At 42.5% G+C, this 60,948-nt stretch overlaps 1 protein-coding gene across 1 annotated transcript; it reads right to left on the bottom strand.

Annotated features, from left to right (window-relative positions):
* Positions 1 to 5,912: 5,912 nt before the first annotated feature.
* NT5E (5'-nucleotidase ecto) lies at positions 5,913 to 51,134 on the bottom strand. The gene is made up of 9 exons (XM_050788148.1): positions 50,293 to 51,134; positions 33,158 to 33,380; positions 29,020 to 29,208; positions 15,222 to 15,419; positions 14,060 to 14,214; positions 11,980 to 12,085; positions 10,949 to 11,098; positions 9,429 to 9,629; positions 5,913 to 7,828 (listed from the first exon to the last, which is right to left on the bottom strand). Exons 1-9 carry the CDS (start codon positions 50,629 to 50,631, stop codon positions 7,665 to 7,667), a joined length of 1,725 nt encoding a protein of 574 aa, XP_050644105.1. The 5' UTR covers positions 50,632 to 51,134; the 3' UTR covers positions 5,913 to 7,664.
* Positions 51,135 to 60,948: the final 9,814 nt, after the last annotated feature.

Raw genomic sequence — 60,948 nt, 5'->3', positions numbered from 1 at the left:
CTTTTATTCCCCAGTAGTAGATGGGATCTCTTTTCAGTTTTATCCAGAGATAGTTTTTTTTTTTCTTTTGAGACAGAGTCTCACTATATCGCCTAGGCTGGAGTGCAGTGATGCGATCTCGGCTCACTGCAACCTCCACCTCGCAGGTTCAAGTGATTCTCCTGCCTCAGCCCTCTGAGTAGCTGGGACTACAGACACCTGCTACCAACCCTGGCTAATTTTTGTATTTTTAGTAGAGACGGGGTTTCGCCATGTTGATCAGGCTGGTCTCGAATTCCTGACCTTGTGATCCGCCCACCTTGGCCTCCCAAAGTGCGGGATTGTTGGCATGAGCCACCCTGCCCGGCCTCAGAGATAGATTTTCATTGAGGAATGAGGCAAGGCTAGATGAAGAAGACTTAAGGAGATTAATGATACATCTATGTTGTAAATGAGTAGGAATAATGCTATTTGTATTTCTTAGTGCTGACACAAAATTTGTGATCACATAATCACAGTTTCACAATGTGACGAGTTAGTGAAATTTTCAGCAGCACTGTTTGTATTAATGCTAATATAAAGTCTGTGCATTGTGATTTTACCAGTAAAATAAAACATATGTTTATCCTTCAAATGTATAGCCTTCCCTACTTCATCTGTGGAGTTTAGAGCTGAACAAAGAATCAACATCCAATTAAGAACATCAAGCTCAGTAAAAAATTTGATTAGTTGTATTTATTTATTCCTATAAAATAATACTTTGAAATATCTTAGGGGCCGATATCATTACTCACATGCTTACAGATTATTTAATGATTTGTCTTACCAAAAAAAGGTTATTTTGTTTACTTCTCTGACATTTTTGACTTTCATGAAAATCTGGATATCTCACATGTGAATATACATTATTGGAGGGAAAGTTAAAAGTGTAGTTTTTAAGGAAGACTTAGAAGGTGATTTTTTTTGTCTTTAACTTTTTTTTTTTTAATATGTTTTGTACATGAATTCATATTCATTTTAATAGGGGCCATTTCTTGGTAATTTTTAAAGAAAACCGGGTTTAGTTGGCTCATGATTATGCAGGCGGTATAGGAAGTATGGTGGTGGCATCTGCTTTGCTTCTGGGGAGGTCTCAAGAAACTTAGGACAGAAGGCAAAGGGGGAGCAGACACATCACATGGCCAGAGCAGGAGCAGGAGAGAGAGCAGGGAGTTGCCACACACTTTGAAATGACCAGTTTTTATGAGAACTTACTGTCACGAGAACAGTACCAAGGGGATGGTACTAAACCATTTATGAAAAATCTACTTCCATAATCTAGTCACCTCCTACTAGGCCCCACCTCCAATGCTCGGGATTATAATTCAACATGAGATTTGGGTGGGGACACATATCCAAACTGTATCAGAAACCAAAAGGCTGGAGTTCATTCCTCAGTCAGCCTTCTATCTTTATGAACTTGGGCTTGAACCAGGCTCAGCAATTTAGATGTTCCCGTCTCTATGTAGGCAACATACCAAGGCACAAGAATAGTCAAATGTCTTTCTGGGTTTTAGCTGACAAAGATGATCCCAGCAGCTCTCCAGGCCTTAGTCTGGGACCTGCAGCACCAGGGCTGTGTACTAAGACTGTTCTTGCCGTGGCATTTTAGCCAAGCCTCACTTACCTTGCTGTCCATTTTCTAGGATAGCTTTCCAAGTTGCTTGATTTGGGGAGCAAACTAATACCCTTCTGATAATGTCTGTGTTTACAGAATATATTTTTCTCCAACCAAGTATCCTAATGAATAATGAGCCTAGTATAATTTTCACTGTGGTAACTAATATGCCAGCCATGCTTGTCATGGATTAGAGTTAATTGTTTTTATATTCTAGCTAGCTTATTTGTTAACAATGTCTTTCATGAAGTATTTAATTTAGGTTCTTAGAGGCCTCAGAGGCACTACTCACTAGAAATTTGAGATCCTCCCAATTTATTGTAAAACTCCAAAGCTCCTTCCTTGATTGCATTGGGTAAGAAAACTGGTTCCTTTTGCTGTATAGGAGCTAAAGGAGCTCAAAATGTCTTCGATTTTGTCAGGGAAAAAAAACCAAAAAACAAAAAAACACCATAAATTATAACCTCTCATTTACAAAGTATATGGGACATAGAGCTGCAGGTTGCCCCAGGGCTGCTGCAGCTGATTAGGGAGTTGTACTGAGGACTGGCAATCAGTTGAATTGTATCCTCCAAAAAGATCTTGAAGTCCTGTGGCGGGACTTCCATCCTAACCCCCCAGTAACTATGAATGTGATCTTACCTGGAAAGAGGTTTTTGTAGACAATTAAGATGAAGTCACTATAGAGCGGGCACTAATCCGGTATTATTGACAGCCTTATAAAAGGGAAATTTGGGCACAAATATAATCAAGTAAAAAAAGAAAAGGATGTAAAGACATGGAGAGAATATCATATATAAGCCAAGGATGCCTTAGGCTAGAGGCTACCTGGTGCTAGGGAAGAGGCATGGAACAGATTCTCTCCCACTGCCCTCAGAAGAAACCAACACTGCCAGCTTGACCACAGACTTCTAGCCTCCAGAAGTGTTAGATGATACATTTCTGTAATTTAAGCCAACCAGTTTGTGTATAGGAACCTTTACCTAATCTTGGCAAGCAGCTATGGCTTCTTGCCAAACCAAACATCCATGGGACTACTTATTCACAGAGGTAGCAACTTCTTCTGAAGGACACCTATTAGCAGCCTAAACTTTCCTCCAAGAAACCCAGCCTACTCTTGTGGCAGACTGCTGAAGGCAGCTACTGCTGTGATCTGAATGTTTGTTTTCCCCCAAACTCTGAATGTTGAAACCTGATCATCAGTGTGATGATGTTGGAGTTTGGGCCTTTGGTAGGTGATTGTGTAATGAGGGCGCTGAATGGGATTAGTGCTTCCAATAAATGAGGCCCCAAAGTCACCTGCCCTCTTCCATCTTCTGATGACACAGTCAGTTGGTGCCGTCTATGAATCAGGAGGCAGGCCCTCACCAGACACCAAATCTGCTAGTGCCTTGCTTTGGGATTCTGCAGCCTCCACAACTGTGGTAAATAAATTTTCTGTTGTCTATAAGCCACCCATTCTATTGTATTTTGCTATAGCAGCCTGATATCATTTGGCTGTATCCCCACCCAAATCTCATATTGAATTGTAGCTCCTGTAATCCCCATGTGTCGTGGGAGGAACCCGGTGGGAGGTAATTGAATCATGGGAGTGGGTTTTTCCTGTGCTGTTCTTTGGATAGTGGAAGTCTCATGAGACCTGACGGTTAAATGAAGGGCAGTTCACCTGCACATGCTCTCTTGCCTGCTGGTATGTAAGATATGCTTCTGCCCCTCCTTCACCTCCTGCCATGGTAGCGAGGCCTTCTCAGCCATTTGGAACTGTGGGTCCATTAAACCTCTTTTTCTTTATAAATTACTCAGTGTTGGTTATGTCTTTATTAGCACTGTTAGAATGGACTAATATAGTAAATTGGTACCAGTAGAGTGGGTTACTGCTATTAAGATCCCCGAAAATGTGGAAGTGACTTTGGAACTGGGTAACAGGCAGAGGTTGGAACAGTCTGGAGGGCTCAGAAGAAGACAGGAAGATACGGGAAAGTTTGGAGCTTTTTAGAAACTTGTTGAATGGTTTTGTCCAAAAAGTCCAGGCTGAGGAGGTCTCAGATGGAGATGAGGAACTTACTGGGAACTGGAGCAAAGGTGATTTTAGCTATGCTTTAGCAAAGAGACTGGTGGCATTTTGCCCCTGCCCTAAAGATCTGTGAAACTTTGGACTTGAGAGAGAAGATTTAGGTTATCTGATAAAAGAAATTTCTAGATGGCAAAGCATTCAGGAAGAAGCAGAACATAAAAGTTTGGAAGATTTGTGCTCACTTCAGCAGCACATATACAAAAAAAAAGTTGGAAGATGTGTAGCCTGATGACGCAATAGAAAAGAAAAACCCATTTTATGGGGGAAAATTCAGGCCTGCTGCTGAAATGCACATAAGTAAGGAGAAGCCAAATGCTGATGATCATGACAATGGGGAAAACGTCTCCAGGGCAGGTGGGAGACCTTCATGGCAGCCCCTCCCATCACAGGCCCAGAGGCCTACAAGGAAAAATAGCTCCCTGGGCCAGGTCCAGGCACCCTCTGCTGTGTCCCGACTAGGGACTTGGTGCCCTGCATCCCAGCTGCTTTAGCTCCAACCGTGGCTAAAGGGGGCCAAGGTATGGCTTGGGCCATGCCTTCAGAGGGTGCAAACCCCAAGCCTTGGCAGCTTCCATGTGGTGTTGAGCCTGCAGGTGCACAGAAATCAAGAATTGAGATTTGGGAACCTCCTCCTAGATTTCAGAGGATGTATGGAAACACCTGGATGTCCAGGCAGAAGTTTACTGCAGGGGCAGGGCCCTCAGAGAGAGCCTCTGCTTGGGCAGTGCTGAATGGAAGTGTGGGGTTGGACCCCACACACAGAGTTCCCACTGGGGCACTGCCTAATGGAGCTGTGTGAAGAGGGCCCACTGGGGCACTGCCTAATGGAGCCATGAGAAGAGGAGCTATGAGAAGGGGGCTGTGAGAATGGTAGATTCACCAACAGCTTGTACCATGTACCTGGAAAAGCCACAGGCACTCAACGCCAGTTCATGAAAGCAACCAGGAGGCCGGGAGTGGGGTGGGGGTGGCTATACTCTGAAAAGCCACAGGGACATAGCTGCTCAAGACTATGGGAACCAACCTCTTGCATCAGCATGACCTGGATGTGAGATGTGGAGTCAAAGGAGGTCATTTTGTAGCTTTAAGATTTGACTGCCCTGCTGGATTTTGGACGTGTATGGGGCCTGTAGCCCCTTTGTTTTGGCCAATTTCTCCCTTTTAGAATGGCTGTATTTACCCAATGCCTGTACTGCCATTGTATCTAGGAAATAACTAGCTTGCTTTTGATTTTACAGGCTCATAGGTGGAAGGGATTTGCCTTGTCTCAGATGAGACTTTGGACTGTGGGCTTTTGAGTTAATGCTGGAATGAGTTAAGACTTTGGGGAACTGTTGGGAAGGCATGATTGGTTTTGAAATGTGAGGACATGATATGTGGGAGGGGCCAGGGGCAGAATGATATGGTTTGGCTGTGTCCCCACCCAAATCTCATCTTGAATTGTAGCTCCCATAATCCCCATGTGTCATGGGAGGGACCCAGTGTGAAGTAATTGAATCATGGGGGCAGATGTTTCCCATGCTGTTCTCTTGATAGTGAAATGGTTTCATAAAGGGCAGTTACCCTCCACGCACTCTCTTGCCTGCCTCCATGTAAGATGTGTCTTTGTTCCTTCTCTGCCTTCTGCCATGATTGTAAGGCCTTGCCAGCCATGTGGAACTGTAAGTCCATTAAACCTCTTTTTCTTTATAAATTACCTAGTCTCAGGTATGTCTTTGTTAGCAGCATGAGAATGGACTAATAGCCCAAACAAAGACAGCTAACATGGTTTTTATGTGTCTGACTAATTGAGGTATAATGAAACCAACTCATTGTGTTATTAGTATACTTGAGGAAGATTCTTGGGCACACAGCCAGTACAGGTAAATTAAAATCCTCAACATTAACTTGGAAGTTTTTATTTGTAGGAATCAGTACTGGCCTCAAAACCATTTTTATATCAGATTCTGTATGTCAAAGCCACCAAATTTAGTAGTCTTCCTTAAAATACCACTCACTTTTCTCTCCTACTTAAAAATTGGATACATTTTTCTTCTCATTTTAGGGGTGTGAGGGGGGATGGAGGGTTATCAGATGGTAAGTGGCTTATGATCAAAAGAAATGATACCTGTGAAAATCTGTCAGAGTTTTCCTTCAGTCATATTGTCTTGAGTTGCAGGTGTTTGAATGAGAGAAGAAATAACTATCAAAGACTAAAGAGCATATCTTCAGTTTTATTGTTGGGAATCTACAATGGCAAAGTGGTTCAAAGTCATTTCTTATACCACTGCACAATACACACACACATTTAGGGAACTTAAAAAAAGTTATTTAAAAAATTCTGATAAGATTTACCTTTTTTTACTGGCCAAGCATAAAAAGTAAACCCTAAATGTACCTTTCTCTAATTTTCCTTGTACAATCTTACTGACATTTTTTATAGCTAATCCATATATGCATAGAACTGAGGCTATTATTTTACTGCAACAACTTTTATAAAAAGGTTATGAGGTTTAAAAGTATGTTTTGTATCAAAAGTACTTAATATTTGTAAACACTAAGAAACAAACATACTCCCTATCCAAACCTCTAGCTGCCATTTGCACACTTTAAGGTGAAGCTTCCCGTTTCTTGAATTACTTAATGCAGAGCTGAGCAGGCTCATATTGTTCCACTCCCATCTTAAGTATTTGTTCTTTGGGCCTAAGTCATTTCATCAGCATGGGTATTTGCTGACCACCCACTCAGAGGAGTTCTCATATCTGGACTTAAGAATGATTTACAGTGACTGTTCAGATTTGGAGACAGAGTGACTTCAAAAATGTATACCTCTTCCTAAAGTCATTTCTTCGAGAACTCTGGACATTCCATAACTAGGTGTGTGTGGTATGAATAGAATGAGTGCAGTGCTGGCATCTTGCTGGAGAGGGAAAGGTGTAGGTTTAGAATTACAGCTTATCTTAGAAGGTTCTTCTCATGATACCTTCATGTTAGGAAGAAGAAAGGGGACAGAGGCAGAGCTGATGGAATCTCATAAAATAACAGTAATGCCATGCATCGGGCACTTTGCTTAACAAAATACCTGTTTAACATGTAAATGCTCTTTATCTCTTGCTCTTTTATAATATAAACAAGTCCTGGTGTCCTATTCTTCCCTTTCCTTTCTCCCGGTCCTTTGACTGTCTTTTGCAGCCTCTGGCCTTTCTCATTATCTACTACAGCTTGCTACCTGACTCATCAAAGGCACATGGGTGTTGCAAGACAGAATGGTATCCTGTGTTTATATTATTAAACTTGCTATTATAACAGGAGCTAAACAGTGAAAAAATAGACACAAGAAATAAAGCAGAAATTTGTCATCCATGAGCTTGGGGCTATTGATAATTATGAAGAGAGGAGATATTAAGTATCATTCTGAACAGTAACTTGATATAGTTGAGAGCGCTGGACTTGAGTTCAAAAGACCTAGGTTTAGGTCTTGGATCTGTCAGCATTAGCTGTATGGCCAAGTCAACCCTTTCTGAGCTTCAGTTTTTTCATCTGGTAAGTGGGAAAAACATCTCTTTTTCCTACCAAAAGCAAGTTGTGGATATCAAATGAGACAATGTACTTAAAACTCCTTGTGAATGATAAAATTTTATGTAAACATAAGCTTTTTGATGGATTAGAAGTGGATCTGAGGAAGAAAAATATGGTTTAAAATTGTTAGTACAATTTTATTAAAATTTGGACATATAAACTAAATATAGTTGGCTTTCTCCTTATAGGGCCCTATGTTAATTTTTTTTCTAACTCACTAGGTTGCTGACCCTGAGTAATCATGTCAGTCTGTTCATTTTATAATGCTCTAACCTTCAGCTTCTAGGAGCCTGTAAAGATGGTTTTTGCTGTCACAAAGCCAGGTCCTAAAAGGCAGATTTGAATCTCACTTGAAAAAATGCAGTTTCACACATTAAAGGCAAGGAGAATTTTTGGCTATTGGTATAAAACAAAGATCACTGCACAAAATGAAAGAAATATTAAAGAAAAGCTTCCATGGCAATGACTTCCTGTGGAAAACTTGATCCGACCTTCAACTGCTGGATAAATTACTTTCATTTTTGAGATATATGTAGAAACCACATTGATATCTTGATCACCTAGAAAAACATATACATTATTTTAACTACAGAAAAGGTAATTGTCAATCAATAGTAAGGTAGTCCTTTGTAATTATAAAAGGGAAGCTATTTCATAAGCAGGGGTAAAGTGTCACAGAAGACAGGAACGCTGGTGATCATAAGTACAAAGAATTTGATTGCTTTTTCATGCTCCCGATGTAAAATGTGTCTGTTGTTCAATATTGGGTAATTGGGGGAAGTAGAATTGCCTCAGCTATGAGATTACCAGAAAGAGGTCATTGACATCATAGCCTTTGAACCACTCCAGAACAAGGGTGGCTTCCTTTTGTTTGCCTCCCCAATAATTATTTTCACGTAATTGATGATGATGATGGGACTTAGGGGGGTTTCCTTTACCAAAGAGAGGAGAGGATAAATGCTAATTGCCTATAGCTACAACAAACCCATGGGGGACCCAACAGAATTTAATTTTAAAAATATCACTCCGGTACTTAAGAACCCTTCTCTCTTCAGTGATTTTCACCTCTGGGTATACACTAGAATCACTGAAAAAGAGTTTAGCCCCAATCCAATTAACTTGGAATCTCTTAAGAGATGCGGCTGAGCCATTGGTATTTAATTTAAAATGCTCCTGAAGTGATTCTAATGTATAACCAGTGTTGAGAACCCTTAGGTCCAGGGCTTCCTTATCCTTCTGCATGAGCTCCTCTTTCTAACATCCATCAGTCTAGGCTTGAGTGGTGGACAGCTGATGACTATCAACCTCTTTGTCTCATAGGGCTTTTACGCTTGCCCTTCCATCTTCTGTCACGGAAGGGACAGCAGAAGCCAGCACCTTCCCTCCCAGAAAGGGCTGCCTCCTTTGGTCTGGTCCTGCCCTCCACCCTCCTTGGAATAAGTAGCTAAAATGACAGGTCCAGCATGATAAGACTGAAGAAGATCCTGGTGGAACTTCCCAGAAATGCCAAGAAGCTACCTGTGTGTCTTGTAAGCATGCTGGTCTCTGCCCTAGGAAAAGGAAGGGGAAGTGTGTTCTATGTCAGTGGTCTGTATGCACATAATGTGACTCAACAGGATTTCTAAAAGTGAGACTGGCATATAATGTCCCTCAATGCTGCCAGAAATACCAACTGACATCAAGTATGGTTATTCCTATGATTTGTACCACCAACCCACTGTGCTGAAAGGGAGGCGCTTACCCCATCCATTTCTACCTGACCGATTCACACAGAAAGCTTCTTCAAGAAAGAAAATTTAAATGATTTAATGTGATGGTTTTCTGTATTCTAAAATTCCAGAGGTGTGATTTTTCTGTAAATGCAAAACTCATTTATATTTCACAATTTAAATAGGTGCTTAGATGTGGTTAAAAGGATTTGAAAACATTTTCGATTTACAAATGGTTTCTCTCTGGGGTTGGATGAAGGCATGTTTGTGCTCGGGGAGTGACAGGGTACATATTCCTCTCTGCTGTGCTGTGCTGCTGCTTTCCAACAAGCAAAGCAGGAGGGAGTCAGCAAAACAGGGAGTCACTTTGCCCTCCTGGCACCACTAGTAGCTCCCCTTCATGGCCCAATTTTGTTGTTCTTTAGAGAAAGGAAGAGACACTCATGCTTACCAGAGTCATGTCTTAATAATTCATCTTTTATCATCTGGAATCCATCTCCACCATTGGCCAGGAAGTTTGGGAGGATCACCTTATATATCTCATCCATTTTGAGAGGGTCATAACTGGGCACTCGACACTTGGTGCAAAGAACATCTAATTTGACTACTCTGTCTCCAGGTTTTCGGGAAAGATCATATACCACATGGATTCCTAGAAAAGAAATTAGTCTGTTTTCACCAGATCCAAAGGGAGATTTCTGTTTCCTAAGGAATTTTGGTCAAACTCTAGAATTGGGGCATGGGGCTGTGGTTTTTCCTTTGGTTTAAACTTGAGTGAAATTTTATCAAGAGAATTGTGACATTGCAGCTACCCTTTATCATGAGTCCTTCCAGGACATAGGAGAACCACTGGAAGGAAAACCAGCTTTGGACCAGAATGGGTAAAGGGTGACTCTACATGGAGAAACCACATCTTTTTCTGTTTTTCCCTTAAAATGCTGAATTGGCCTACTAAATTGATTCAATGGCCTTAGAAAGTGAAAAACAGATCAGAGGCACAGAGCATTTTACAATTTTGAAGACCATTAAATGGTAATCACTTGGGATTGGGTGACTTTCACAAGGCATAGAGCTATGCAGTGCTTTGCTAGAGCATCAGAAAACTGCTTTTCCCTCAACTCCCTTCTGGGAAAATGGAGGATGTTTGGGTTGCCCCATAGGCAGTAGGATAGGGCCCCACTGCCTTCCGTAGCCCTTCAATCTCAACAGCAATGTGTTCTGAGAGGGAGAACTCAGCAAAGCAATTCTATCAATCAAGCGGGACCACAACCTAAGGTTAAAAAAATGAAGCCAGATTATGGTTTCCAGGTAAACTAAGATTACTTTTAAAGAATTAATTCACTGGACTGTGGAATTATTAACAAAAGTGTTTCAGAAGCCCTTGGCAATTTAGGAAACACTTATTTCCGTTCAACTTTCACTACAGCCCATGAGATAAACAGGAAAGGTTTTCTCCCTGTGCCCAGAGGGGTTGAGAACTTGCCCCAGGTCACAGTGGGACTAGAACCAGGCGTTAAGGTGTGTCTGTGCAGTAGGCTGCTCCTTCCAGGAATCATCCTGGTTAATACAGATTGGACAGCATTCCTTTAAATCTTGGCATAGTTCCAGGCAACCATGAGTAGAACAAAGGAGAGGACTTTTTTTTTTTTTTTTTTTAAAGAATATTGAACGCTTAAATAACTAAGATTTTATTAGAAACTAGACCTCAAAGCAGCTGACCTGCTTAGAGGACCCATCTGATGTCCAAATCAGACTTGGCAAATACTGCTTATTGTCAGGGCTTTGGGGCTTTGACCCCAATCTAATCTCAGTGGCTCTGAGAGTCCACAGCCACTAAGGGATGAGGTATTGGTGTTGGAAAAATCCAAACCAACCTGACCACATGAATTTTGGTGAGGGGGAAGCTGAGCCAACCAGCAGGAAATCCCATGTCACTTTGGATGGGCCAGCCCTACAGGATGGGTGACTTACCGCCCACCTGCAGGAACTCTCCAGTGGACTGGCCATAGCGGTGCACACTGTGCTCAAAGGCCTTCTTCAGGGTGGAACCTTTTAACTGGACCAGGTCAAATGTACCTCCAAAGGGCAATACAGCAGCCAGGTTCTCCCAGGTAATTGTGCCTGAGGGTAGTCACAGATGAGGCAAGAAGGAAAATAGCTTGAGAAAATGCTAACACCATGACCAGTTTCCCTCAGCACTGGGGGAAGAAATGAAGGGGACATGGGGAGGCTTATAGAGCATCATCAGCTATGTCTAAGTGGTTCCTGACACTTAGGGAGGGAATGAGTTTAGGAGGCCTCTGACCCTGCACTCCACCACTGGGCAAGGTGGCAGGAGCTCACAAATGACTGTGCCTCAGAAGGTCACCATGCTCAGTCTTAGATCTGCTAGCTTGGGGCTGGATCTCCAGTAGTTTGTTTTGCAGAGTTCAGTTCCTCCAGACAAACAGTGTGTCCCTGCAACCTGTCCCTGTTGTCTGACAATGGGATGCGTTTGGGGCCTTATACTGATAACCGATTGGTTTTCACAGTAAATCAGGGAGGACTACAAGAGTGTCTTGAGTATTTGTGTAGTTGATTTGTTTTGCCATATGATATAATCTTGGATAGCTGTAAATATACTAAGGTAACATTTTAATCCAGTGGTATGTCTTTTTCAGGACAGAAGACTGGTGATTTTTGTCTCTTTTCAGATGCCAAGGTGGAGACTGTTGATATTTTGCATAAATCAGAAACAACTAGTATAGCTTTGTAAATCAGAAGTTCAGACCAAGCTTGAGTTCCACCAACAGCTGCAGCTTCTGTGTGTGAATACATGTAAGCTTGTATGTGTCCTTCGGGCTAGGATGGCTAACCCTAACTTAAAGGAATGACATTCTGGTACATGGCTGGCAGCAGAGATGAACTGAGGCTGCACATGGGTGTGTTCAAGGCAAGAACCACAGCAGAAAAAGATCAGAGAGAGAACATGACACACTGAGGAGCTGGGCCTGGGAGCATACCATTGTTGCGCTCATCAATGGGCGACCGGATACCACCTCCATTTAAAATGCACATGGATACATGGTTCCAGAACATTTCATCAGCGTGTCTGAGATTGTTGTTAATCTGAAACAATAGCACAGATTTACACTAGTTACTCTGGTTCTTCTTCCTTAGGATCAGCTCCAGGAATCTGGTTAGCTCTCCTGAGGAAATAAAGCTACTTTTCCCCTGCTACTGTGTTCCCAGGAATTTCTCAACTATAATTAGAATTAGTTTTACACTCCCAGAAATAAAAATACACTGTTACCAGTCCATGTCAAACTCTTAGTTCCCCCTCCTGAAACTCCCATACTGTCAGGCCAGGTGGCCTTAGCAAAATGGTCTCTCGGTTGTAGTCCTGGTGTCGGGACTGGGCCTCCCATGCAAGGTGGCCTTCAGAGCCGCTCCTGCACAGGCTTCTCCAGGGCAGGCCATGCCCTCTGCCTGATTCTGAGGGCTTGGCCTAGAGCCTGCTCAACACCAGATCTCATGCCAAAGAGAACCTGGCCTCCATGTCTGTGTCTCCAGCTGATTCCCAAGTTGGCAATTTTGGAAAGACAGGGACAGCCTTTTAAAACTGGGGAGAATCACATCCATTCTTTTCTTTCATAAAATATATGTTTAGCTATTAGAAATAAAATGAATACATTCTCATTTAGGAGGAAAAAAAAAAAAGCCAGGCGTGGTGGCTCACACCTGTAATACCAGCACTTTGAGAGGCTGAGGCAGGTGGATCACCTAAGGTCAGGAGTTTGAGACCAGCTAGCCAACATGGTGAAACCCCATCTCTACTAAAAATACAAAAATTAGCTGGGCATGGTAGTGGACACCTCTAATCCCAGCAAGTTGGGAGGCTGAAGCAGAAGAATTGCTTGAACCCGAGAGAAGGAGGTTGCAGTGAGCTGAGATCCTATCACTGCACTCCAGCCTGGGCGACAGAGCAAGACTCCGTCTCAATAAATAAATAAATAAATAAATAAATAAATAGCAAAAGCTCTCCTTTGTTCTAGCCTCTTTAACAGAGGGATAAGCACTGCCAACAGCCTGGGTTGTTTCCCTTCAGACTTCTCTTAACATTTATATACCAGCTTCTCCTTAACTACTTCTCTGGCATTGACTGCATGATGCTGAGGAGACACCAGCAGTCTGGTCTTGGCATGAGCATGATTGTTGTCATTTACATGGCAAACATTTATTGAGTGCAGTTGTATCCTGGGCACTGGGCAATGCATGCCAAGCACTGACAGAAATGACTTCCCTGGGTCCAGGCTGTGAGCCCGTGAAAGTGGTAGTCCGACATAGGAGACCTTGGCTCAGTAAGGCCCCCAGCGAGCTACCATGGCCATTCTGCCTGCAGACAAGTAGACAGGGGCTTGTTCTTCATAGGTGATCTTGCTCAGCCATGGGACTTGTTATTACCATTAAAACTGTGTGTTGACTTTCTGTGCCTGTGAAAGAAGTTCCTGTCACACAAGGCCAGGGTTCTCTGGAGTCAAGTGAACTGATGAGGGAAAAACAGTCTGGCCAAGTTGGATCCAAGCAGATATGCTTTTATCTATTATGTTGATATCTCCAGGGTAGCAGAGTTTGTGCATTTGCATCATCTTACAAAAGGAAAGCAACATCCAAAATTCAGACATCTAAGAACACCTTAAAATAAAGGTTTTAGTTCTTGTAAAGCAGTATGTTGGTTGTTACCTGATCTCCTTCCAACACCTTAAGAAGGTACTGAGTATGAAGCTACAAACATCAGACCTTTGTTTAGGCACTAATGTTTTATATATTTTTCATATTTATTTAATTTTAGAGACAGAGTCTCGCTCTGTTGTCCAGGCTGGAGTGCAGTGGTGCAATTATAGCTCACTGCAGCCTCCTGGGCTCAAGCCATCCTCCCACCCAAGCCTCCTGAGTAGCTGGGACTATAGGCACATGCCACCACCCTGGCCAAAAATGTTTTGAAATCCCTCATTCTGTAGCTATCAGTCTATCCCTTCTCACATCCTTCCTTCCTCTTCCCTCTTCCTTCCTAGCATATGTCTACTCCTGCAGATGACTTACCATAGCATCACAAATCAGGTTGCCCATGTTGCATTCTCTAAAGCGGCACGATTGAGAGGAGCCATCCAGATAGACAATTGTTTTCCCCAATTCCTGAGTAGAATAATTGTCCAATTTTATTCTCCATTTGTTAATGTCTGCTTTTATGCTTGGATCTAGAAGAAAGAAAAGAAGGTAGCCTACAATTAAAGCAAATCTCACACTGGGCTAAATTCTGGAAAAGGAATGAAACATCATCTATGTTACTTGCTGTGAGAACATATTTCTTTACCATATTTGTGTGCATTTTGGTTTTGACCATGAAATTTCCTTAGAAACTTCATTTTGTTTCCTGGTAATAAGACCTGGAATGCATCTTAATTTAAGAATATGCTGAACATCTACCAACTCATCACAGCTGTATGAGCTACCCATTGGCCCACCTGGGACAGCGTTAGTGGTGGTGGTAGGAGCTCTGAAAGGCCCAGGGGCAGTTATAAAGGGCCTGCTGAGGTGCAGCTGGGCTATCGCTGTCAGCGTCGTCCTGGGCCCCTTTCCCATCTGGCTACTGAGAGGCTTGTGTTGTGACTACAGGCTCCCCTGGGTGCTATGCACCGCACCTTCCTGATGTGATCATAGTCAACAGAAAAGGGAAGGTGAGAAACAAGCACAGAAGTGTGTTCTGGATACATACGAAAATCAATGATAGAAAAATGTACTTTTATTCTGAGACGCAGACATAAAAATAAAGTACTCCCTCATTTGATAAAGAAACTGATGCCCATGAGATTGGGCAACTTGCCCAAGGCACACTGCCTCTAGTTGGGGGGCCAGGACTTGAGCTCTGCTCTGCCCAATTTGAACCCCTTTACTTCAGTTATCATCTCTCCTGTAAACACAAGCTGAGAGTGGCTTTTGCATGTCAGGATCAAGATTTTAAAAGGCAGAGGAAGCAGTGATGCATGTAATCTGATGCTGAGAAGACTTGAAGAAGCAAGTGGGGCTTTTGGCATTTGGGTGTGTTTTAAATCTATCCATGAAGAGGGCAAACTCAAGGAAGAAGATAAATTCTTCAACAGTATTATAGTCTTTTCCTGAAACATTAAAGGAAAGAATGAGAAGGACAAAAATATCCGCTATCTAAATTTTAGATTGGTGGAACATTCCCCTGAACTTCACTTACCTTCAGGAATGCTGCTGTTTAGAAGAATGGGATTTCCATGGGAAGAGATGACGTTTCCTCTTTCATCAAACTCGATCTTCAGATAGCCTAGGTATTTGCCAAAAGCATAGGCCTGGACTACAGGAACCTTCCGCCCATCATCAGAAGTGACTATGAATGGGTACTTCCCAGCAGGCACCTCTTTGGAAGGTGGATTGCCTGAAATAAAAGAGCCACAGCTGATCAAGTCAGCCCTTGTACATACATGGCTGGCTGTAGGCCAGCAGGCCACTGGCTGGATGACAGAGTTTTAAACTGATGATTCGCCATCTGTTGTTCTACATAGCTAGTCTTTCAGGGCCCTGTCTGGGCATTTGCCCATTTCCGAATGCCTTTTTGGTATATGAATCCTACCATTCTCAACTCAGCAAGCTCTTCCTCAGACTCGGGCATTGTGCCTGTGCTGTGGGGCACACAAAGATGAAACACTGTTAAGAGTATCCTCCAGGCTCACTGTGGCTCCATTCTCACTAGCCAGGTGGATTAGCCAAGCCGCTTTACCATACTGTACTTCAGTTTCCTTGCCTATAAAGTGGGAGAAATTCATTTGAAATGAAATCCATTTTAAACAATCCCTATTTTACAGGGGTGTTGAGAGGATTAAATATCTAAACTCCCTAGCTGGGTGCCTGGCATATTGTAGGTGCTCAATAAATATACAATAAGAGTGCATTTTTTCCCCTTATAAGGAAATAGCAATCTCTAGAAACCCCAGACATATACTTCAGAGCTTAAAATCTTTAGTAGAAGATGCAGAGATGACAAAGAGCTGTTTTTGGGATTTGCTGCTAAATTTTGCATCCCTTCAGGTGTCTTTTAGAAGAGCCACATTCACCCTGAGGGCCAACCAGCATGCACACTTCTGACCCCAGCCAGCCATCACACTGGTCAGGTTCTGCAGGCCTCTGTCTCAAAGGGGAGATGTGGGAGCTGCTCATCACCCAGAGGCTAGAAGGCCCACCACTGCCTGGAGTAGTGGAGAGTATGCAGGAGGGTGGAGAGTGTCACCATACAGGGAGCAGGCAGCCCAGCCTTTAATCACTTGGCACATTTAAGTTCCCTAACTGTAGACATGCTTCAGGAACTCTGTGGCTTACATCTTACCTCCAGGGAGACTATGGCACAGTTCAGCTGTTTCAAATTAGAGACTATGGGATGGATTCAGTTGACCACATTACTGTTTCTATCATCTCCCTCTTCATACCCATGGCTAGTCATTCCTATTAGATATTCACAGAGGGTCCAGAGAACTTCAGCAAATGTTGATTACACACAAGGACCTGTTATGAGAATCAGCCATGAGTCAGGCCCTGGGCTTAATCTCATTTAGTCCTCCAAGCTTCCCATGGTACAGGTCCTCTATTATCTGTACACTGCAGACAAGAAAATGGATTGTCCTAGACAGAGTACCCAAGGTCACACAGCTGGTACGTGATGGGGGTTCGGAGGAGGCAGACTGAAAACCCAGGCTGTGAGGTATTGGAGCTTACGTTTTCTCCACTACCCACAAGCCTACCATGTATTTTTTTTTTTTCCTAAAGTCTGCAAGCTGGTTGTGAAAGGCCACTTACCAAATCAAATGCAAACCCAGGATTTGCATCTTTGTGTTCCAAGCTCTTTCTGGGCTTCTCTTTTCACATAAGACAAGCTGGGTAACATGTTATGAAGAACCCAATCCTGCCATGCTCCTGTGCCAAGAGCGGCCCCCCTTTCAGCTCAATAACCACAAGGCAGAAGCACTGCAAATACTAATGCTTCACAAGCAGGAAATAGTTGTTGCCAATATTAACGTCCAGTTTTCTTGCTCTCACTGGGAAAAAAAAGAATAAGGTCTTGGAACTTTACTTTTACAGAAGCACCCAACTTGAGATCCAGTGAAAGCCTTTGTTCCATCTCCATCTGTAGTGGATGTAGATGTTGTCTGTGACAGTGGCAGATAACGTGATGCATGGAAGACCAGCATGGAAGGTTAACATCCTACTCAGCCTCATTCTGCTCTGTGCTGGTCCTCCTTTGGGCAAGCCTGGTGCCTGGTCTTTACTTCAGGGGACCAGGTGGTTATGGCAGCCTCTGTCAGTTCGTCCTCTGATCATAGATGCTTGGGACTGTGCAGTTCCCCAAATGTCCACAAGGTGGTGGAGAACAACCCGCCCAGGGAGAGAAGGCACTAGTTGCAGGTATCAGGAGTCTGTCAGTTTCCTGGAAACCCAAGAGCTAGGAAAGCCTGATCTTTTTTGGCCTTTATCTTTCTGCCTTTCGTAGAAATATCTGAGCTTAGAAAGAATGTGAAAGTTAGGAATCCAGTAATCCGGTTAGATGCCTCAGCATGCACTCTGCAAATAGGAGCCAGCAATCTCAGCTCCAGAAAACATTCACTCATTTGGAAAGACCTTCATGATCCTTTTGTCATTGGCATATTAAATGGGCTTAATCAGGAACAAGGAACAAGGAAGATGCTAACCATGCAGCTGGTCTGGTTTGGCTAATCTCTGCCTCCTCCACAGCTGAGCTCTTTCTGCTCCCCTTCAACTCAGCAATCCCAGGAAACCACTGACACAGAAACCAGTCCAGGGTTTCACATTTTCTACGCCATTCCGTGCTGTTCAGCTGAAGATATTCGTGCCCAGAATATTTTTCCCACAAAGAGCTACACATCTGACTTGTCATCTTGGTAGGAAGGAAGATGTTCACCAGAACTCTGTTCCAGTCATCTAGCCGAGAATTCATCCAGGAACCAAATCCAAAGGGGCTGTGGAGTTGTGGACTGGCATCTGGAGTTTATAAAGGCTTCATTTCCCAGCATGGTGTGGGTGCTTGAAAGAGCCTCAAAGGACTCTGTTCTGGGAGCCAAGGAATGTGATGAACCTAAGTGTGGGTCTGGACAATTGCCCTCCTGGTGTCACATGGTAATAAACAGAAGGGCCAGGGAGCAGCCTTTTCTTTCTCTTTCTCTCTCTCTTTTTTTTCTTTCTTCCACCTTCCCTCCCTCCCTCTTTTTCTTTTCTCCCTCCTCCCTTCCTCTTTTTTCTCTCTTCCTTTTCTTTCTTTCAACAGGGTCTCATTCTGTTGCCAGGCTAGAGTTCAGTGGTCTCCAATTCCTGGGCTCAAGCAATCCTCTCGCCTTGGCCTCCAAAAGTGTTGGGTTTATAGGCATGAGCCACCCACCTGGCCTGATGTGGTTTTCAATGGACTGAAGTATAGAATGTTGTAAGGCAGTCATGCTATGATTTTAACACAAGAACTGGTTTAAGAATTACTGAACTGGGACCACATAAGGGTACTGGATAAAAAGGATTGGTTATTAGGTTATTTAACATGATTGCTTCTAAGGGACTTGACTCTTTTAAATTACTTGGAAGTGCACACTCCAAACATAAATATGATCGTGCACTTCCTGGTTTTAGATATTTCAAAAACATTAACAGTTTTAACATGAATATCCTAACCTATAAGACCTACATCATGTGGCCCTTATCGCACCAGCTTCATCTAGAACATTCAGCCTGCCCTTCAGCATTCTTAGCCTCTTCCCATTCCTAGATCACACCCATGTGCCCAGGAACCTTATGGGGTAAAGAGCTTCTGAAGCCAGAGGGCTACATGTGAATTAGCTACATCTTTTTACTTCTTGTTTATTCATCTGTAAAGTGGAAAAAAAATAAAAGCACCTATCTTACAGAGTTATTGTGGGGATTAAGGAAGTTAATGCAGCAAGTGAAGCCTGACTCGACTCAAGGGAAATTCTTAATAAAGATTAACAATGATTATTGACCAAGTTAACTCCTGGACATCTTTCTGATCTTGGCCCTAATGTTAGTCTATCAGGGAAACACTCACTGATGATCCTCTAGACTTGGCCAAGTCCTCCTTTTATATGCTCTTACAGCATCTTGTACTTTTCCTTTTATACCATACTTTGTAATTATATATAATATGATTTATTTGCATAATTATGTATTTTTAAAAAATCAGATCAGGGTCAGTATCTCTTTCAAGACATTTAGTTCTATGAGGGCAGAGGCAGCTGTGTCTCTAGGATTTGTCTAGCATGTGGTAGGTGCTAGATAGATATTTGTTGAATGACAACTTAAGGAGTTTAGCAATCACTTTTCTATGGATCATACATGGTTAAGATGCTTTCCCTGTGGTGGAATCATGTAGAAGCCAGCGATGCCTGAGTGCCAGCCCTCTACCCCAGGTTCCCTCAATTCAATGTCCTCAACTATGCAGCTGGGTGGCAGCTAGTGAAGAGGAACCTGAACTGGGAGTTGGGATACAGGAGAATGGGTTTTGCTACTAGCTCAGTTTCAGTCTGGTTTCTGGACTATGGGAGAGACATTTAGTCCCTGGGGCCTAATTTTATTTTCTAAATTTGTAAAACAAAAGATTTGATTAGTGGTTTAAATTAGTAGTTTTTTGGTTTTTGGTTTTAAGCTATTAGTATCTTTAACACACAAGAAATCCTTTGTGGCAAGGCAAGCCAATAAAGCAGGAAAGCTGAGTTCCTCAGGCTGCACCCTGGTAGAGCTGGAACCCAGGACTAGGTTCCTGCCACCAGAGCCCCTCAGAGCACAACACAGAGACTGCTGGCCTAGAAGTCCCCTGCACCCAGTCCCTCCAGCTCTCCAGTCAGGCCCAGCTGCTGCCTCTGCTTCTGCTAGTCTAGGAGCACCTTCAGGTGAACAGGACAGAGCGTGCTCTCTAGTCATCACAGCCCATTCAAGAGGTGTCCAGCAACCAGAGGAGCAACCACTGTCTCTTCAGTCATCTCTGTACCAAACCATGATGCACAAGCTGTCATGTCAACTTTAGGGAATTTGAGGGGTCAGGTACTGTTATCTATGCCCAGACTATGTCACTCTGCACATGCTTCGATTTACTGCTCAAATTCTTTCCTCTGGCCTTTCAGTGATGACCCAGGAAGTCTAAAAGAGATTATGCATCTTCCGGTAGTATCCAGAGTGGGCACAAAGCCCTCATGAAATCCAATCCAGGCTATCTGCTCATACCCAAGCCTGACAGGCTAGGCAAAGCAGGGAACCCTGTAAGTAGGGAACAGTTCACCACACATTTCGTCACTCATTCAACAGATCTTCACAGAGCTCCAGTGAGTGCCCATTGTTTTGGATCTCCACTGCCTAGCAGGGCCAGGCCCATGGTCTGGTGCGTCATCTTTTGGAATGGGTGCTCCATGAATACAAAGTAGGGAAAGTGAGCAAATCCTTAGCTTTCTGCTAGTCTCTTCTCTTCACATGGAATCTGGCCATCTCCATGGCTCAGCATCATTCCAGATACTAGGATTCCCATTCACTTCTTACATTATAAAACAGGCTTCTATACAACAATGTTTAAAAATAAGAAAACAAAAATTATTGAAACACAGCTACCTTCTGGTTCTGTCACTATGGCCTGTAAAAATGCGGTGGCCAAAAGAATGGGGTGGAGAGAGAGATTAATTTTCATTTTGGCATGCCCATGTAGTTCCATTTACTAACGGTGTTCTTTTCAGAAGTAACAACTTTGTGTCTTGAGGTTAAAAAGGAGGTAACTGTGACCATACATTGATATAGTCCTGATAATATAAGCATTTGGCCAGAGGTCTTCCTACAGTGGTTGTCAGCTGCTGTGTGAAAGGCTGTGTGTCGTTGGTGAGTGGTCTGAATGAACAGTTCCCTTGAGTCATTCCTTCCCATCATGCTGGTGTGCAATGCAGTGTGGAGTACTTCAGATAAAGCTTAGAACCTGGAGGTCATCTGGAATGGATGGCCAAAGCTCTGGTTCCAAATCATGACAGAGTACTTGGAGAGTGTCTTACAGATGAGCAGTCATAATTCCTAGACATAAATGTTTCTTGGCCTGGGGGAAACATATACTGAGGACAAGAGAAATGAGTGAAGAATACCTACACTGCTTGGGTTAAACCATTGAATTCCTGGTTTCTTATCTTCTAAAAGTAAGAAGATACATTTAGTCATTTGTGAATTTAGCTTAGATTCTCAAATTTAGGATATTTTTTTTTTATTTAACAAAAATATGTATTACAGTTCAAGTTTAGGACTAGTGGCTAATTTTATAGGGTTTAGAGGGACTTTAAAAATCTGTTATAAAAGTAAAACTAGCATCACAGAATATTTGGCAAATGCAGAAGAAAAAAATTATTCATAGTCCTACCGCCTTATGACTAATATAATTTCTGTGAATTAATATGTATGAGAAGCAAGGAGGGGAAATTGGAAATTGGTGTCAGAATACATTTTAAGGAGAAACTATTTTGTTCAGTGAAATACCTGTATTAGAATTCTTCAGATAGGATATATCCTACTGGTTTCTATTTCTCTAGCTCTCTCTTTCTCTCTCTCAATACTATATATATAGAGAGATAATACATGAGCAAAACTGGGCCCTAGAACATAGTAGGTCTAAGATAAATATGTCAGTTTTCTAATATTCTCTCTCTCTCTATATATATATATAAAATATATATTTAACAGATCAAATATGTCTATTATAGACATATTTATATATTCTGTTCATATATTATCTCACTTAATCCCCACAACTCTCTAAGGTAGCCATATCACTGTCACCATTTTAAAAAAAGAAAGCTGATGCTCAGAGTGGTTGAGTAACTTGTCCAAAGTCAAACAGCTAGTGGTGTCTGAGCCTGAGAGGAAACCAGTTCTTAGAGTTTAAAGCACTTTCCAAAACCCCATGCCACTTCCAGTGAAAGTTGGAGAAATTATATCCTTTGCAGAAGACCATCAAGCAGCAAAGTTAAGGAAACACAAACTTCAGTCCTGGTAAGAGATTCGTACCTATGAGTAGGCTTAAGACTTCACAGTAGCTGGCCATCACCTTTCCTTATAATTCAACCTTGCCAAATGACCTTGGACTGCCATTTGTTCTGTAGTCATTCTTTTTAGATTTTGGTTTTGGATAGTCTCACTTCATCTTGGAAAACAGTTTCCTGAGATAGCTAAAATGGATCAGTGTTATGTGGCTGCAAAAATTACAAACCAGAAGGTTCTGGCTTTGCTCTGTAAAGGAAGCAGGTGCTCAGGCTGGGCCATGGCCAGAAGTTTACTGAAAGGACCCAAGAGGGTGACCACCAGTACAAGTAAGTCCTTGTGCTTACCACATTCAAAAAGACCAGGAAAGCAAAGTCCTTTTTTTTTTTTTTTTTTTTTTTTTTTGAGACAAGGTCTCTCTCTGTCACCCAGGCTGGAGTGCAGTGGCATAATCACAGCTCACTGCAGCCTCAAAATCCTGGGTTCAAGTGACGCTCCTGCCTCAGCCTCCTAAAGCACTGGAATTGCAAACACTGGGATTGCCAACATGCCCAACCACACTCAGTCACGAAATTATCTCTGAAGCTACCACCCACACCTCTGCCCCTTCGCTGATTCTCCCCCATCACTTAATAAACACAGATGTCAGCAGTTCTTACCAAATGCCCAAAGGACATGGGTCCTTGTCGATGAGTGTTTCCCTGTCTTGTGAATGTTGTAAGTAATAACATTGTTTTCTTGTTCTAAAAGGCAAGATTATCTAAACTGCAAGGATGAAAATTAATGGAGAGATGAATAATGATTGTAAACACCAACAACAGTCTTCCACCCTCTTTACTTATTCTTATTACAACAGGGATGCATCCATCCCATCAGACTATGCACCAGCCTGACGGCAGCATAAAGAAAACGCAGCAGGTGCTTGTCATCTGTCTTAGTTATAATTACACTATAGGCTCCATTTGTTTTAAGAGCAAAATTCTGTGGTCATTAAAATTATTTCTTTAGATACATGAAAAGTTTTGAATTTTATATTCAATATGTGTGCCTAAATCCAGAAGCAATGGAAATTAGATAATTTTAAAAAACCTGATCAATCAAATAAAGAAATCTTACTTTTTAAAGAAGTTGCACTTGTTAACATCCATTTAACAGTACTGGACACCTGCCTTCCAGTGTCAGCCTCGACACAGTCAAGGGTATAATGGACACTTCCAGGCTAGCAAGGAGAGAAGCGAAGCCTGCTGGACTGGGAGGGAAAGACGAATTCAAAAGACTTGAGGTTTCATAAGGCTGAAGGTGAGCTCTAAAAAACTACGGGAGTGAGAAAGCTTTATGGATAGGAGGCCTGTGATAAGAGAGTTGGAGAGTGGAGGCAGGGAAATATTAGGTAGAAAAGGGTGGGGTCCCTGGCAATGGCTCCACCCTCAAGCCTGGACCCGTGGCCCAAAGTGAGAACTTTATATCCCCATTTTTCTGCCCGAATGTTGCCTTTTCCAAATCACCCTGGCCTGCCCTGTCCCCCATCCTGTCCTCATAAAAACCCCAGGCTCCACTGGCAGTGGAACGGCAGAGAAGGAGATAAGAGAAGAAGCAGCTTGACATTGGTGAAAAGCAGCTTGACTTCAAAAGGATGGCTTGACGGTAGGACCTTGGAGAAGAGTACAGCTGGGGATGGCCTAATGCCAGGAGGAGACAACTTCCCACACCATACCCTTTCCAGTTCCCCATCCCACTGAGAGCCATTTTCATCATCAATAAAATTCTCCACATTCACTATCTTCAATTTGTTCTTGCAAGCTGATTCTTCCTGGATGCTGAACAAGAGTTCAGGATACAGAGGGCTGTCACACTTAACTGTTAAACACTTAAACTGTCCACAGACAGCAAAGCTAAAAGGGCACACTGTAACACACGCCCTCTGGGGCTCCAGGGGTCACAGATACTCACTTAGATGCTGCCGCAGGGCTACACAGAGTTCTACTCCTGCCAGCACCCAGAAGCACTTGTCCCAGCCTCTGCACCTGCTCACCTATGTGCTCTCCCTCCCGTGAGGAGTTGAGAGCTGCAGGATGAGTAAACAAGACAACCCTTTCATGAGTCCCATGAAGGGGTCAAGGGAACGATCCCATTTCAGTTTTGGACATGGAGAAATTGCGGAGATAATCAAGTCTCGGCCTGTGGCCCCAGAAGTGAAGTTGCTGAAATGGAGTGGAGCTGTCAGTCACTGGGTTGAGGAGATCAAGGGACTCTGAACTTTGGGTATTGGATCAACTACCCACATGGAGACTCTGCCAGGTGAAGGCAGGAGCTGGAGTGGAGAAGAAGATAGGAAATTGGGTACTAAATTCTCAGTGATGCGGGACATTGCTTGGAGGTGATTAGATGAGAGTGATAAGGGGGATAGATGATCTGAGCCTCAAAGGAGTTAGAGGAATAAAGTTCATATCAGTAGCCTAACAACAGTATAAGGTATTCTACCAAATTTTTTTTATTTCCCCAAATCCTGAAAAGTAAGCTTTCAGGCTGTATGTATGGATGACTTTCTATATAACAGGATGTTAGAATGGGAAGGATGACAGAATTAACAATTCGAATCCCTTTACCTGGAGGCTATGGAAACTGGTGCTTATATTCACCCAAGGCCACAGCTAGCCAGATTGATTTGCAGAATCCAAAACTCAGTTAAAATATTGGGAGGCAAAGAGAGAAACAGCATCTTTGGAGTCCCTTCAAGGACAGCACAGAGAATAGAGTGCCCTGGTGTACCTGCTGCAGGTACTTTTTACTCCTTTTTTCTCTGAAGGAAGTAACATGGACTAGTTCGTGACTCTAGGATTTAACTTCTTTAGAGAAAGCATTTGCATTTTAGCTCTTATCTTTGTAGCTTTATCATTTTGTAAGCCTCCTAGAGGGAAGTTCATTTCTCTTCACTCTGATGTTAGACTGGTCAGCCAGTGCTAGGGTTACCTGTAGATGCATGGTAGTTGGAAAGGAAAGAAACTGGAATAACTTTCAACATTTGGGAGGGATCCATTCATGCACTGTTTTAGTCATGCCTTATTTGAAGCTGAGTTTTAAAAAAATATGAGCAAGCTACAATACAATAAAATTAATGTAATGGGTGGTAACCAGCATTTAAAAAATCAAATAACAGAACAGAAAATATGAGGGTGCAATCCACGAGCTTTGGAAAGGTTTACTTCCATGTGTGTTTCTGTATTGGATACGGTGTGTGCAGAAATGGTTCTCAGTAAGATTTAAAATTCCAAGGGATGTATTATTTTAACTGTATTTTTATTAACTAATCATATTTACCATATTCATTATTTTAATGTCATTCTAATTTCATAAAATTATTCAGCAGAGTTGTTTTCTTAAGGCCAGGAAAGTTTATTTAAACAGGCAAACATGCCTCATCCCTATTGTGTCCTGGAATTACCTTTAATGTTTTTGTTGTTGCTGTTGTTGAAACAGGGTTTCACTCTGTCATTCAGACTGGAGTTCAGTGGAGCAGTCATAGCTCATTGCATCCTCAACCTCCCAGATTCAAGCAATTCTCCCACCTCGACCTCCTGGGTAGGTGGGACTACAGGCATATACTCCCACACTTGGCTAATTTTTTAAAAATTTTTTTGTAGATATGAGGTCTCCCTATCTTGCCCAGGCTGGTCTCGAACTCCTGGGCTCAAGCAATTCTTCTGCTTCAGCCTCCCAAAATTCTGGGATTGTAGGCATGAGCTGCCACCTTTAATTGTTATGTTCACTCATCAAAACGATGAGTATGAAAGTGGAGATTTTCATCAGAACAAGTTTAATCTTGGTAAGCAATCATGAAATGTGAAGTAAATGACTAAGTCTTGGTTATCTCAGTTTTCTCAGAGAGTGTAATTATTTACTTCAAGATTTACAGATAAGCAAACTCTAATTTTTATCCTCAAATCTTTCTTTCATCCAGTCCTTCATCATTAACTAAATTTATCTACTTAGCAAAGGCACATACAGTTGGCTGTCTCTCTGTGGGTTCTGCATCGTTGGATTCAGCCAACCATGAACAAAAAATGTTTTCTAAAAAAGGATGGTTTTATCTGTACTGAACATATACAGATATTTTTTATTGTCATTACTCCCTAAACAATAGAGTATAACAACTATTTTCATATCATTTACATTGTATCAAGTATTATAAGTAACCTAGAGATGACTTAAAGTATATGCGAAGATGTGCACAGGTCATATGCAAATACTACACCATTTATGTAAGGGACTTGAGCATCCATGGATTTGGGTATCCACAGGGAGTCCTAGAATCAATCCCCCACAGATACTAAGTCATGACTGTACTGTTATGGGAACAAAGGATAGGCTACAGAAATGATGGGAATCTGGGCATGGTCACCCAATCTTTTCAGGTCTCTCAGGGCACACTCATTGATGGACACGCACCACAGGCCATGAATGATCAGTTGTTGCTGTAAGACAGCATTGATTAAGATGGAGTAAAGACAAGTCAAGGGGAACACAGGAATGTTCACATCTGAATGAAGGGGTGAAACTCCTTTGAGTGTTCATGCGTTATTTTGGTCATGTCTCATTTAAAGCTGAGGTTTTAGAAACATGGATTAGCTACAGTACAAGAAAATCAATTTAATGAGTGATAACTGGCATTAAATGAATAAAACAGTAAAACGGAAAAGTCGGGGTGCATTCCAGGTGCTTTGTGAAAGTTTTCTTTCACTTGTATGTGTGTGTACTTTTGTGCATTTGTATGTGAATGCACACACACATATACGTTTGTGTGTTTTGGCTCCCTGTCTAAAATGTTCTTCTTACTATGGGTCAGAGTTTAAACATTTTGAAACCATTATTCTAAAGGAAGAAGGGGGAGGAGACATATCTAGCTCCCACTGTGTGTCCAAGGGTGCTGACACTGCCTCAGAGAAAAGCTAAAGGTTTGGGTTTTCACAGGTCTTATCCAGTGAGCCAGCACATAAGTAAAATAAGAACAGCTAACATACTAGGCCCTGTGCTAAGGCCATTTACCTATACATTCATTACACATATTAAATCACAGTGATCCTTTATAATAGGTACTCTTGTTACCACCTTCATTCCACAGATGAGGGTAATCAGGCATTGAAAGGACCCCATCATTAGTGGTAGAGTCAGAAGGACTTCATTGAGTCTTCACCCCTACCCGGTGCTTCCCAATGACCTGCTGCAATTATTTCCTAGTCTTGACTCTCTTAGTTCATTTAACCCTCATGGAGTTGTTGAAGCTGTTTGATTGCAATGTTATTCATGCTAACGATGTCCAGTGCTAGGTGTCATCCTCATCACATTTATGGATTGTCTGCTATGTGCCTGGGACCGTTCTCGACATCTTATGGACATCTTTTCCCATGGAACAATATTTACCATTCTTATGAGTAATGTAAGTGCCTAATCCTTTTTAGTCTTATCTGTCAAAAACAAAAAAGCCCTATTACTGGTCATAACCCATAAATTGATTTCACCACCTCTCAGTTTAACTCAATTTGAAATTATTCCTTAGCCTGTGTTTACCAAGAAGTAAAATATCTGTGAAGGAATTCAGTTAGCACACATTCATACTGGTATTTTCTTAAGTGAAGGCCAACTTTAGTTTGTGAGTTATGATATTGATTGACATATTTTTATGAGCAAGCAACCTCCACGACACTGCATACCAGAATATAGCTGTTTATAGTTTATAAACTGCTGTCATATATTTTTACATCTCATATAATTTTCATAGTAACATGGAACTTTGAGCATGATCATCCCCTATTTTGAAGCTAAGCTAGCAGATTCAGAGAGGCTAAGTGACCTGCTCAAAGTCGTTCAAGTGAATTAGGAATGGGGACTTTTCACCCAATACTGTGTTTCTTTCCTTTTTATAATTTATGTCTTGCTTTCTGATTGCAAAAGTAACATGCATTCATTATTGGAAAATACTCCAAAGTACTAGAAAGAAAATAAAAATTACTTTCTTAGTGATAATTCCTTTTAATGTTTTTGGGTATTTCCTACTTATTGTTTGGGGTACTTTGAGTTTTGCCTTTTATCAAAATAGCATGGCCTTTGACAACCCACATAAGGATGGTAGAAGCAGGAACCTCTTCAAAGGGAGGGCTGTTCCCACACCAAAGCCTTTCTTGCGAATGCTGATAGACAGAAGAGCTGTTTATCAGCCTCTTCTTCCTTCCCTTGGGCATACTTCAAAGATCTATGCAGTGCAAGGTGGGGGAAGTGGGAAAGGTGGAACCAGATTCAAAAGTTTTGGGACATTATAAGTTTAAAGTGGAAAACTCATAAAAGAGTTATTCTAATGAAAAGTACTTAACAACAATCTGAGAGAGAAAAAAAGAGAGTGGTGGGGGTAGTCAGATAGTGGGTAGGAAGAGTGCATGCTCTCCTGAGGACCCAGGGTCATGTGGCTTCCAGGATACTTATATTCCTAGTCTGCAAGCAGAGTTAGGACTCACACTCAGAGTTCCAGCTTCTGCTACCTGTGCAACTTACAAATCAAATCCACCTTGAGTTATAAAGGCCCTTATTTACATTATTTTGTTTATGCTTAAAGTTTTTTATATGACATGTTGCTTTTTGATAAGAATCTATCATAAATGACTTGGTTGGGGCTCAATAGTCTTTTTGTTTTACATATGTATGGTATATATATGTTTTATACATATTTTATGTCATATTTATTATATACATAAATATATGGAATTGACTTATCATGAAATCAATAAATTTCTTAGTAATGTTTGTGAGTAAGATTTACACATTCCCATTTAATGTATATTACATATATAATATATTATAGATCATATAATATACATTACATATTAAATAGCAGTAAAAGGAATAATAACAGTTACAAAGGCAAAAGAGACAAAATACTTATCTGGACATCCTGGCTCGTGCAATCCTTTTGAAACAATTACCTGTGTAAAGAAATGTGTTGGAGTGTCCTCCCACCACGACGTCCACACCCCTCACTTTCTGAGCGATGAGTTTATCCGTTTCAAAACCCGAATGTCCCAGTGCAATAATTTTGTTCACATTTAGAGTTTTTAACTTATCTACTTCAGGTTGTAATGCAGTGATTTCATCTTCAAACACTAAATTTGTTCCTAAGGAACAAAATAAATAAAATGGATATTTATTAACAATTTTTATTATATTACTTATTATACATATTAACATGCAAAGGTTAAACACCTTAATTTACTAAAGTTCAAAAGTTAGTAAAACCAAAACATATTTATTCATTAAATACAAAACCCCTAAGAAGTAAATAAAAATTCAAATCAATATCCTTGTTACATTCACTTGATGTTGTATTAGTTTAAGGTTATGGATATTGTTTTGCTCGAACTTGGTTGCAAACTGTGAGGAGGCTTCAGATATTGTTTTATATGTTTGTACATCTCAACTTCCACAATACCAATGCAGAAAATGCCTGAGCATGTAAGCATGATATACAAAATAGTATTAGCAACTCCAAGATGTTGGTTGGAAACTTGGAATAATCAGTGTTCAAATTTAAAACTGTCAAGAAGGTAGTCCTTGAATGCCTATTTTAATATGGCAGTTGATAAGTTTGTCTTGTTCTCTTTAATGCCAGCAGGCCAGGCACAGCGGCTCACACTTGTAATCTCAGTACTTTGGGAGGCTGAAGCAGGCAGATCACTTGATGCCAGGAGTTTGAGACCAGCCCAGGCAAAATGGCAAAACCCTGTCTCTACTAAAAATACAAAAATTAGTCAGGTGTGGAGGCACATGCCAGCTACTTGGGAGGCTGAGACAGGAGAATGTCTTGAACCTACCGGGCGGAGGCTGCAATGAGCAGAGACCATATCACTTCACTCCAGCCTGGGCAACAAGAGTGAGACTCTGTCTCAAAAAATAAATAAATAAATAAATAAATAATGCCAGCATTGGAGCATTATTGAGCTCTGCGTTAATAATGGGGGCCTCATCTAAATGTTGCTGGCACTGGGATTGTGTACATTCTTCTCTGGGTGCTTATTACTGTGCATAGTGGTAACAAACGATAGCCTTTTGGTACCCACTGTCAAGCATGGCTCTCATTGCGCAACCCGGGTGCTCTGTGTGCAGCAAGACAACTGGTTCCTCCCACTGGCTCTGCAGCCACACTTGAGCAAGCTTTGAGGTTTTATGGCTATGACTGGCATGAAGGTGACTGCAAATACAGGCATACTGCCCTGAAGTCGTGTCTGGTACTCTGTGACAAGGGAGTCCTCCAGTAGATCCAGACTCTCTTATGCTGATTTCTAAGAACCAGCACTAAACAAGGAGGGGAGGGTGGGAGAATGACATCTCATTAAAAACTTTCAAAATGCAGGAGTCTGCAATCTCCAGTTTGAAAAGTACTAATCCAAAGAGTAACAAGATTATTAGAAATGCATCCCTTGTTCCACTGTGATGTTTAGGAATGTCTGTGTGCTTCAGCAGGGGAACTCCTGAGTCCTTAAGATTAGCCAACTCCGCAAGTGCAAGTTATCATGGAAGATAATTCGTGGCTGACATCATAGCCAGGGAGGCCCCAGAATTACAGCCTAATAATTAGCAGCTCACAGATGTGTTGGACTGGCCAGGCTGCCAGTAACTCATAGGCAATCTTGACAAATCAAGAGTTGTAGTTTTGCCACCATTGTCTATCATGAGAACATCAAGGACAATCAGCCTCCTGTTGGTCGCCCCGAGAAACCCAGGGCTCCCCGTTGCCCCTCAGTGCTATGTTGCCTTCTATGTGAGCCTTTCCTTGAGCATCTCTTTGAAACAACAAGGTGCACCTTCCCCCATGCTGCACTTGTCATTCCCCTCCTGCTTAATTCTTCTCCACAGCCTTACCACCTTCTGACACACCAAACCATTTACTCATTTATTGATTCCCCTGCTAAACATGTAAGCTCCAGTGGGCAACTTTTTTTTTTTTTTGGTCAGTGTCCCTGGTGCCTAAAACAGTGCCTGGCACATAGACAGGTGCCCAGGGGAATGACTGAATGTCAACAGTATGCTACCATCTTTTGCTTAAGGTTTGGCTGCCAAGAAGGAAAAAAAAAATTCAGAGAAATGCCTCTGAAGACAAAGGAATGTATTCTTCTATTGTATCAGAAATCTCACAGGACCAGGCATCCCCTATATACAAAGCATGGGTTATATTTCAAGACGTCACGAGAAGAGTTGTATTACAGGTATTTCATGATCTAGCTAAAATAAATTAGATTAAATGTGCTAGAAATACAAGTTATACCCCTGTGGGTGCCCAGTCCACTAGGACTGGGAGAACTGGGCTTGATTAGGGCCAAAGAACTATAGGAAGAATCCACACCAGGCTGCTGGGCCTGTGGACTTGGAAGAAGCAGTGCTCCTGTAAACATTCTATTCCACGCCATCCTTTTCTTGCACATTGGGCCCTATAAAATGCAGCCCTCTCTTCCAGAAGCTGCTGGAAACAGCATTGTCGCTTTGGATCCCCTCTCTGTTACAGCCTGGTAAAGGGCTGGCCAGAGTCCCAGCTGGGGCAGTTTGATTTCTGGAGGCGCTGTGCCTTTCCACCAAGAGCCCCACCTCCTACCTCCTTATGGGTGCCTTTTAAAGAAGAGACAATGCTTTCCTCTGAATCACACCTGAACTCCTTAGCCCTACAATCAAGCCCTGACCCAAATTTCTAGCTTTTCCTAGTCAGAACCCATGCTCCAAGAAATGGAACTACCTGCTATTCTGTGACTGTGGCCCCTATACCTTCCTGCTGTCATGTATTCACCCCAGCAATGCTTCCTGAGGACTTACCATATGCCAGGCATTGTGCACAGTCCACTGGGCAATAGTGAGACAGCAGAGGTTGCTACCCTCATGGAGCCTGCATCCTAGCATACGACCCTGACCTCACTTCTGGAATGTCCTGTGCCCCAGGGATGTTTTACACAGCTCTCAAGGGGACCAAGGAGGTCAAGTGAACCTGACCCCAGGGTGGGGTTGGGGGGTTCTTTAGCAAGTCCTCTCACTCTTCTCACTGACCACTCCAGCCCCAGGCGCTCCATTCTGCCTCCATCTCTGCCTCTCTGCCAGCTGCAGGACCCGCTCGCTGCTCTCAGCAAACACAGCTAACTTTTCTATTGCTGTTTCCAATGGCCTGGACTTATTTTATAATAACAACAATAAATATATATTTTTGAATTGTCAATTATATGATCTTTATCAGTTATTTCTTAATGAAAACTCATGTTTCTAGATAACCCTAGCTCCTAGTTTCCGTTTTCTTCTTCAAATATGGAAAGACATTTAATTTGGATAATTTAAAGAAAATGTCATTTTTGTGCTCATTGCCAAAGTGTTTCAAAAAGTGTTCTTATAAAAGTGCCTCAAAATAGTTTCTTGAAGGGTCTTAAGATTATATATGTGTGTGTGTGTGTGTCTTATGTGTATGTATCATATATGTATGTGTGCGTATGTCTTAAGATTATATATATTATATGTACATGTGTGTATATATGTCTATAAATGTATATACATACACTTATATATGTACATGTATATCATAAGATCACTATATATATTTCTGGGAAAGTCAGATACAAGCATGTCATTAAAACGAGATAAATAATGAAAAGCAAGAAAGGTGAGTTAGCTAGACATGTAATAATCATCCTAGAAAAGGAGCGATAAGGTAAATTGAGGTAAAACCCCAGCTCTGGGCTCATGGCTCCACAGGAGAAGGGCAGTGAGTTTTGAGGCTCTCATTCTCTAGTAAATGAATCTGTACTGTTTAGCACTGGCTATAAATTGTCTCCTCTTTCCATTTTGAAAGCACTGAATTAGACAAAGATACTGTTTTTGTCAACAAAGAAGTTCACTGAGCAGAAGAGGACATCTCTTTAAGAAGTGCCTTGGAACAACAGCATAGAATTTACCAGATTGCTTTTATCAGTATTATTCTAAGCACACTATTTACCCAGTTGTTCCTACTTTTATCTACAGTCCATAAATATAATGCCAAGCTGTGATTTAGGGCATCTGTTTTCAAGCAATGAGTGCTATAAAAGTAGAAAATACCTGGATTTGAGAGAAAAGGGGTTTCTTTGGAAGTGTATCCAACGATTCCCACAACTTCATCACCAACAGGAAGAACTTTATATGGCAAATAAAGTCCTGATATTTGAGATGCTAGTGGCCCCTTTGCTTTAATGTTTGCACTCAGAATTGGAAATTTGGCCTCTTTGAGGAGTGGCTCAATCAGTCCTTCTACACCATTATCAAATTCATGATTTCCCAGTGCCTAGGTAAAACAGAAAAGAGAAAAAGAGTTAGGTATTTTGGAATTTTCAATGAGAGAATACTTTAAAAACATTACATTAGCCCAGTATCTCCCAAAACTGACTAAGCTCTACGAGACATATTCCATGATTTTGTGTCCTCCTCACTTGGGTCAGGCCCAGGGACATTCAGATCATCATATTGGTTGAGAACTGCTACCCAGGTGTCACACCACCTAGGAAAGGTGGTTTGCCAGTGTGCATACACAACACCTGGAGAGCTGGCCAGGGGTCCACTGTCCCACCATCTCAGATCGGGGGCAGGTTCCAATGTTCACATTTACCAGCCTCGGCCCAATTTTTCCATGTCGTTTTTCTTTTATAAACCCACATTTCGGACCCCATCATTTAAGCTGCTATCTGCTGGAGAGAATGATTAACATCAGCAGGACGTTAGCAAAAGGCAACCTGAAAGGTACGCTTGGCAGAGACCAAAGGCCTCCTTCCTCATTTCATCTCCTTGGTCATCATTCACCTAGGTTCCCACAATTGCTTCTTCCCAAGCACTCTTGTGGGAAGATGAAGATCCTCAATAGCTGGCAGGAGCTAGCATCTCCATATATTCCAGTGTGGCTCTGGCTTCCTCCTCCAGTCAGCTCTGGGCACCATTTGCTCCAGTCCTAGCAGTTTCATATTTGGGGAAGAACTCCATGGTGAAATGATTATGCAACCTTCAGCGGGTTCTGAACCTGTTTCCAGCGGAGGACTTCAGGAGGAGCAGGGATGGTGACAAGCAATCCTTCTTAGCTCTCTCCCATTCCTCACTGGTTGAAGAGTGGCTGCTGGGTGCAAAACCACCCATTGTCTGTCACTGTGCAGCTCCCCATAGTGAGTCGGGGGCTGGGGTGGGGGGACTCAGGGAATCCATGCAGTGGCCCCAATGACAAAGCATGACATGTCAGCTGGCTTCCCAGAAAACCTTCCTGTCCTTCCTCCATTGGCCTCCTGGATACACCCATCTCCTCTGGTCCCCTACCTACCTGCTTGGGCTGCCAAGGCTGGTTTGCTGACTTAGTACTTAAACCAGCAGATCTCAAACTTTCTAAATACCACATCCAGTTTCATTTCACTTTGTGGGTCGTCTAGGAACAGGCATGAAGTGCTGGTTGGTGACCCATCCATTTAAATGAGGGCCCCGTGTGCTCTCTTACAGCCTCACCCTCTTCCTTCCTTGCTCATTCCACACTCCGTAATGGCATATTAGCAGGGTCTTTCTTTTGTATCAGTCTCCTGACTATATGAGTGCTCCTGGGCCACTGGGCCCTGCCACCTCTCCTGCTCAGTGCTGTCCCCCTCTTTGGCACACAGGCATTCACTGAGTACCTGTGCCTCCAAGGGTTATGTATATATCCTCATGTGAATGTGCTTATGCAGAGAAAGCAGCACAATGTCTTTACATTCCTACATTCTTGTCTCCCCTATTAAATTCAGAAGTTTGAAATTTGCCTTTTCCCCCATCTCTGATGATCTACCCATTTTTACCTCTTCCTGTTATGTAATTAATTTTCCTCTTAAAAGCTGATCTGGTCTTACACCTTCTTGCAGGCTTGGGTAATTGTTATTTTTTCCTTCTATTCTCAGAATGTTATGATTTTTTCCTATGGTGAAATAAGTCTCCCTTGTTACAGTACAATAACTCTCTGGCTTAACTATAAAATTATTTTGTTTTTAATGAATGTTTCTACAGTTCTTCAAGAAAGACTATCCAACTTGTTAGCCACCTTGCAGTTTAACCGCAACATTATATTCCCAGCACTCGGCAATAGCTGAAGTTATAGTTTTCCTTTATTTGTTTGATGCCTTCTCCACCTCTCCATCCTAACTTGAGCCTAATCCCCCTGAAAGTAGTGACTTTGACTGTCTTTTCATCTCTCTTGCCCCATGGGGAGAGGAGTCCCTGATTCATGGTGCTCAATGTGGTGGGATGGACTGAGTAAATGATCTCATTCCTACTCATACCTTCAACTGTAAACTGAAAATCTCCAGCCCTGACTTTTCTCCTGATGTCTAGATCTGTATGTCAACTGCCATGTGTCATTTCCTCCCAATGTCTCAAATGTGCCCCAAGCTTACCAGGCTCAAAGCCCCTTCCCTGTGACTCACTGTCTTGGCCCAAGATGCTACCATATACCTAGTCAATAAAGCCAGAAACCCTGGGGCGGTGGAGTCCTGCCCTCTCCCCTCTCCTTCACCGTCACTTCCTCTGGCATCCCTCTCCCTTACCTAAATGCTCCAGTTTCCATTCACCTATTGTTGCTGCCTTAGTGTGCTCCTGGACTACCACAGCCTCCTAGTTGGGTTTCCAGCTATTCTTGTTTCTTTCGCTAAACTGTTCTTTATATTGCTGCCAGAAAAATCTTTCTCAAGCGCAAACCTGACCTTGGCAATCTCCACCTTAGGTCTCCACAGAGGCACAGCCTTTATGATAGAAGTAAACACCCTAAGCAGGGCCCATGGGGCTCTTAGGGATCTGGTTTTGCCTTCCCCTTCAGCCTCATTCCTGATACCTACCCCATAAAGTATGAGGAAACAAGGCAGGGGTAGCTCCCTCCCAGGCTCCTCCCGCTCCTCAGCAGTGACCCAGGGCACATCTCAGAACCGCAGTTTCCTCTGGAAGGGCAGTGAATGAATAAAATAAAAGCAGTTAAGGAAATGAGCCAGCATTGAGTCAGCACTTGCCACATGCCAGCGTCATGGAAAGTGAATATGTACAGAGTACAGAAAATCTGATTTCATGCTGTGAGGGTGGTACTCTTATTGCGCTCATTTTACTGATGAGAAAATCTGAGATCTAGAGAAGTTAAATGAATTGTTGCAGATCACACAATTTGTAAGAGGGAGCTGGGACTAGAACCACTGTTTGATTCCAAAGTTCTTAACCTCTGTGCTTGGTTGTACATTTGCATAAAGCTTAGCACATACAAAACACTAAAAAAAAAAAAAAAAAAAAAAAAAAAAAAAAAAAATTCCTAACTACTTGCACAGCGAATGTATCACCCTCGCACTACCACAGTGCAAGTAGTTAGTACCACCACGTCAGGGATTCACTGTTGAATGAATAAATGAATGAACGAAAGAATCACTAACAAGTTTCTTTCTTTTATACATAGCTAACTTTTCCACAGAAATTAATGCAGACAAATTCCTTTGTAAATACTTATTTTCTTTAGAAACTCGTATTTTCATTTCCCACCTTGACTTCCTTCTACCAGTTTTTCTTCTATTGCACTTATGAGAACTCAGTGATTCCTAAGCTCTTCAGGATCACACTACTCACCTCAGTACACCAAGTTCTCACCACACCGAGGTATACTGCAGGCACTCAAAAAATCTTGTAAATACATTGATCTAGTTAATTCATTTCTGTTATTTTTGATTAATAACATGAAAACATCTCAGGAAAAGACTGCCTAAGAGAAGAACGTAGAGCAGTGAAATATAGGGGATCAAAACAGAGCAGATAATCTTACGCCGCTTTCTTTGGTCCTCTTGAACATTCCCATGTAACTTTCCATATTTCCATTTTTTGTAGCTAAACTGTTACTTGCCACTTATTGTTTAACCATCAGTTTAGGCATTTGATTTCCATGACCCTAAATCATATCTTTTTTTTATTTGTATAAATGTATTTGTATAAATCATATCTTTTTTTATTTGTCTAAATCATGTTCTGATGCTCTTTCTCTCTTGTTCTGTTGCCTTCCAAACATTTCATTACTAAGATTGAGCTCATTCATTCATGAACCCTAGTCCTTCCTTAATTCTAGCCCTATGACATCTTGTACGTGTTTACTAAAAACATTAAACTTCACCAAATGCACTTTTCTGTAATTTAAGAGAGCAAAGCCCAGCGAAGTGATCTTTAGTATCTCCAACGGCAAAATCATAGAAACATAATGTGAGCATCTGGCCCACCCCCAGCTTCTCACCCCCACCACTTTCTTTATGTAGAAGAAAGCCTAAAACACTATTTTTTAAAAAAAGAATTGATGGTTTTACATCAAAGAAACTTTCCACACTCACACAGAACAATTAACAAACCCTCAAAAAAATTGTTTCATTCACAAACAAGTGCCAGTAAAATATTAGTAGAAATATAAAGGTAACTTATAAATTAAAACACAGAAATGAAAACAAGAAAACCTGGGCAATTGTCCAGAGAGTGCTACTGGAGTGCCAGGCTGTGAATTGTGAAGCTGTTTGGCTAAGCTTTTCACCTGTTTCCAAGCAATTTGGTTTCACTCACTTTACAACGAAGACATTGCTTAACTACTTTTTACCAAGTTTGTTTCAAATCCTGACTTCCAAAAAGTTTTAATGGTTCACACACCAAATCATACCAAAATGGAGCCCATTTAAAAGAAGCAGGTAGAGTGAGTAGTTTTATTAATCATTCAGTAAACATCTGCTGGGTACTGGTGCCAGAGCTCACCTGGTGTCACAGAGAACATAGAGTCAATCTGATGTGTGAACAGACAGCCACAGTGGACAGATGGTTAGAGATGTGTGTGCAAGGTACAGGTGATACACCAGAGACAGACGTCTGCAGTAGAAGTGTTATGGAGAGACCTCAAAGATGTCACACCTTGAACTGTGTCATAAGCAGCTCATGGCATCTGGCTGATTTGGTGCTCCTGGAACTGAGGGCACCTGAAAATCCGGCAGAAAAAAAAAAATGATGCAGCTAAGAGCATCTCTGGGAGATCAGGGAGGGTTTGTATGGTGTCCAAGGAGTCAGGGCTCTCATTTTGAGGGAAGTGGGAAGCCTTGAAGAGAAAGTAGGGCTGGAGGCAGTCCGGGGTGCTTGGAAAGCTCAGTCTGGCGGCCTGCAGTGAATGGACGGGAGCTGTGTGAGCCTGGTGGTCAAGAGACTGGCAGGAAGACACCTCTCCCGCAGGGGTGAGGTGACACAGCAAGTGGGACAGTGGGAATGTGGTGGGGAGGTGACACTGAGGGGACAGTGCAGGAGTGGAAGCCACAGGAATTTTCAGCTGACTAGGCATGAGGGCATGGGCAGGAGAGAGGATGGGGCTTCTGGTGTTTCACTGTTCCTCCGTGCATTTCCAACAGGAACCATATGCATCCTCCCAAGCGTCTCACTCACAATGTCACTGGAGCTAAGCACCCTTCTCTGCTGGTGGTTGGCCTGGCAGGATAGGGAGGAGTGGGGAACTAAGGGGAGATTGGGGGCAGAAGAAGCAGTTACCCCCAAATCTGTCTAGACCACTCCACAAAGCGTCTCTTGAAACAAGAGAAGAGAGAGGGGTGCCAGGCCTCTACCCCATCTGTCCCCTCCCATCTCCCAGTGTCTTAACCCACTTTGCCTGGTTTCAAGCTGGGTGGGACCGAAATGGGGGTAGGCTTTGGAAAAAGCCTAACTAACTGTTACTCTTGGAATAAAAATTCTGCTGCAGGTTGAGGCAAACTAACCAACGATGCTGTACCAGGGGCTTGTCAGAGCTGGGTCATGGTGATCTCCTCACAGCTTTATATATCTGGAGACACTCATTTCCCAGTTAAGAAAGCAGCCTCTGTCTCAGGTGCAACCTAACTGCCTCTTGGCCTGTCAGGTTTTTTCAGCCTTCAGGGCTTTGTGGCTTGCTTGCTTTTTGTGGCTCAATTTCCTGCTAAAGTTTTCACTGTGGCTGTTGTGTTCATTTGTCTGAGGCTTTCAAAACAGAGGTCTTTACTATTTTGGTACCCCAGGACAGAAAGACTGTGTTTTGAAACCTTTTTTTTCCATTACAACACACATAGAAAATGACGAGACTTGTACAGAGTTCAAGGTCACATGGATGGGGCTGCCAGGGGCAACTGGACAAGGGGCTGAAGGACCAAAAACTCCAGCCTCAGGATTTAACTCTGTCTCTTTCCCCCTTCCCCCAATTATTTATTTGTTCATTCATTCAGTAAATATTTACCAAAGATTTCTCCTGTGTTAGATACATTTTAAATGGTTATAGGGATCCATTAACGCATATTATTTAATTCTTTAATAACAGGGAGACGGACTGCTTTGATCAATCAATTCTAACTGGGGAGATCAGGAAGTGGGTGATTTCTCTATAAAAATAAACTGTTCCAGAATAATAAGAGGCCTTCATGGAAGACTGCTGGATGTCCACTGACCTCTGTGTTTCCTCCTGCAGACAATGTAGACCAAGGTCCTGCAGGCCAGGGTCAAGTCTGAGGCCTCCATCCTGGTTCCTGTGTTAGCCAACATCTCTGACCTGCTCTCACACTGTGTGTTTTCATTCCTCTTGCTCTCACCCCAGGAGTGTTCTCATTATTTCTTTCATTCACCTATTTACTCAATACCAACGGGAGCATTCATTTACAGGTGAAAAGAGTAAACGGAGAAGTGGCAGCTCTTCCTTGGAAGAGCTTTGGGAAAAAAACATAGAAGTTGGCACATGGCCTCAGGACAGTGTGGTCAGGCAGGGGAGTTTCAGTGTGGCTGCTAAATTCCGTTGCAGATTCCATCCACATTGTGTGTGGGTGAAATGTGATAAAGAGAAAAGTCAGAAGGATTCTTCCCTCTTTATTTAAAAGTATTACCTGTACCATTTGTTATTTGTTAAAGATATATTTTACTGTTGTGAAAAAACCAATAAACAAATTCCATGCTTATTATTAGTACAAGGATGGAAAATAATTTTTTTTTTTTTGAGACGAAGTCTTGCTCTGTCGCCCAGACTGGAGTGCAGTGGCGTAATCTCGGCTCACTGCAAGCTCCGCCTCCCGGGTTCACGCCATTCTCCTGCCTCAGCCTCCCAAGCAGCTGGGACTACAGGGGCCCGCCACCACGCCTGGCTAATTTTTTGTATTTTTAGTAGAGATGGAGTTTCACCGTGTTAGCCAGGATGGTCTCAATCTCCTGACCTCGTGATCCACTTGCCTCAGCCTGGAAAATAATTTTATCTTGAGTGCCATCTCTAGTTGATTGACAGTAAGTCCTTGCAGTAGGGGGATAAGGAGGACTCTGAGGCTCAGTCCAAACACAGTGGGAAAGGCTGACTAAATCAATTGTCTTCTCTCTTCTTAGGGACAAGTTTTTCTTGGCATCTGCCATGGACAGGGTAAGGGTAGGGGAGGGTCACATAATGATATCATGCATTTGTTTGCATTTCAACTTGGGTGAGTACCCATTTAATTTAGTTTCCAAGAGATGATAAATTGAATGTTATTTTGAATTCTTTTTAGCATATGAATAGAGATATTATTACTTCATAATTGCCTGAAGTAATTTCCAAATAAGGTCATCATATATCCCCAAAGGGAAGGTAGTTTTTGGCTTGTATAGAGAATTCATGTGAATTACAAGCCAGACTTTATACACAAACTTTCTCTCATGCCTAACTAATTGCAAGGTATTTTTAATAATCAAAACAAGAAACTTGGATTCAGAATATCTTCATTCTTCGATCTGTGATTCATATGACCTTCTGGGTCTTATTCTTAGTGAACACGGTTTACCCAAAGCCATTAGACTTTTATAAGCTATCCACATCAAATGTAAATATTGACAAATACCCCCAGAAGCTGTTAAAAATACCAGACTGTATCCCACAGGGTTCATTTAACAATAACAACAGGATTTTGAGTCACAGAAGAATAAAATCTCCTTTGGTTCGTCACATTTTCATTTGGTTTTGGCTTTAAACATCAGGCAAAATTCCAGGTATTTGGGAGTCAAAAATACTGGGCTGGGCTAGGCTAGGGAATGGAAACCAGAGGGATGAGGCAGTAAAAATGTTCCGAGTGATGACAAGAGGCTGAAACATGTCAGAAGGGAAACAAAGAAATGTTAGACGGTAAAAACAAAGGAAAGGGGAGTTTCTGTAAAAGCAGTGCAGGATGCATGATGCAGAAGAAAAGAATGTTTTTTTAATCCACATAAATACATTTTAATAATGTCAAAAAGCCATTTGTCAGAGGTGTGCAGCACATTTATTTAGCTAGTCACTTACACACTGGCTCATTTGTTAAGGGCTGAAGTTGCAGGAAGCCCTATAATTGAAGAGCTAAAGAGACAGCCTGAGCTAGGCATGGTGGTTCACGCCTGTAATCCCAGCGTTTTGGGAGACTGAGAAGGGATGATCACTTGAGCCCAGGAGTTTGAGACCAGCCTAGGCAACATTGGGAGACTCTCTCTCTCTCTCTCTCTTATTTTTTTTTTAATGAGACACACCTGATTTATTATACGACAGGGCTCAGTTGCCAATCACCAGCATCATCCAAGGAGGATTACAAATTACATTTGGTTTGGTTGATAGGTTTCTGGCATTGTTGCTCACTTCTGCTGTTGGATTGGCTTCCATCCCTGCAGTCCTGGGCCAGGGAATGTTGGCCACAGCAGGTGAATGCGGCATCCCACTGAATGGCAGGAAACACCCTGGGGCTCAACCCAGCTGCACCTGGCTTTGGTTGTTGAAAGAATGTATGAATAAGCAAGTACCGAATAGACAGCACTCTACTTGTATGGGGAGGGGGGATGTATAAACTCTCCATACATGCAAAATAGGCACATCAACATTCAGAATTAACTGCCCGACTAATTGAGGTCCAGGAAGGTTCAACTATATCTCTGAGGGGCTAGAGGGCTCCAGCTAATATTTGGATTATATATAGGACTAATTATTCAAGTGAGGGAAAAGAAGTGTCAAAAGAATATTCAAATTCTGGTTATGTGACTGAGGAAAATAAACACTGGAGAGTACAGAGCATTCAGATGTATTTGTGAGTGATGTACAGAAAGCTGCCAATATGATGTTGATTCATTTGGTTCTCTCCAATTTTCAGTTAAGAAAACAACAAATGCTATTAATAGTACAAGGACAAGATGAGCTGAGAAACTACCTTTGCTTCCTCCCTCCCATGCCTGAGGCTGGTCATCCAGCCCCTCTCTGCTCTGGAGTTTAGGCTGGAAAAGAGGAAGCAGAGGCCTGAGGCCACATCCCCAGGATGGGAGTGGGGCTGTTCCTGTCTCTGAGGCTTGGGGATCCACAACCCCCTAGACATTCACAATTTCTGACACTTGAGCTTTAGGAATAATTACTTTTGTTGTTGTTGTTGCCTTTTTAAAAGTGTCATTGCAAACAGGATCTCTCTTTCAAGCTTCCCAAACTAGTATTGCTAATTTGTCTTCCCCAAGAAAGGCTTCCTGATCGAAGATAAAGTAATTCTGACAGTTTCCTTTAACATGAGAGTCCTTGTAAGCACTTGCCTTTCTCCTTAGAGACAAGTTTTTAGGGGAGGAGGAGAAACATGCTCACTGCTGATTTAGGCATAGATGCTAAATATGAGGGTCTGATGTGTCTTCTTCTATAGACCAGATCTTTAGCTCAAGAATTCCCATGCATGGGTGTTAGAATTTCAGTCATTTTTGCTTTTCTCTGTTTAACCTCTCTCCTTTATAGATCTTACCCAGCCCCTCTATGTGGTTAAGAGGAACTTGAATGGCCATTACCCACTCTGCTATCTTCTGAACAGTAATTTTCACCCTAGCAGGTCCTGACTGCTATCCTCAGCACTTAGCAGAGAGCCTGGCATGTGGTAATGCTGAATGAAGATTTGCGGATTGAATGAATAAATGAGCCCCGAAGACTCAGGCTCAAAACTGGGCTCATGCTCCTCCCATTCCCCAGGCCATCATTTCTGTTACTACCAGAGTAACATCCCGCGAGCATCCTGGAAACCTCTTCACCTGTAAAACGGTGGCCAACTGGAAGCACCTGAAAGACCTATGCTATCTGTCCACAAGGAAATAGCTGCCAATAAATAAATAAATAACTGTGAAGGAGAAATTAGAGAGTTGTCATGCAAACTTAGACTTGTCCAGAGACAACCAAGTAATGTGGGCAGATTAGAAGCAAGAGAGAGGAGTGGGGAGGAGCTGAGATGCTGAGAAGTAACATGTGATAGACCACCCTCTCCAATTCCCCCACTTTATAGATAAGGAAACCACTGCCAAACTCACACAGCTAATAAGTGGAAGAGCCAAGAAGTAAAACCTGGGTGTTCTGATGTCCCATACAAATCTCTTTCCACTGCTCCTGTCTGCTGCAGCCTTATACAGTCCAATGGTGCCCAGTAAGTCCAGGAAAAGTCTTCAGATTGCATTTCAGGGTTTGCGATAGCAAGCCTTAGCTGTCAGTGGCAAGCCAAAGTAGAAGAATCCAGCCCCTGTGTAGGAGCATTAAAACCTGCTGACTGTCCCACTGCCTGGTGCTTGAACCCTCATAATCATCTTTTGATTACACCCTCTCTTGAGCCACCCCTGCCAAGAGAAGGTGAGTACAGCCAGCACTTACTGTGGACTGGCCCTGTGCTAAGCACATTATATGCACTACTATCTCTTCTAAACCCCACAGCACCCTAGGTGTGGAGACATCAATCACATACCTCACACATGTGGAAATGGAGGCTTCATGAGATTAAATAACCTGCTCCCAGTCCATAGATTCTAAGTGGTAGGAAGGGGACTTGATCCCAGTCTCACCCCCACGTTTACTCCTTAGCCCTATACCTACCAGACAGCCTGCCTTTTGCAACTGGTTCCTGTGGATTTGGCCTCCCCAATTACCAGAGTTCAGGCGTTATCATCTCACACTTGGACTGCTGCCTGGCCTTTTTCCTCACCCTCTTCTCTCCTGTCTTCTCCCTCCCATCCATTTCTACTCATCTTCCAAAACTGTGATTTGCCTGCATAGCTGGGAGGGTTTTTCCTCACATCAACCAATTCCCTAGTTCTGTGTGGACACCAGCTTGGTGTCCAACAATTCAAATGGATTCTGACACTCTCTACCTGGACTTAGCATCAGATCCCACAAGTGAGAAGGCTCAAATGCACAAGACTGCCCCCACTTCAGACACCAGTGGAGAGTCCTGGGCCGCCTGTATTCCCAACCGACTAGTTATAAATTGGAGGTTGCCATGACCCTATCCTTAGGATAGATAATTGGCTAGAACAATTCACAGAACTTGGAAAGCACTTTACTCACCATTACTGGCTTATTACAAAGCATACGACTAGGGAACAAGCAAGTGAAGAGATGCACAGGGCAAGACATGGGAGTGGATGGGTGGAGCTTCCATGCCCACTCGTGCGCATCACCTTCCCAGCACCTCAATATGTTCACCAACTTGGAAGCTCTCTGAATCTGGTTGTTTAGGGGTCTTCATGAAAGTTTATCATGAAGGCATGATTGATTAATTCATTGACCATTGGAGACTGAACTTGATCTCTAGCCCATCTCCTCCCTCTAGAGGTCAGGGAGGCCGGGCTGAAAGTTGTAACCCTCTAGTCATAAATTAGTCTTTCTGGTGACCAGCTCCCTTCCTGAAGCTATCTAGGGGTCCCCAGTCATCGATCATCTCATTAGCATACAAAAGCGCACACACACACACACACACACACACAAACTGCTTTTTCTACTGTCACACTTAACACAGAACACTTCTGTGACCAGATGTGTGTGGGATTTCCCCCACACACCAAGCAATTCTCCAGAAAACACAAACTGAGAGTCCTATAATTGAATTCAATTCTGATACTGTCTCAAGACACTGTCAGATCCCATAGGTTAAGGGCTCAGTTCTACAAGACTGTCCTGACTTCAGGCTGATCACAAGCCTGAGGTTGTGCTTCTGGCTGAATGGCTATAAATCGGGGATTTCCATTGATCCCTCCGTGGCTTCAATTAACTTGCTAGGACAGCTCACAGAACTCACTCATTAGTTTATTATAAAGGCTACTACAAAGGATATAGATGAACAGCCAAGTGAAGAATGGATAGACCAAGGTATGGGAGCAACGTGGAGCTTTCCTGCCCTCCCTGGGTGTGCACCCTCCAGGAACCTCCATGTGCTCAGCAACCAAAAAGCTCCTCACATCTTGTTCAAGAGTCTTTGTAGAGCTGAATCTCCTGTCCCACCCTCCTTTCCTGGACTTTGGTGGGTGGGACTGAAAGTTCCAACTATTTGATCCCCTAATCCCTTGAACTTGCTGGTGAGTGGCTCCATCTTGAAGCTATCTAGGGACCTCACCCTAAGTCTGCAGGAGTATAAAGCCAAATATTACCATGGGGTTATTATGAATCACAAAGGACATTTCTATTACTTAGGAAATTTCTAGGGTTTTAGGAGCTATGCGACAGGTACTGGGGACAAGGACCAAATATTTATTTTTTATTATACCACAGTTGTCTTCTACTCAGAAACCACATGGTTGCCCGTGGCAACATAGCTCAAACTTCTCAGGTGGTCGTTAGAGTTTACACGACCTCTTCTGCCATGATTCCTGCTACCTTACTTTGGTCCGACCTGGTCCATTGTGTAGATTCCTGCCTCTACACCTTTGCCCCATCCTCCTGTCCCTTCACTGAATCAAAACATTTCACTGTAGGTCTCCAGTTGTTCAGATATGTATGGGACCTCAGAGGTAAGCTGGTTCAAACTTCTATTTTATAGATGAGGAACTGGTGATGCTGAGAAGTGAATTGCATAGCCACAGATTGTAGATTTATCTCTTAAAATGCAGAAAGAACCGTAGTGATCTCTGAATTTCCAGTGAGGAGGGTTAAAGGTGATAAGCTTTAAATTAGCAAACTATTAAGTGAACTTTCAAAACACAAATCACAAGGAAAAAAAGATTAATTCAATTACAACAAATGAAGAATTTCTATTCAATGAAAGATACCATGGACAAAATTAATAGACCTAACATCATCATAATATGTTTGCAGTCTTGAAAATTGATCACAGATCAAAACCTATAACTCCTGAAAGTCAAAAAATATAAAACTAACCCAATTTTAAAAATACCAAAGAATATGAATAAGCAATTAGGGAAGAAGAAACTTAAAAAGTTAACAAACATGTAAAAAAAAGTCCAAACTCACTAGTTATTAGAAAAGTACATAATAAAGCAGCAATGTGTATTTTACACCTACAATAAAGCTGGATACTGCCATGACATATAGGAAAAATACAGAAATTTACATGTCCTGTTTGGGAATGGGAGCAGGTGGAAGAGAATGGAGGGTGCCAGTCATTGAGGAAAGCAGTCTGGTAGTACTCAAAGTATGCCCTGTGGCCAGCAATTCTGCTCCTGGGTAGAAATCCTCTGGTGAGACCACCCAGGAAGATATTTGGAGCAGCATTATTTGTGGAGGCAGGGTGTTAGGTGCCATCTCCAAACCCATCGGCCAGGGAGCACATGTTTGTAAAGTACGTGGAGATGAGTAAAATACACAGAGCACAATTCACAGTGGTGTGTAGGTACAAGTGCATCTAGGGCAACATGGACAAATCATAAAAACAACAAGTTCAGGACAAAAGTAAGAAACAGAAAGGGTTAAATAACAGGACTAGGTATGCAATTATAAAATATAAGCACATAAAGGTTTTGCAAGTGCATGTAGAAACAAAACTATATGCAGTCATCAAACACATTAGAATGTTGTCTATGTGGGAGGTGGAGGGTAGTGAACAAAGGGCCATTCTATCTGACTAACCTGTCCCCTGGGTGAGTTAAAGGCAGGGGCCATGGTTCCCACCCTGGCTGTTGCCTCCCCCATTTAGGAGCAATTGGCTAGGGTTAAGGCTGCAGTCTTATGGGCAGGAAGCGGGTTCAGCAGCCAGGGCCTCAGAAGCAGGAGCCAAGTGGAGAAAAGGCACACTTCTAGGGGACCCTAGAGACCTGCTCAAAGCTACCTTCCCCACAGCCTGTCTTGATGGTGAGAATCTCACCTCTGCAGGTGGATACCTTCAGTTTTGTGCTGTGGGGAGATTTCATAAGTCTGCTCAATGAGTAAATATAACAAAAATAGTTTAGGCAATGATACTTAGGTAAGATGGTAGAGGGGAGGCAGGCGGTAGACTGTGCCAGGCTGTGAGAACCAGATAAGCTGATGCACAACCCAAACCTTCCCTTCCTCACAATTCCCCTCCTCCCCATCCAGGGCACATGAAACTAACTTTCAGTGAGCACTTACTATTAATATAAGTCAGCAGGGGTTATCTCATGCATTCCTCACAAACCTCTGCAAGTTGGGGGTTATCACTGCTGTTTTACAGCTAAGGAACATGAAGTTCAGAGAAAGTAACCAGGCCAAGCGCATACTGTCAGTGCTTCCACGCTGTCTTCCTCGTGCCTCAGGGGACAACAGTCCTTCCACTGAGACAGCTACACTAACTGGTGAGTTTTGCTATCCTCTTCCCAGTTTTCTGCCTAGTAGTGGGTCCAGGGGGTCTCCAGGATTGCCCTGGGGCCTCTACAGCAATCAGGATTACTCCAGTAGTTCTAGAAAGTGTACACCTCCTTGGAAGTTCCTGCTCGAGGGGACTCCTGTGTTTTAGCTGGATTCTAGGAAATTCCTCTTTGTCCTCCATATGCTTCAGTCCTTTTATGTGGCTCCTTTGAACTAGGTCCAGTCTCCAGGAAACTGGAGATGCCCCTCCACAACTGTTTTCCACCCTGATTTGAATCCCCAGTGTCCTAGGAATCAATATGCGGTGAGTGGTTATGGTGGAGGAACGTTTATACCACAATAGCAATAAATTCTCTGAGGGTTAGTATAATATAAACAATGGACAGTGAAATGTCTGTGCAATACAGGAGGACAGCAGAGCTTTAGCACATGCTTCAGCACTACAGAACTAGGATTTTATGCCGGTCAAATCATGTCTGACAAACCCCCAAACTGCACAGAGTAAGTCCTGAGGACACAGCCATCTAACCTTGCCATTTGATCTGCTCCCAATCTTTACCTCCTGCCAACATTATGTAAGTAGCCTATTTTTCCTCAGAACCCAATTCAATTATCTTGAGCAAAATTTGAAAGAAAGTAATTTCATGCAACAAAAAGGATTTTGAACATCCACAGAAGAGATAGGCTGTAACTTACAGCAGTTTATTCAGGCCTCACGTAGATGTCCTGTCATAAACATTTGATACCATGATTAATATTGGGAGCTCAACTGGACTTACAAGAGGGAAATATTATTAGGGAAAACTAGAAATTCTTCATTCTTTTTTTTCCACTGAAAAGGGTTCACACAATTGTGGAGAAAAGAGTGTCACAAAAAGTAAAATCTACAAAGTCGTGGTTTATGTGCAAAATAAAACAAACACATGTAAGTTTATTCTACCCTTCTGGGAGGAAGTGGAGACACAGGGTAGCAAAAATTCAATTCTATAAATATTTATTTTGTCATTACTGAGTGCAAAGTATCAGGGAAGCGTAGCTGTGGAATACCAATGCTTAAGAGACCACAGAGTTCTTGAAACCCACAATTCTTGTTCAAATCCAGATGCGGGTAAGCCCCACCTCATGAACTCTGAAGGCTGAAGGATCAGCGGGAATTTCTGCTGCTGAATGTCCCTGATAAGCTCAGAAGCATCAGAATGGAGGGAGCTTCCTCCCCTTCTCTCATCTCATGAAAATGAGCTTTCTGGTTGTGGCAGGTAGGGGAGGGACCTTTAAAACCATACAGTGGTGCCCTCTTATCATCTTTTCCTGTCCTCGTTTCTCCAAGCTTCCAGAGGGGAAAATAAAACCAAACAAATCCCTCAGCATTGTGATCTCCTGACCCCTAAGCTCTTCTCATATGAAGTGTGCTGTTAGCTTTCTGTATCCCAGCCTGATCACACTTCCCTTTCCCTTCCACACTTGTGGACTTCACAGATTTCTCTGGACCTTTCTCTGGAGACTTCTCTGTTCTTCCTCTTCCAAAGCTCTTAAGTTTTCTTCTCCCAAGTTTCTCCACAGTCTTGCTGAATCCCTTTACTCAAGGCTTTTACACAGGGTTAAATTTGGGTGGTGGTTTGATTTTTTTTTTTTTAACCACCATATATACATCTTGGTTGTACTTATTTATTACTATGCAACCCCCTCTGCTCCTTTTCTAGAATTTAGTGCAAAAAAAGGCATTACCTTTAGCAGAACATTGGGGACTTTGAACTAAACTTTTACACATGTTTTAAGAGCCCATTATCTCTTAAGCTAGACTCTTCCTAAATCTCTGCTGTCAAACCTACTTTATTGAAATCCTTTGAAACCCAAGTGTTTCCACATTTTGGCTCTCTCTGAAGTTTCTTTCTTTTCTTTCTTTTTTCTTTCTTTCTTTCCTTTTCTTAACCCTATATTATCATGTCTGGTAATAATAACATTTATAGACACCACACTATGTGTCTGGTAATAATATAGAGACCACACTATGTGCACTATGTACAATTATGATCCTTATTTTTATACAGGATAGAACTGAGGCAAGAAAGAGTAAATAACTTGCTCAAGGTCACATAGAAGGTAGTCAAACAGAGAATCTACCCCAAAGCTGTGAGCTTAATTATGCTCAAGCTCCAGGGTCAAAGGGATCTGGTGTCCATTCTTATCACGTCTCCCTTTTTGGGGGGATGGTGCCTGATAATTTATTCAGCTTCTTTGACGCTGTTTCCTTTTCAATAAGATTGAGATAAAGCATTTTTTGAAAGATCTAGATTGAGATAAAGCATTCTTATAAAGACCTAGCAGTAAATGAGAACTGCGTGAGGGACCTGATTCCGTCCCTAGCACTGGATAACTGTCAGTGCTTCTATGCACCCCACCTGAAGACCCTCGCAGGCAGGAGAGGGTCCTGCTCCTCTAAATATTCCCATCTCATAGTGGGGGCGCAATAACATCCGTTTAAGAAGAATCGTCCAAGGGACTTCTATGCATCCAGCTGGCACACTGGCCGGAGTCTCACTTTATCCCCACATCTCTCCGCGCCCTGGTCCTAGGCTTGCCACACTCTGCCATCCGCTGCTTCTCCAGCCCGGCTCCTCTCTCAGTTCGGGACTCTTACCCCGGGCGCGGGCTCGGGTCTTACCATGGCATCGTAGCGCAGGGCGTTCATGAAGTGCGCCACCTCGGCACCCTTGTACACGGTGAACCAGATGGTGCCCTGGTACTGGTCGCCGGCGTCCAGCAGCAGCACGTTGGGTTCGGCGCGTCGGATCTGCTGCACCTTCGTGAAGAGCCGAGCCACACCACCCATGCAGCGGCTGGCGTTGACGCACTTGCTGGAGTCCTCGCTGGTCTGCTCCAGCCGGCTGTGCACGTCGTTGGTGTGCAGAATCGTGAGCTCCCAGGCGCCGGCCGCAGACCACAGCAGCGCGCCGACGGCGAGGAGTAGCGTCGCGGGCGCCCGCGCGGCTCGGGGACACATAGCTGTGGCGCGTGAACTGGGTGCGAAAGCGGGCGAGCGGGGCGAGTGCCGGCGAGTAGGGGTGAGCAGCTAGGGCCGGGGTTCTGCGCCCTGGCCGGAGGGGCGGGGCGCGGGTCAGGGCCGGGGCGTGTCCTTCTTCAGCCTGGAGGCCGGCTTGGCTGCCAGGCGCATACTCGCGACGTCACCCGATCCGACCCTGGCACCCGGAGAGGCCCTGGCGCGGCTGTCGGCTGGCACCCGCTCCCAGCAGGAAGAGTGGGGAGGTTGTTCCCGGCGGCGAGCGGGCACCGGCCGCATCCCGGCCGAACCAGGGAGCCTGGGCGCGGGCAGTTCGGCCTGGTGCGCTGCTCGTTCGGAGGCGAGAGGAAGGAATTGGAGGGTTCCACCCCGCGCGTGGGTCCTCGCTGAGTCTGGCCTCATTCGAGGCACGGGTTTTTCTACAAGAGAAATGTTACGGATTGTGTTGGGTTTGTGGTTGAGCGAGCTCATCACTTCAAAGAACCAAAGAGGGAAGAGAGAGGGGACGGGAAGAAAGATGAGCGAGCTGAGGGGCAGACAGGAGGAGTAAAGAAAGGCCGGGCAGAGGAGCTTCTTGCAGTTTTGGGCTGTGAGAGTTTCGGGCTCACTGAGATGTGACGCTTCCTATTGAGTTGAGAACTCACGAGGTCTACGATGCTTAGACAAAAAATCTCAGAAACTAAGAAATCATTCGAATCCAGTTCCTCGTTTATTCACGACTAAAACCTTGGTGATAAAACAGTGGCGACGCGTGGACAGCTCCTGGAAGCAAAAACACCATTGGGGTAAAATCCGACAGCTATCGGGACGGGAAGGGATGCTGCCCTTCGTTGCTTTTCTGGTCTTTTTTTTCTATTTGACTTATCTTTTTTTCTTTCTTTCTTTCGTCGCGTGTGCTTTCGGTGTCCTAGTGAAGTCATAGCCAAATACAATGTTAGGAAGATTTCCCTCTATGTTTTCTCGTAAGAGTTTTATAATTTAAACTCTTAGACCTTTAATCCATTTTGTGTTAATTTTCATATATGGTATAAGAGTCCAAATTTATTCTTTTGTATGTGGATATCCCGTTTTTTTAGTACCATTTGTTGAAAAGACGTTCTGTGCCCGTTTTTAAGACACTGGCCTGAGGCTCGGAGATTGTAAATCATTTGCCAAGAAAGGCCATGCAGTTTGGGAGCAGCAGAGCCTGGGGCTACACAAGACCCTTGCTTCTGGGACACCCTCTAATGTCATGCTTTGCAAGGTTTTGCTCTGTCCCTCTTTGAGCACCTGCTAGAAGCAGGTAAAAGAACTGGTAGTTTTACTGTTTTAACTTAAAAAAATGATTTTAGATTTACAGAAAAGTTGCAGAGGTAATAAAGAGAGTTCCCACATACCCATCACCCATATTGCCCTATATTAACAGCTTATATAACCAATGAAACTAAAAAGTTAACAGCGATACAAAACTATTAACTGCATTACTGATTTTATTTTAATTTCACCAACTGTTCCACTAATGTCATTTTTCTGTGCCAGGATCCAATCCAGGATACCATATTGCAGTTAGTTTTCATGTGTTCATAGCCTCCTCTAATCTGTGACAGTTTCTCAAGTCAGTTGTCTTCAAAAACCTTGACACTTTTGAACAGTACTGGTTTCTCTATACTGTCCCTCAGTTTGGGTTTGTCTCATGTTTTCTCATGATTGGACTGAATCTGTGGATGTTTAGGAAGAATGCTACAGAGATTATGTGCCTTTCTCATTGCCTGGTATCTGTGGGTACATGATATCAACATGACCTATCACTGATCACTGGGGAACTGATCATTTGTTGTTTCTTGTCTTTTAAACCTAAGCCACTGCAATAGGTTCTGAAATTCCTGTCCTGGGGATGCTACCAGATTTCTGTTTCAATATCATTTCCATGCCATTTGTTTTCATATAGGTCTAAAATGGCCTTTGATTGTTTATTACACCAAGTTCAAGCTTCACAAACTGGCCTTTTGAAGTCTCATTTTATCCAGCCAACTTTACCTTCCACTGTTCCTCATACATTCCCTCTGTCCTCATTTTTTTCTCTCCAAACCACCATTCCCAGTCTGTCCTCAGGCCAAGGTCCAGGGTTCCTTCAATTTCTTGTTCAAGTCAACATGAAATTACTTTGACTCCTTCACACGGCAGTCAGTTTTTCTCTTTTCTAAATTTCTGGTCAGTTCCTTACAATCTCACTTTAATGTGGTTTTGCTTTTTTTTTCTCCAGGTGTTTAATGTGTGTTTTTGGTCTTCTCTCCAAGTGATGGAAACAGAGTTGCTGCTTCAGTGGTAGTAGTACTTGGAATTCAAGTAACACTAACCTAAAATCTACTGTAGACCCATTGGGCGATAGTATGAAAGAACCAAGAAGGATTTCGGCTGTCCTGGAGCTGATAATGCTGCAAACAAGGTGAGGGTGCATACACTAAGTAGCAGCAAAGCCATGAGGATCATAGAAAATTTCCCAAGTCCATGAGGAAAAAAAATATGCAGGCAAAAATCTACATACAAATCAGGGCTTTATTTATTGTTTCATCAGTTGATTAGACTTAAGCAAGTAATGAAGAAAATGTCAAAATAATGCAGAATAAACTTAAAAGTGTGTGGTACTAATATCCGTTTCATTGGGAATAGCCCCTTAAATTGAGGAAATATGATTTCAGTACATATTAGAAAACTATTATCTGATTCAGGAAAAATCTCACTCACATCATTGATGAACAACATATCTAGTGCTAAAACTAGGTTCTAATTTAATGAGTATAGCCTGTACTACACTCATTATATAATATACACTCATTATATAATAGGGTGACAAATACTTTAATAATAGATTACATATTAGATCCAATGACAATATGTTATTGATTTATTAGAAAATAAATGGGTATATAACTCCATTTGTCAAATCACAGTTCAATCGGAACCATAGGTTGGCTATAGATTACAAAAGTTCTGCAAAAACCAATGAAAGCAGTCTGTAGGAACCAATAGTAAAATTTACAAATAGTAAATTGTGTGTAACAATCTTTTATATCAGAAAAATTTATAATAAATAATAAATATGTGTGTATATAAATGCATGCATTTTTCTTTAAGAGTCAGTTGTTGAACATTTACCAGCACACCGCTAGAGCTATCTAATGGATAATACATGTTTAAGTTTCTTTTGTAATGAGAACCTATTTTATGTCTTATCACAAAGTCTTTAATAAAATATCACTTTTTCTTTAAATTTGCTGAGATATATTTATTTAGGTGGGCTGAATTAAAACTCCGAGACCTGCTTTGAGATGAATGCAGGGTGAAAACAGGGACCGGCCAGGCGCAGTGGCTCACGCCTGTAATTCCAGCACTTTGGGAGGCTGAGGCGGGTGGATCACCTGAGGTCAGGAGTTTGAAACCAGCCTGGCCAGTATGGTGAAACTCCATCTCTACTAAAAATATACAAAATTAGCCAGGTGTGGTGGCAGGCACCTGGAGTCCTAGTTACTCGGGAGGCTGAGGCAGGAGAATCTCTTGAACCCTTGGAGGCGGAGGTTGCAGTAAGCCGAGATCGTGCCATTGCACTCCAGCCTGGGCAACAAGAGTGAAACTCCGTCTCAAAAAAAAAAGAAAAGAAAAGAAAACAGAGGGACCTTGTCATAGGCATCCTGGCACATTTGTATTATACTGTTAATGGGCTACTAATATTTCATCTTATTGGTAAGAAAACTTAATGTGACGTTTAACCTGGTTGAATAATTTGCTTAAGATCATTCACGTCCAAGTAAGTGGCAGGCAGGTTTTGAGCACAATTGAATTCCAATACTCAGGTTACATTGTTAAGTCTTCACAAAAGCATGAAGGGTAGCTATTATTATCTACTCCCCACCCCCACTTTTTCTGTGGTGAGAACGCTTAAAAATCTACTCACATAGGGATTTTCAAGTATACAATACATTGTTATTAACTATAGTCACCACATTATACAGTAGATCTCTTGAACTTTTTCTTCCTATCTAGCTGAAATTTTATATTCTTTGACCAGCCTCTCCAGTAACCCTTCAGGCAGCCCCTGGTAACCACCATTCTGCTCTCCACATTTTTTCTTTATCCATTCATTCATTGATGGACAGTTAGGTGGATTCCAAAGCTTGACCATTGTGATAATGTTGCGATATCATTCTCCTTTTATGGTTAATAAAATGGAACTTCAACATGTTAAATTTATTGCTCAAAGTTCCACAAGTGGACAGGGTTTTTTTTCTTTTTATATTTGTAACTCTATTTCACATAAAGGCCCTCTGTCCACTCAAAAGGTTTACTTACTGCTGTCTGCCACCTGTTATGCCCAAGGAGTAGTTCTTGGTCTGGGGACTTCTGAGAAGGCTACAAAAGCTCAGAATCCCTTCTTGCAACTTTGCTGTGGTCTCTTTGTGGCCATAGGAGGACCATCAATGTATATTGGCCTCTTTCATAAGCCACAAATAATAGAGTGGTTTAGATTCGAGTCAATCCAGGGCACAGAATGTATGTTTTCAGAGGCTGTACATAGGATGCACAGGGGATGAGGAAACTGGCCTCTTGCACAGTCACTGACTCTGACATCCAAGCTCAGACATGCCTCTTTCTCCAGCACTCGGACGACAGAGGTTCAGTGTGCTTCTTCTCAGTCACAATCTACTACTCAGCTGCTCACAGCAGAAGTAGAAGCAGAATTTTTCTCCCCTTCCCCATTAGACCTTGGTCCCTTCACGCAGTGGACTTCCTCCCTCCCACCAGCTTCCCAGAAGCAACATGGAGGCTGAGTCTCTCTCCTCAGTGTGGGGTGCTTCTTTCCCATAGGCAGCAGGACCTGTGAGTTTCCTGGGGCAGACGCTGTCTGTCCCTGGGTAGATGACTTTTAAAATATCATTATTGCTTTCCAATCCGCTTCTGCCACTCTGTTGTGTAGTTCCATATTGCTGGATCCTGAGGCCAAAGGATTAAATTACATCACTCTGTTAGATGCCACCAAATCACCATTTTACACCAGAGGATCAATTCAAGAACTACTGTAATTCTTAAATGAAAAACCCTGGAAGCCTTGTCTTCTGATTATCAGAAAACAACTTAAGAACTGCTTTTGCCCAGGAGTTTGTATTGACCATGAATCCTAGATATTTATTTACTAGCTCGTCAGAGAAACTTTTATGATGTTTACTCTACTTTTTAATGAAATCCTCAGTGTGCTGAAGTGAAAATTAACTTTTGTTCCAAACTCTTGTGACATATGTTAGTGTCTGTTATCCAAGTATGCAGGCTGTCATGCTCTAGACTTAGGGCAGAATGGAAACAGAATGGTTAATATGCTTGAGTAACAAAAAAGTTGTATTCAGTGCTTTGCCTGCAGATGTACACAGTTCATCTATTATTTGATTTGAGGAAAGAGAATTAGGAGGGTCACCTATTTGTGACCTTTGTTCATTTATTCAGCAAGTATTTATTGAGCATTTGTATGTGCCAGGCATTCTGTAAAGCTCTGGAGCTTAGATGGACAACATGACAGACTTACTGTTCAGAGGAGGACAAAGTGTTATGGGTTCTGCTGTGTCTCACCAACAAGCACATTGAAGCCATAACCCCAGAATGAGACCTTACTTGCAAATAGTTCTATACAGAGGAAATCAAGTTAAAATGAGGTCCTTAGGCTATGCTCTAATCAAATGCGACTGGTGTCTTAAAAAAGGGGGAAATTTGGACACAGGGACAAACACATATAGAAGGAAGAAAATGTGAAAACACACACAGGAAAAATGCCATGTGAACATGAAGGCAGATATCAAGGCAATGTATCCACAGGCAAAGCAAGGCCAAGGGTTTCCAGCAGACCGCTAGAAACTAGGGGAGATGCGTGAAAGATTCTCCTTCACAATTCTCAGAAGGAGATAACATCTTGGTCTTCTAGCCTCCAGAACTATAAGACAGTACATTTCTGTCATTTAAGTGGTCTTTGGTATTTTGTTATGAGCCCTAATAAACTAATTCATGGAGGCAAACAAAACAATTACAAAACAGTGTGATCTAAATGGGCCACGTGTGTGAGGCTGCAGGGGTGAGCAGAAGCCGAACCACACAGGGACATGTGGACCAACGTAGGGAGCTTAGATTTGCTGCTGGGCCAAAGGAGTGAAGATATTGAAAAGGCAAGACAGAAGGGCCATGCCAGCTGGCAGAAGGCACAAAGGACTTTTTATTTTTATATTTTTAATCTAGAGAAGAGGACACACTTCTCTTCTTCCCAACAGCTCAGAATTGGAGCAAAGCTCCAGGATCATTGGCAGCAGAGGGAAGATAAGGAGGAGGATATGAAAGTGACCCCCTATGGGGGTCTTACACTGAGGTCCTTGTGCGACCTGCCTCCAATCTGCATTGCTCCAGATGCTCCCCAGGCCACACCAAACTGCCGCAGAGAGAAGAACACAGACAGGGATGTATCGATTTCATGTTATGGCTGAGTTTTAGCCAGAATGTCTGAGAAAAAGTTACAGAAATTAAACTGGTTTTATACCAGTAATTTCTTTCTTTTCTTTTTTTTTTTCCCCCTAGTGGTGTTTTAAGGCCAAGAAGAAAAATTTATGTTTGGGTTGATATAAAGAAGCTAGCCAAGCCAAGGAATTGATACAAAAACTGGGCCGGAGACTAGGGTCTTAAAAATCTCTCAAAGGCAAAAACCTAGATTCTGAAAAGGAGCAGAGAATATGAGTCAATGCTTTTCTTAGTAATATGTTCATTTCTGAATGATTTTTTTTTTTTTTTTTTGCCAAAAATATTTTTTTCTAGACTTGGGGATTTTGTATTAAATGCCATTTAAATTTCAAAAGATGATTTTTTATTTTTATTTTTTGAGACAAAATCTTGCTCTGTAGCCCAGGCTAGAGTGCAGTGGTACAATCTCAGCTCACTGAAACCTCTGCCTCCCGGGTTCAAGTGATTCTCCTGCCTCAGCCTCCTTAGTAGGTGTGATTACAGGTGCACACTACCACGCCTGGCTAATTTTTTTTGTATTTTTAGTAGAGAGGGAGTTTCACCTTGTTGCCCAGACTAGTCTCAAACTCCTGACCTCAGCTGATCCGCCCACCTTGGCCTCCCAAAGTGCTGGGATTATAGGTGTGAGTCACTGCACCTGGCTGAAAAGATGATTTTTAAAACTATTTATTAAATCATTATAGATAGGCCAGAAGTTGATGACAAATAAACCATATTGTGAAAACAGATCTGCTAGGATTTTTAAAATTATCTCAAAATAGAGGAGATTCTTTTATCAGTAGCTAAAATCAGCTACCTTCTAAAACCAAGAGGAATTAAAGTTGATATTTCCATTGATACTGTATTTTTTAACTTAAACTGTGGGAAAAGGGTAAACAACTATATTATTTTCTTCAGGAAGAGGATTAGTAAAATATACTCAGTTCAAAGGAAGTTAAGAATTTTAGTAGAAGCATGGATCTGTTCCAACTAGATTGTAAATATCAATATAAACTACTTCCTTTATAAGAAAAATGGTTTAGGCTGGGCGCGGTGGCTCAAGCCTGTAATCCCAGCACTTTGGGAGGCCGAGACGGGCGGATCACGAGGTCAGGAGATGGAGACCATCCTGGCTAACACAGTGAAACCCCGTCTCTACTACAAAATGCAAAAAACTAGCCGGGCGAGGTGGCGGGCGCCTGTAGTCTCAGCTACTCGGGAGGCTGAAGCAGGAGAATGGCGTAAACCCGCGAGGCGGAGCTTGCAGTGAGCTGAGATCCGGCCACTGTACTCCAGCCGGGGCGACAGAGCCAGACTCCGTCCCAAAAAAAAAAAAAAAAAAAAAGAAAAATGGTTTAGCTCTTCCACTGAAATAGCTCAAGAGCGGCTGGGCACAGTGGCTTATGCTTGTAACCCCAGCACTTTGAGAGGCTGAGGCAGGTGGATCACCTGAGGTCAGGAGTTTGAGACCAGCCTGACCAATATGGTGAAGCCCCATCTCTAGTAAAAATACAAAAACTAGCTGGGCATGGTGGTGGGCGCCTGTAATCCCAGCTATTTGGAGGCTGAGGTAGGGGGATTGGTTGAACCCAGGAGGCAGAGGTTGCAGTAAGCTGAGATCGCGCCACTGCACTCCAGCCTGGGCAACAGAGTAAGACTCCATCCCAAAAAGAAAAAAAAAAAAAAGAAATAGCTCAAGAGCAATGTGACCCCATGACACATGTTAATGCTCACTACTATGGTAATATTATTTTCCACTAACGGGAACCAGGATCCTTAGAGAAATGGCTAATTTGATATTTGAGGTTACCTCCCATCAGGGTCACAAAAAAGAATGTAGGCAGCTTCCTGATTTAAATCACTGTTAATGAGATGAAGTCATCTTTTAAAAAACAAGCAGCAAGTGGTCTTCCAGTTGCTATGATGAGAAACTCAGATTGTAAGCAATCTCGTGAGATTGCCCATGATAATTCCAACACTTGAAGGGCACATTGCTGTCACTTTCAAAGAATCACTCTATTCCAACTTCCTTTTCAGAAAAACTGTGAGTGGCCAGGCCATACTGTTTTCTACAATAACACATCCTTTTGAGCTCAGAGGTTCTTAGGTTTTCTGTGCAATGGCTCTTTTTACAATCCAGTGAAGCCTATGGGCCCTTTTTAGAATAATAGTCTTAAATGCATAAAATAAAATAAGTTGAATTACAAAGAAAGCTAAGTATAGTGAAATAAAGTTATCAAAATATTTTTAAAATTTGTGATATAGTAATATATGCATTCTTTATTAGTAAATTAAAAAACAAAAACTTTTAAAATTTTGCCTAAGGAAGCTAAATTTTATTTTTGAAAGACATTATTATGAAAGCAGTAGTTGCTTAGCTTGAATAAGAGGATTAAACTATGAGGTGGTCTTTGACAAAGCAGTATGTGTCATGTTGGCTATCTGATGAATTTTGATTTTTTTTTGGATGGCCACAAATGCTGATAATCCCAGGTCACAAACTATATTGTTGTGAATGGAATTAAAGTTTCAACAGCTCACTTTACAAGGCCAAGACTGGCATATTTCTTTCCAAGAATATCACAATTTTTTAGTTAAATTTCAGTTGTAGTGAAATTTTTATCCAAATATCAATGACTTCATCTTTGGCTAGGTCAGTATTTTCAACATAGGTAAAACCAATATTTTATTTCAATGTTTAGTGCTTTTTAGTTTAGTGTCTTGGTGACCTGGGATTTGCAAATATTTCATCAACAGAAGATCTCCAATATAGTGTTGGCTAGAAATTATAATAGGGCTGGGCGCAGTGGCTAACGCCTGTAATCCCAGCACTTTGGGAGGCTGAGGTAAGCAGATCATCTGAGGTCAGGAGTTCTAGACCAGTCTGGTCAACATGGTGAAACCCTGTCTGTACTAAAAATACAAAAATATTAGCCCGGCCTGGTGGCAGGTGCCTGTAATCCCAGCTACTTGGGAGGCTGATGCAGGAGAATCGCTTCAACTTGGGAGGCAGAGGTTGCAGTGAGCCGAGACTGCACTATTGCACTCCAGCCTGGGCAACAACAACGAAACTCCATCTCAAAAAAAAAAAAAAAAAAAAAGATAGGGCTGGGTGCAGTGGCTCACGCCTGTAGTCCCAGCACTTTCGGAGGCTGAGGCGGATGAATCACAAGGTCAGGAGTTCGAGACCAGCCTGACCAACATAGTGAAACCCCGTCTCTACTAACAATACAAAAATTAGCCTGGTGTGGTGGTGCGCCCCTGTATTCCCAGCTACTCAGGAGGCTGAGGCAGGATAATCACTTGAACCTGGGAGGTGGAGGTTGCAGTGAGCCGAGATTGCGCCATTGCACTACAGCCTGGGTGACAGTGAGACTCTGTCTCAAAAAAAAGATAAAAAAGAAATTATATATTTATGTTATTCTCAAACTTATGTGAAAACTATTCACTATTTTCACCATTAATATGGTTTGGATATTTGTTCCCTACAAGTCTCATGTTGAAATGTAATCCCCAATGTTGTTGGAGGTGAGGCCTGGTGGGAGGTGATTGGCTTATGGGGGCAGATCCCTCATAAATGGGTTGGTGCTGTCCTCGCAATAACGAGTGTGTTTTCACTCTATGAGTTCACATAGATTTGGTTGTTTAAAAGTGTATGGAACCCTAACCTGCTGCTGCTCTCACCATGTGATGTGTCAGTTCCCACTTTGCCTTCTGCCTTGAGTAAAAACTCCTTGAGGCCTCACCAGAAGCTAAGCAGATGCTGATGTCATGCTTCCTGTATAGCCTGCAGGA

The sequence above is a fragment of the Macaca thibetana genome, chromosome 4 (genome assembly GCF_024542745.1).
Source record: "Macaca thibetana thibetana isolate TM-01 chromosome 4, ASM2454274v1, whole genome shotgun sequence".
NCBI classification, from domain to species: Eukaryota; Metazoa; Chordata; class Mammalia; order Primates; family Cercopithecidae; genus Macaca; species Macaca thibetana.
The sequence above is the reverse complement of the archived record's forward strand: the minus strand, read 5'-3'. Positions and strand labels throughout refer to the sequence as shown.

Excerpts from the sequence above, each read along its gene's own strand:
- NT5E (XM_050788148.1), bottom strand. The coding sequence starts at position 50,631 with ATGTGTCCCCGAGCCGCGCGGGCGCCCGCGACGCTACTCCTCGCCGTC. Across the intron at positions 33,381-50,292 it reads CCCTGCGCTACGATGCCATG|GCACTGGGAAATCATGAATT; the intron begins GTAAGACCCGAG and ends TGTTTTACCTAG. Across the intron at positions 7,829-9,428 it reads ATTATTAAGACATGACTCTG|GTGATCAAGATATCAATGTG; the intron begins GTAAGCATGAGT and ends ATGTTTTTCTAG.